This window comes from Sphaerodactylus townsendi, linkage group LG12, assembly GCF_021028975.2.
Source record: "Sphaerodactylus townsendi isolate TG3544 linkage group LG12, MPM_Stown_v2.3, whole genome shotgun sequence".
In the NCBI taxonomy this organism is placed as follows: domain Eukaryota; kingdom Metazoa; phylum Chordata; class Lepidosauria; order Squamata; family Sphaerodactylidae; genus Sphaerodactylus; species Sphaerodactylus townsendi.
The window spans coordinates 5,583,832-5,654,947 of NC_059436.1; the positions used below are offsets into that span (position 1 = coordinate 5,583,832).

Genomic DNA, 71,116 nt, shown 5'->3' on the forward strand with positions numbered 1-71,116 from the left:
GACCAACCTACTTCCACATTTTTGTGAGATGCCCAGCATGGATTTGCTGGTTCAAGCATCATGTGACAATATGGCTTAATAAAGCTTAGCACGGTGTGATTGTCCAAACACTCAATTATGTTGGATTTGAAGTTTGTTAACCACACATAATCTTACCTCCAGTTTTGTGTGGGTATCTGTCTTTTGCTGCAAAAAAAAGGCCAGATCGGCTAGCTCTCACATGTGAAGTTAGCATTTGTCGAGACAAAGCAGAATTTGAATGCTTCTACAGACTGAATCTCACTTTCATGAACTAACTATAGTTAATTTTAAAAAAACTATGTTGTTGGGGTTTTTTAAATATCTGAACTGAGACAATCTTAGCAGTATCTTCATTTTTAGTGCCTTAAGTTTTACAGCTCGGTAATAAGATGGTTAAGTTGGAAAAACATGAGGATAGCTTTTAAAATCATTAGTGTACTCTGCTTTAGGTATATGGCAGTAATAGATTAAGACACACTACAGATCCCTTTGGATGTTGATGGGTTTCTGAATAGCCCAGGGGTCTGCAACCTGCGGCTCTCCAGATGTTCATGGACTACAAATCCCATCAGCCCCTGCCAGCATGGCCAATTGGCCATGCTGGCAGGGGCTGATGGGAATTGTAGTCCATGAACATCTGGAGAGCCGCAGGTTGCAGACCTCTGGAATAGCCCAAGAGGAATTCATTTTAACTTGTTTCAAGCATGCTTTAAAAGCATGCACCTAACCACAAAATTATTCTGCCCTTAAGTGTAAGTAAATCAGTGTACCCTGTTCATATTGAAACTGGGCTGAGGGGGATCAGGTTGCCATGCTGGGTACACCACAAGCCCGGTTCTCTCTTCCAGCTGCTAGAACCTGTGATTCCAATTCATGATCTCTAAAAATAAAAGCTTGGGGTTTTGCTTTAAACCCGAGTTGGCCATTAGCCAGCCACACACATAACGACACAAATGCAAACTGTTTGGACTCTGTGCTTCCATGTTAGGCAGAGTCAGTTCTAAGTAGGCACTATGTAAGTAGTATTTATTTTCCCTTGTTTGCTTCTTTGGGTAAGGTGTTTATTTAATATTTATGGCAACTATGTGTGTGAGAAGCCGACATCTTTCTGTTTCTCTTCTGTACTTGATTAGCTTGACAAGGAAACAGATAATGCAATGTGAAGATTGCTCTACAAGGACATAGCACTCATTTCTAGCTGTGGGAAGGGGAAATCAAAGTTCTCTGTGATTTCATCAATCAAAAGCAACTTAATAGTAAGAGCTTGATGATCTCTTGCTCCCAGTTTAAGAAATGTAACTCAGCTGTCATCCTTGGTGAATCTATACTTTTGAAAATAAACATATGTGTGATTAAAAAGATTGCATGTGGCGCTCTTTTCAGTAACACCCAACTGAATACACTGCCATTTCCACTGTTGTAGCCTGCCTCTGATAATAAAATTTTGGCCTTGCCTTTTCTTCAAGTTCTAAGAAGCATACAACCCCCTTTACCTTCATAACAATCCCACACAACTTCTCACAGGTGGTGTCTTCCCCACCCCACCAAAGGTGAATCCTCCTTTCTGTCAGTTATACCTCACAACTAAAGTAACTATGATTAAATTTCTGCCAATTGTGATTAGCTCAGTTTTGATACACAAACCTGATCTTCTGGAGCCAGAGCTGGGTCAGAATGGAAAGAGGGAAAAGGGGACACATGAAGCTAGCTGCCTTATTGGGTTGTTGGTCCGTCAGTTAGTACTGTCCCCTCAGACTGGCAGCTTCTCTCCGGGGACTCAGGCAGAGAGAGGCCTTTCACATCACTGACTATCTGACTGTTAATGGGGATGTCACAGATTGAACAGGGGACCTTCTCCATCCCAAGCCGATGATCTACCACCTAGCCACACCTCCTCCTCCAAGTGATCCTTTCCTCTGTGCTGTGCTTCAGGTGACCACAAGATCACTGCTGAGATCTTGCAATTGCCTCTGTCAAGTTCTGGCTGAACGCCATTTTTTTCCAGTCAGGATGTTTTTCACCTCATCAGAAACAAGTTCTTTCATCTGCCTGATGGCTCTGAGGTAGCAGAAAAGAGCTAGATGTTCTTACGCTATCGCAGTTCGTGGGGAAACTGGATGTGCTTTGCCTTCCAGCTGTCCTTTCTATATTCCAGAATGACCTGCCCATACATGAGGGAAACTTGAAGTGAAGAAAGCAGAGATGTGTAAGCTGAAATTGCAGGACATGGTGCTCCTTTTCGGCTGTTTATTTGGGCGGGGGGAGGGGGAGAAAAGCAGACCAGTTAGCCCTCTGGCAAAAATGAAAATGCTCAGGCATACTAGAGAGCTACATTTTGACAGCACTGTGAAGAGGTAACTGTGGTTTTGACCAGAACAAAGATGATATGATAACTCTTACTAAGTCTCATTCTTTCAGAATGACACATTCATGTCACAGTAGTGCGACATCAGTGACTCCATTTCAAGGGAAGGACACAGTACTTTTAGGTTTTAATCTTTAAGCCCAAGACTGCAGGCATTCACTTCATTCATTTCTAAATTCACCAGTGTCATTTCTATCTCCGTTCAGGCACACACACAAAAATTTACCCTTTTCAAACACAAGAGATGTTTGCAATTTGTGGAACCTTCCAAAGCACCCAGCAAAAATGGGGAGATATTGCATTTGCCAATAATACATTTTCAAACAGGATGGTTCCCAAAACAGGTTTCCTATGCAAATACATTGATAAAAGGATCATACATACACATAGATCTGTTGTTTAGGATTTTGGGAATGCCACCTCTTGGAAACCAGCGTTCAGTCCTCGGCAAGGAAGCTCTTTTGTCCACATCTCCTCCATAACATCTTTGAGCCAAAGGGTAGGTAGGGGTGGATGTCCCCTACAATTGGATCACTCTCCTGCTAGAAGCTGAGCACTGATTTTAAGAGGGTTCTCCAGATGTCCCTAGTTACCCAGAACACCTCTCTCTCTGGCTACAGGAATCAAGAGGAGAGGCACCAAAACATACAGAGCAGGCAGGAAGGCAGGGTGAAGCCGTCTAACGAAGTCACCCTAGCTGCACAGCATTGACAGGTCCATTGAGCCATTAACTCTTCACTCTTTCGACACAGCATGTTTCTAACCCAAATCAACTATCCTGGTTGGAAGGACAGCCCCAAATTCCCTAAGTATGAGCAACAGACACTACCACTTCCACCTGCTTAATCATTTTTTAGGCGTGGTACTGGAAGAATTAAGAAAAGCAGTCTGCTCTTTCTTGTCTTTATATATAAAAAAGGAGATTTATTTCCTTTCCATTTTGTACCCAGAGAAGCTGGTTCAGTAAAAAAAAAAAAGGACTCAGAAACGCACACACATCTATATACAATGTCTCTCAAGGCTCCCACGGTGGGCTCCGCCGCCCGTCAACCTCTGTTTCCACGTGATAAAGGACATCTGCCAGAGTATGCTCTACCACGGCAACCCAGCCCATGTCGCTGATCTGTAAAGGGAAAGGAAAAGAAGAGGTTATCATGTGTCATCTTTTTGCAAAAGGTACTGAGATAATGAAGCTGAAAGGCCCTTTCCACACAGCAAATGTAAAGCAGGATGCAGGCGGGATAAATGAACCCATCATAGCCCTGGACCGTTCACATGGCTGGGTGTCCCATGGTCAGCTGGGCATCCCATTGTGCAGCTACGAAGCCTGGCAGGCATGAATCTCCACAGCCATGCTGCCGTCCCTGTGCCCCTCCGTAGCTAAGCAGCAGAGAGGCAGGGAATGAAAAAAAGGGAAATGCATGCAAGTAACATGCTTCCCAGGGCAGCCTTTCACTCGGCCATGGCTGCAATCCACGTTAATTGCAGATAGTGCAATTCTTGAAAAAACGGGGGAATGTGGAGCAGACTCGTGTTAGGAGCAGGATCTGTGCGAAGTTCCCCTCCCCTAACATGGGTTTTATGCCGTTGTTAGCCCACGTTTATTGGCCCGTGCAGAAGGAGCCAAAGTTGGGATCCCGAAGACCAGATCCACTAGTAGAGTAGCCTCCCACCAGAGGAAAGCATCTTCCCTAGGGGTACAGCTCTACAGGACTCCAAACTGCATTTTCTGAGTCCATGTTTGAGACCAGCAATTTTCTCTCTAGCGAAACCCCAAGGAAAGTCTAGAAACATATATATGTAAGTTTAGTCAAGAAGGGCAACCTGCAGAAGAATCTGAGCTTAACACGTTCTCTTGGGTGCACTGTTAAAATTGGTTTTGCACATTCAATGAAATCAAACCCTTAGCAAGATCTTGGGGATTCCATCATCAACTAGTTGGGGAGGAATTTTGGGACCATGGCTACAGGAAGGGACTGAACCAATACTAACTGACAGAAGTGAGCAACTAGGGGTGCACGATGGACAATATTGTTCAGGGCAGAGAATGAGGTTGAGAAAAAATGAACCAGCTGCATGTCCAATACTGCTTGCTTAGTCCAATGGCTGCATCTTCTCTAACTACACTTCCCCTTTAAGGCACTGATTAGTGTCAAAACACTGAGATGACAGGAGATCCATGACTGCATCTTTCCAATGAAAGTGAAGCTCCAAGCATACATGTCCCTGAGTCAAACTGAGGCCATTTAACCCTTCCAATCCCTACATTGTCTCACTTATGAAAACCATCTTTCTCTCTTTCTCCTGTGATCCTATTAGTCTTGGAGAGAAAAAGTTGGGCAGAAAGAAGGTTCCTCTTTTGTCCTTCCAAAGCAAGTAGGGAAGAAGAGAAGACCAGTCTGGAAAGATGAAACCATAAATGGGTAAAAGGACTGCATCTCACCACAGCCCTGAATGCCTGAAATTTGGTTTTTAAAGAAGCTAGGAGTTTCACAACATTCTTCTGGTCCACTTTAAGCATTGTTTCTGTCTGAATGGTTGGCTTAGACTGCAAGTATTTTAGGAATCCAAGGCTGGTATTAGACAGGGAAATAGTTTGGGTTTCCCTGAGATAACTAAATACGATATGGATAAAATGAATAAAATTAAGACCCTGCCCAGGTCAGCATGTCTGACATCCAAAGCTGTTCCCTTCCCTACTTGTCTATGCTGGTGAAAGGTACCACCAAATGAAGAAGGGGGAAGGAAACTGTTTTGAACTCAGAAAAAGTGGCTGGCAGCACCAGCTTGCCAGAGGGAGAGTGGGCAATGCCCAGCTAGCCGACCAATGACCCAACTTCACATATGGCAGCAGCATCTGGTTCTGTTCTTCAGATTCCTTTTTGCAGCTCTACATTCCAAGGACTGAACTTGCACTTTCTAGCCCTACTGCCAAGATGGAGTTTCTGATCAAAGGCGTTGGGATTGCCTTTGAGAGGCAGAATTCCATATTCTCAGCAATCAGAGACAGGCATGTTCATGGACAACCCATTCCAGGTCCACACTTACCGGACGATAAGTGATATCTCTTGGAGGGTATTTGAAGTAGGGCCCAAAATTTATAGACACCTACAAAAGGAGGAGGGGGAAAAAGTTTGTTTGTGATCATTTTAGTAAACAAGCACTTCACATACATTACTGCAATCCTCACAGCCCCACTGCAAGGTAGGTTAGCATTAATATCCTCATATTGCAGATGGGGGGGGGGGGGGGGGAAAGGAGAAATCAGAGACTGTGGCTTGCCCAAGGCCACCTGGTGAGTTTGTGACCAAGAAGAGGTTTCAACCGGTGACTTCTCTTAAAAGGGACAAGGATAATCCCAACCATTTAAACAAGTTGGTTGTGCTCACACAAGTAGCTAATAAAAGAACAATGACTTGCAGCAATTCTCCAGCGCCTTGAGCAGGGAAAAGGGCTATCCGAGAACCTTCATCTGGAGATGCTGGGAGTGGGGCAGGGAGTTGAACCCAGGGCCATCTGGATGTCAAGAGTACACTTTACCCCTGAGCCACAGCCCCTCCCAAGACAAACAGGAGCAGAACTCGCAGCCCTCGACAGCTTTCTCTTAACCTACCGTGCAGCCTTTGTACAAAGAGACAGCCGGGAAGTAAACGCCTTCAAAAATATCTTTGTATGCAACTCCTTGGCTGGCACCGTTTTTGTAGAAAATTATCTGAAAGAGATAGCAGGCAGTTACTGCAAAGAGCGACCTTTTACCCTGACATCCATGCTGTTCAGCTCCCTTCCTTCAAGCTTGTTACATCTTAGGGAGCGAGTGCAGCACACAGGTCTTCATGGCAGCTACCAAGTATCCTTTGCTTTGAATGAAGACTCACAAAGAATCAGTGTGGTGTAGTGCTTAAGAGCAGGTGGATTCTAATTTGGAGAACTGAGTTTGATTCCCCACTCCTCCACCTGAGTGGCGGAGGCTTATCTGGTGAACTAGATGTGTTTCCGCACTCCTACATTCCTGCTGGGTGACCCTGGACTTGTGGTTGCAGTACTCTTAGAACTCTCTCAGCCCCACCGACTTCACAAGGTGTCTGTTGTGGGGAGAGGAAGGGAAAGGAGCTTGAAAGCCACCTTGAGACTCTTTGAGTCTCCTTAGTGCAGGTGGACGCAACAGACTGGTTGTGCAAATCAGTGTTTTCTTTCTGAAGTCCAACTTACTTGGCTTCCTGAAGCTTGCTTTAGACTTTTCTCTGCTTTATCCACAAAGTCCTTCTCTTCAAAGTACAGGTAGCTTTTGAATTTGATCAGAGCCTGGAGAGGGAGAAAGTGGGGTATGACAGGTAGTCTCTCATGCAAACAAGGCAATGAAGCACGCAGCTTATCAAAGCCAGTTCTGGCGAACCTGGTTTTTGCTATCCCCCTTTATTCAGAAATAACCCCCCTCCTGTTTTCCCAAAGAATGTGAGAAAGCGTTACTCCGGAGCCGAAGTGCCCCAAGGTTGGCATCTGATAGAGATAAAGCCACCTGGTCTCCTGATCCCACAGAGCAATGGAAACATCCCGTTTCCCAAGGGAGTAAAAGTGTCAGGGGTGAGCCTAGTCATAAGAACATAAGAACATAAGAAAGAGCCTGCTGGATCAGACCAGAGTCCATCTAGTCCAGCACTCTGCTACTCGCAGTGGCCCACCAGGTGCCTTTGGGAGCTCACATGCAGGAGGTGAAAGCAATGGCCTTCTGCTGCTGCTGCTCCTGAGCACGTGGTCTGCTAAGGCATTTGCAATCTCAGATCAAGGAGGATCTTTGTAGAGTGTGAAGCCATAAAGAAGAGATCAAGGAAAGAATGTCCTATTACAGCAGCGGTAGCATATAGCAGCTGATTATATATATATCTTGCAGTGATTATATTGAGGTAGGAATGCATCTCAATCAACTAGATATAATCACTGGTAATATATATTTTTAACAGCTGCATTGAGGTAGGAACGCATCTTAACTAGGTGCAAACCCTGACACTTCCCTGCCCCTCCCCTCCAGGGTGCACCACAACCAGATGCCCCTTCCCTTCCCCTCAGGGTGGGTGGGCCACCACCAGATGACGGGCCCTCTCCCTCGTCCTTATGTGACATATTTGACAAAAGGTTGACAGTTGCCTATGGTGAACACACTGAATACAACTTGGTATATACCATTACCATATTTTTGCTAATATAAACACTGTATAGAATATTTGTTTTTTTATAAGCAACTGTGCTGATAAAAACATTTCGGGTCATGTGAAATACAGTACTTATGCAAGCATAAACATTTATGCATATTGAATTCTAATATATACTTAGTCTCAACACAGATCCCTGATTTGGATCTTAGGTAGTTTGCCAAGGCACAAAATGTTTCACCAGCACCGCCAGAAAAACAATGCTCCAGGCAAGCACAACGCCAGTGACAAAGACCCAACTTCACGGTGGACTCAGTCACTAATGCAATTCAGATCACTGATGCAGAAATAAAAGCTTTCAGTTTATGTCAAAAAACAAAGCCTGAGCTAATACCAGAACAGGACAGGAATGCATGGACCACGGGTAATGACAGCTAAACATAGACTCCATGTTCAAAGGCTGAATAACTCTGAATATCAACTGCTAGAGATTGTGTGTGTGTATGGATAAGGATGTGAGACAAGATGGGGACATCCAATACAACTGAGCAGGGTCTTCATGTTTTTAAAGGGATGCCAATGATCAGGGCAAGACAATGGAGCAAGAGCAGCCCTCAAAGTTAGCAGAATCACTGAAGCTGTTTGCACAAATGGGGCTGGGCAATTTCTCTGCAGTGCTATCTGCATCACAGAATACAAATCCTGCGGTGGATGCTGATTTCCTGAGAGTCGCAGTTTTCAAAACAAAACAGGGGTGCCTTAGCAAAACGGGTTTGTTCCATCCCCAAAATGAAACTTCTAAGTTGCGGGTGAACCACAGTTCAGAATACCCAACTGTGGGAAGGAAACCAACTCCAGTTTGCCCAGATACTGGCATTCAAGCATCGCAGCAAATTAAAATTTACTGAAGGATTCTGAAACAAGGAAGCTCTTAATCACGCTATTTTAATTAAGCAGAGAAAGGAGACCATAAAGAAATTGCCCGTACAACTGTCATTAGCAGAAGTCTGCAGTGATGTCTGAATGTGGGGGGTCTCACCTTACCTTATCTTTATAGGTGTCTGGCAGGGATTTGGCGGTTTCCGTCTCTTCGGGAAGGTTGATGTAAAAACCAAGTACATCGCCTTGGCCATAGCTGGATGAATAATGTTTGCCAATGGACTGGTGGAATTTGGTGCCTTTCTTACTCCGCCATGAATAGCTGAACTTGTCATACCCCAGAGGAGCCTGAAGATTTCCTGAAGAAAAACAGAAGTGACCTTATCCAACCTGTGATCACTGGGCTTTGAATAGACACCACCTCTTAGGAGCACCCAGAATGTTCCCAGAAGGGAGACCTGCTACCCTTTTAAGATTTCATCACTTACTGGCGAATACCTCCTGAACGCAGATATTTATTGTGTGTTTCATAGTATGGGCCATTTCGACTATATTGAAGACTATATTGAAGCTTCAGGCAAACAGTTCTACGTTACAAGTTTATGAATGGCAGGTAAGACATGGACTTCTCTACCTCTAGTACATTAAGACACAGGTTCATTTAAAATAAAAAAAACCCTCTATATCAGGGGTAGGGAACCTTTAACACTCAAAGAGCTATTTGGACCCGTTTTCCATGGGAAAAGAAAACACTTGGAGCCGCAAATAATTTTTGACATTTAAAATAAAGATAACACTGTATATATTGGGCTTTTTTACCTTTTACTCCGCTCATTCTGAGAAGCGCATGGATGCGTCCGCCCTGCTGCCTGCAGGGCAGGCAAGGATGGGGCCAGCGGCTCGGCCTCGCCAGCCAGGAAAGCGCCCGCCCCGCTCCAATGGGGCAGGTGAGAGGGGAAGCCTGCGGCGCGGCCCAGCCGGCTGCGGGAAGTTGGTGCGCCCGCCCTGCTGCCTGCAGGGCAGGCAAGGATGGGGCCAGCGGCTCGGCTCATGGAACCACAGTGCAAGGGCAGAAGAGCCGCATGCGGCTCTTGAGCCGCAGGTTCCCTACCCCTGCTCTATATAAACTGAAAAGAAGATGTTCCCTAGTAAAATAGTTTGTGTTTCAAGCTGGGACTTTCCATATGCATGGATCATTTTGGGTAGCGACAGCCTTCATTTCAGTCTGAATAATCTGAACTCTGCATCAGTTATCAAATACCCTTGATAACCCTTGGAGCACTCCTCTTAACTGGAATGGTTGCCCTCTTTCACCAAGCGCGCAGCTTCGGGAGGGCCGCCCATGGAGCAGTGAGGGAGGGAGGGAGGAGACACCCACATAACCAGCCAGCTCAAGAAAGCTAAAGCTGGTTCAGGAAAACCATGACCACAGATGAGACCAACGGCAAACGACTTACCAAGCGGCTGAGACCACCCAAGCCTGGCCGCCGTTTCCGCAGGCATCTCGTCCACAGAAATCTCAAAATACCAGGCTCCCTTCCGCACCCCGTGCGAGGCTCGAACCATGGAGTAGCCCTTCTCTCCGATGACGGTCAGCCTGTCGTCCGAAATCTTCAGCTGAGGAGCTGCATTTGCAGCAGGGGGAGAGGAAACAGATGCCAAGTCTTTCCCACGTTGACACCTTCAACCGTAAAACAGCTGAAGCAGCCAAGGGCCACAATGTTAATGTTCAGGCCTGTCCCCAGATTAATTAAACAAATCAGTAAACTGTATGAATTTGAGTCAAGTCGACCAAATCGGGGCAGGTTTGTAAACATACAAGACAATTATTTAGAAGGGGGGGAAAGCACTTAAACACACACACTAGATGTGTGCATTATAGAAGGCATCATCTTTGAAGCAGCTGTGTTTCTGCCTCTTTCTTGTTTGCAGGTGTAAAGCCTAGCTGTGGCCAAAGGTACAAGTCCTTTGGAAAGAGACAGGGTTCTTGGCTCACAGCCTGAAGCCACTGAGTAAGCTGGACAATGGATTCAGAACCGGCCCAAAATGTGGGGGTGGGGGGTGGAGGAGTTGTGGTTCATTGTATTTTGCTTGTTTAATTTATTATTTCAAATTAGACACTTTTGTGAGCTGCTCTGGACTTCCGCCATAGAGAAAAGCGGGGCAGTTACCTAAACCTAGTTTTGCAAGAAATCACCATTTCTCATAAAGCCCATGGCTGCCAATGTGGAAGAAACCCTTCAGAAGCGCCATACCTCGGTCATGCAGAGCTAGGAGCACTCGTTCATACAGGCAAGCTCGGTAGAGGTCTCCAGGAATTGGCTTGCCTGCCCAGCAGTCTAATTCCAGCTTCTCTGGGTCAGGTGCATGGGGGTCAGGCTCAGCCAAAATGTAACGATATCCATCTTTGTTGAAGGGATGCTCCAGTGGGTAGCCATGAGGTGGGAGACGCTGAGCGGAGAACAAGGGGTCGCTGGATGACAGAGGAAGGAATGTTACTTGAGATACAAACCTCTAAGGTAAGAAAGGGTTTTGCTCAGGCAATGTCATGATGGCTGGTTCTTCTTTCATGGAGACATTTACAAAGCAGGGAGAGAAATCTTTAAAACTTGCCTGACTCAATGAACTAATTTGCAGGTTACTCCAGCCCCTGGCAGAATGGTCATAAAGTACCAGCCAGCCGGCACAGACAAAGGTCTGAACGCAGGACATGAAAAGTCCCTCACAGGGACAAACATCTGAGAAAAACAGCTTACAATGGCTGCAATTGCCCCTCTCTCTCAAAGTTATGCAGTACTTTAATTCAAACTAGGCCTCGCTGTAATGCCCTGACCTAGATGGCTGGGGCTAGTTTGATCGCATCAGATCTTAAAAGCTAAGCATAGCTGGTCCTGGTTAGCATTTGGATGGGAGACCACTAAGGAAGTCCAGCAACACTGCGGACAATGGCAAACCACCCCTGAAGGCCTCTTGCTTTGAAAATCCTGGGGGGCTTCCATAAACGGACTATGACTTGATGGCCCTTTCCAATACCACAGATCAATATCCCATACTGGCTTCAGATTTCAAGTGGTTTTTAAAATGTAACATCAAGTCGTCTATGTGCAGTTTGTCACTGTTACAGCAATCAGTCGCTTGCTTTTGCTCTGTTGCATTTACCTCCTGGTTTTCTTGGCTGTTCCTGTGGTTCCTCCATCCTGCTGTTTGCGTTTTGCTCCTCTTCCTTTCCCGCTACTTCCGGCAACAATGCCCCCTTGAGAAGGAAAGCAACCACAGATCACTTGGCGTCACAGAAGGGCAAAAGGAATCTGTTCAGAATTTCCCAGATGCATTTGAATCTCAACAAAACCAAATTATCTCTCAGGGGGAAGGCAGAACTGTTACCAAACTGTTTACGTTCAGCTCCTTTCTGGGACTGTATGACCATCCTGTACCGGGTTTCGTACTGAAATGGTACTTGGATTGAAAGATGGTATTAATAATAATACTAATACAGGCCCATACCACAACCCAGCAAGCACAAGCAGAAATATCTTGCTAGCATTCACTAATTGGAAGGGGATTCCATGTCATCTCTTTGATGGAGATTCAAAACACATGAACATAAGATAGGAGCCAATTGGACAGGGGAGCAGGGAGGAATCAAGAGGGTTCAAACAAACACTTGCTCATCTTAACACCAGGCAAAAGGCTTTAAAAACACATTGGACACACAAGTTCTGCATCAGCTATAAGCACCCAAAGACAACAAAGACAGGGAGGAAAAACCAGAAGCATAAGATGTTTCTCTGCAGTGCCAGCAAATTGCTCTTTTTTGGTGGTACCAAGACCTTCGTGGTTTGTGCCCATATAATGATTTTGTCTCCTTCCTCTGCAGGTTTGTTGATTTAGAAGCCTTGCAAATATATGAGCAGACGTGGAAAAACCCCCCCACTTTTTGCCACAGGGTGGTGCAGGTGAATCTGGGGGAAAAATAAAGGGGAGGAATCTCTAAATGATGACGGAAGAAAAAGGTGCATTGCCCCAGAGGTTGCAAGGCATTTATATAATAAATTATCACTAATTCAAAAACATCCAATATTAGTTATTGCAAAGGTTCAAAGTTAAACAGTGTGTAGCAGGCTTCTCTCTGAGATACACCTCTGAAGATGCCAGCCACAGATGCAGGTGAAACATTAGGAACAAGATCTACCAGACCACGGCCACACAGCCTGGAAAGTCCACCACAACCAGTTGAATCCAGCTGCGAAAGCCTTTGACAATATTAAACAGATAATGTTAATATTAAAATTTCCAAATGACTAGATGCCTTTTGCCATGGGGTGGAACAAGAGAATTTGGAGGCCTCTCTGGGAAGAGAGAAAAAGGCTCAGGCTACCAAGACCAGAGAAGTTAAAAAAGTTGTGTGTGTACGCATTTGTATTTAAGTATGGAAAATTTCAGCCTTTAAACCACCCCTGAACATTTTACCTAAGGAAGCATCCTCAAAATGTTGAGACCCTGTCCAAAAATACTTTGGGCCAGAGGCTACTTCTTCTACAGGTTGCTATCAACCCTGCGAGTGCCCACACTGAGTGCGAGACATACACACACTGAAGAATGTTGTGAGCTGCCCAAAAAGTCACCATTTTACCAGAACTATAGTACGATGGGAAGGAAATGCACCTGGTGGGGTGAACCTGACCCCTGAAATACTAGAACCTTGCTCAGAGTTGCTAAGAAGTCAAAGAAGCATTGAACGGTATGATTTGGTGCAGAAGAGGATTCCAATGCACTTTAGGTGACCAACTACTGACCTAGGACAGACTTACTGTGGACTGACTTATTCAGATTTAAGAGCATGCTGCTACATGGGTGATGGTTCCTTGCTGTAAGCAATACAGAGCAGAGAGCATGACTGGGCTGCAGACAAACACCTTTAGCAGCAACCTGCAGAGCATAACTACGAGTGTAGCAAGCTTGGACATTATTAACAATTCAGAATGAGGCTTTTGATGTTAACTTTATATTCTGCACAACCATGACTGGTACTTACTCAGAATCAGATTTTTAAAAAGGAGACTTCTCATTCACAACTTTAGAATGTCATCTCAATGTGAATCTAAGCAACCAGTTTTGACCCAAACTACAGGTGGGACGCAGATGGATCCGACAATCCCTTCCCCTGTCTTACTTGAGAATGCATTCAGATTTCTTTGTGATTTTTGATCACTATAGCTCAGTGGACGGGAGCAGCATTTTCTTACCCCTCCTCAATCTTGCGAGGAAGGTTGCAAGTCCATTTTACAGATGAGGAATTGATGCTGATGAACCACAGATCTGCCCCAACAGAAGTCAGGGGAATGAATTAAGCGGCAGAAAGGATTTTAGAAACCCATGAAAGGCAGAATATGATGGTTCTGAAAACTTGTCAAAACTTCACATCAAAGTGGAATTAATATTTGTTAAAAGTGTTACTCCCATGGTTTTCAGCAGAGGTGTTTTAGATTAATTACCTTGAGCTTCTAAGACAATAGGTTGTATCCTACCAGCTTTTCTAATGGAGAAACAGGGGCTCAGTTACCCCTGAAATGGCTGTGCCAGGGATTGTGAAGCCCAGATGGAAAATAGTCCCACTGAATGGATTCTTCAGTGGAGGGAAGGGTCAGGTGGGACAGCATACAAGCTGAGCTGTTAGGATACAATGCAACTTTGCAAAATAAAAACAAAGCTTTTCAAACCACAATAGGTAAAACTTAAGAATCTGAAAAGTAGAATATTCACCTCCGAAAGAGGCTCCACCTGTAAGAATAGAAGTTACACCATGTAGCTGTTATGTTTTAAATGAGAAACACAAAGAGACACTACCAGCTACAAATGAAGATAAAATGACTAGCCACAAGGAAGAGGACTATCTAGATCAGGGGTAGGGAACCTGCGGCTCTCCAGATGTTCAGGAACTACAATTCCCATCAGCCCCTACCAGCATGGCCAATTGGCCATGCTGACAGAGGCTGATGGGAATTGTAGTTCCTGAACATCTGGAGAGCCGCAGGTTCCCTATCCCTGATCTAGATCAATAGACTTCAACAGTTCCAAACCTTGGATTAACTGGACAAGGTGACCCAGCAACCTGCAGAGATGTGACAGGAAGTTACATGCTATTACAGTCACATGACAGGAAAGGCTGGGCGGGGGGGGGGGGGCAGAATTATAAACTCACTGGTGTCAAGGCAATGAGTTGAGGACCGGCAACTGTAGCCAAGTACTGGAATATGTACCATAGTGAGAAAAAAACCCAGGTGTCAAAGCTGTAGAGGAATCTTCTGCAAAAGATGAGTGATCTCATCTCAACAGGCTTCTGTCAGGGAGTGTGCAAACAGACAGGAGGCCTGCCCTTCTTGCTTTGAATACACACTTTTTAGCTGCAGGTTGATCCGAAAGGCAGCTAAATAAATTGAGGCTTGTGACTTAGCAGGTGGGCCTGTGAAATGCACAAACTGAAGACCAACTGGATCTACACAGAAGCATCCCACCCAGATCTGCGCTTATTTTAGGTTGAATTTACATGAAATGCCATTCTTTGGGAAGTTCTTTCCTTTCCTGGAATCAAGGGGAAGTGAGCCAGAGCACTGCCTTGCTCTCTTTTCCCTCACAAATGACACAGGAAACAAGAAGCCTCTTCCCGTATCAGTGCTGTTAGAAACATCTCCACATGGCACTGCAGAGATTTATTTGGGGGCCAACAAAGATTCCTTTCCCTGTTAACAGTTCTGAAGTGGGCTCAAAGCCCTGTGCACCACAGCAGGTGGAACTTTCCTCTTGCGCAAGGAGACTTCCACTAGCGGAAAGTGCCTCTTGTGCTGCGGCAAGGATTCTTGCACCAAAGGCTCTGCAGTTAGCAGAGCGGGACCTTTGATCCAACCCTTTGTGGTACACAAATATTCTGCCAGCTAGATTTATTAATTTGAGAAACATCAGGCAAAGGAAACTCCCCAACCTCTCTCCCAGCCCAAAATAAAGCTTTGCCAACGAGTAATTTCCATCAGTAGCAGGATGCATTCGAAAGACATACATCTACTTGCTATTACTGGATTCCTACGAAGCTGATGATTCCCAGAGGCCCATCTGCTCGCATAAACATTTTTCCTGTGAGCGGAAAGGCCCCTCGGCATCCAATTTCACAGTTTAAATCCAATGCTTTTTAAAGAAGCAAAAGCAAATTAACATGGAGAACAAATTTATGTCCTGTGCTTTTTCAGGGCATCCCAAGACTAAATGAAAAATGAAATGAATTCCTTGAGCTATTGGGGGGGGGGGGGGGGGAAATAGGCGTGTCTGGCACTTTGAGAAAAACTCTCAAACTCTCATAAGATGTCCTTGTTTAGAAAGAAAGAGCAAAACAACAAACTTGCCATTTAAGTTCCCACTTGTTGACACTGTGCTGCTTTGTTTCTGGTTGTCGTACGCAGGGCCAATATTAGCAAGGTCCTAAAAGAGAAGCAAACGCGTATTCAATAAAGCATTAAGTTTGATTCTTTAAAAGAGCTGCAAGTGAGACTGGGGGCATCTGGGAATGTCAAATGTTTGAATGAGAAATTAAGTCCCATCAGTACCAATGGGATAGAGAGTCTGCTAAGAATGCTTACAATTGCAGCCTTAGCTCAATTTTCAAGGCCTTTCAAGGCTTTTATCAATCAACACACACTGTCAAGGTCTGGCTGCTGGCTGAGCAGGAGAGACCCCTGTGTGAGTCAGGCACAGTCCAGAGTTCAAGCAAGTACAGTCCCAAAATGGAAGGCAGGAGCGACAGTCCCAGCAGACAGTCCCAGTACAGCAAAGTCCAGAAGAGGAGTCCAGGGCTGGGCTGGAATCAAACAGCCAAAAAGACAAGCAGAGTGATGGGGGTGCAAGAGCAGGAAGCAGGTCCAGGACAGAGCAGCAGCACGACGAGGTGACACGCTGCCTTCTGCACAGAGGCAGCCATTTGCAGCCTCTCATTTATTGGCCAGGGGGAGTAGATGGCGTCATCTTGCCTTGTTCTTCGGAACCAATTCTGTGAGTCACTTACAACCAATGGGCTGCTCATCTAGTCACCCTTCAGTGCTCGGCCAGATTGATGGGGAGCCACCGCCGCTGATGTTCCAATGTTGATGGTGAGTTGGAGGGGGGCTTGCTTTGGGTGCTGCCGGAATGCTCTGAGAGGGCAGGATTTCTGGGGAGCCAGTAAAATGATCCTGGCTGGGAGCTATCATTGCCAGGTGATGCTTTCTGGTTGAGTTGGTGCGCTTGTGCAGCCAGCTGGTCTCCTATTAGGGGATCTAAATGGCCTGACGTTTCTCTACTAACAGTTGCCGGCTCTTCTTCATCCAGGCTGCTGCTGCTATTATCTGGCTCCATCTCACTTTCAGATCCAACGAATGTCTCCCTGCTGTCAGTGGAGAAGTCGAGTGCAGGGTGCAGGAGGTGGGAATCGCTTTCAAAGCCACAAAAAGTGTGTCTCTGCTGTCTGACAAGTGTCAAGGGCAGAACGTGAGAGGCTGGCCTTGCTGTGAAAGCCATGGAATGTCCCCTCACGGTCAGATGAGGCATTGAAAAAAGGGCACAGGGGGCTGGCCACCACACCACGCATGCATATATCTATATCTACCTGCACACACAAAAGCTTTCGTTGTGCTGTCTTCCGTCTTTAACTGGCAAAGGTTCTACTCAGCCCACCACCAAAACTGACCTTCATTTAAAGCATCATGACAGTAACCAACTTGAAAAAAGATTGCAAACAATAATTCTATTATGAAATTATCTGCATTAGTCAGTAATTTTATTCCATGTACTGTCCTATGAGGGGCATGCTAAGTTGGCCTACCTGGTCTAGGAGTCCAAATTTCGGGTAATCCTCTTCCGGATCTTTGCTCCCTGGATCCGGATGTTCCTTCACCAAAAATACGTCCCTTTCTTTACACTAGAATAGAACATTTAAACAATATCAGAAGCCTATGGCACATTCGGAAATACTGGCAAGGTGAATGGTAATTTAAAAGGAGTCATGGATCAGCAGCACAGTGTTAAGTTTTGCATGAAAAAAGTCCTAGGTGTGATCGCTGGCAGTGCCAAGATCAGCTAGTGGCTGATGTGAAAGATCTCTGCTTGAGATCTTGGACAGCAGCTGCCAACCTGAGTAGAAAACACTGATCCCGTTGGACCAAAAAGATCTGATTCAGTATAAAGCAGCTTCATGTATTTAAGGGCCAGATTCAGCCCCAACATCTCTGATTTTAAGGATCAGCAGCCCTGGAGAGGCCCTGTCAATCAAAACTAACATCTTGATGGATCTGTGCTATAACCTGATGCAAGGCAGGGTGGCTGCATGTTTAGATGTAACTGGGACTTTTTTTAACACCCCAAAGGTTTGTCTTCTTCCGTTTCAATTTGCTGATAGCAAAACATAGCAGTTATTTTGTTCTTTTACCATTTCTAGCACTTACCATTGTTTTCACAATGTTATTTGGCCATGTCATTTTTCCAGGTCTCTGCCTCGTGGTCATGCACTCCCAATACTTATCAATAAATGGTATAATATCCTGTTTGAAACCAAAGGGAAATAATGACAAGTTTTACAAATACTTTCACTAAGCTTCATAATCCTCACTGTGCAAATTGTAGTGCTAACATTTTACATTAGAAGCAAGATGTTACACAAATGTTGCTTAAATGCAGGAGTCCAGGGCTGGGCCAGAGTCAATCAGCCAGACAATCACAATCAACAGTGATTAACAAACTGCAATTTGAAACAAATCCCAGTTAGTTGTAATGTCCAGCTGCAGACTGTCTAAAACTAGGGCTTGTTTTGTGCCATAGTAAAACACCAAAGCAGGGTCTAAAGCAGTGATGGCGAACCTTTTCAAGACCGAGTGCCCAAATTGCAACCCAAACCCCACTGATTTATCGCAAAGTGCCAACACAGCAATTTAACCTGAATACTGAGGTTTTAGTTTCGAAAAAATGGTTGGCTCCGAGGCATGCGTTACTCAGGAGTAAGCTTGGTGGTAGTCGTTGGCTTTGCTTTGAAGCAACCATGCAACTCTTTGAATGGGTGAATCACAACCCTATGAATGTTTACTCAGAATCAAGCCCCATGGCCGGCAACTGAGCTTACTCCCAGGTAAAGGATCACGCTTTAGTTTTTTGCATGAAAATCAGTGGGGTTTAACAGCGCTTAACAGTGTTACCTACACTGCTTCCCCAAAACTAGGTCTTAGGTTTAATGCTAATAATCGAGCCCAGCGGCCCAGGTCAGCCTTGATAGGGGGGTGATCCCCCCCCCCCCCAACGAACTCTGCGCGTGCCCACAGAGAAGGCTCTGAGTACCACCTCTGGCACCCGTGCCATAGGTTCGCCACCACTGGTCTAAAGCCAGTTTGCTAACCACAGTTTGTTAACCACAGTTTGCTAACCACCCAGAAAACATCGTATCAGTCAATACCAAGCATTTCATACGTTTCGAGATGGGAGAAGAGACAGAGTGGATCCTGTACCTTATCTTTGGAGAACATCGTCTTTGGGTGTTCATCTTGGGTCCTTGACTGCCAAGTTAAGTTGGCCAGGGCACTAAGACACATTTCCTTTAGATCTTTAAAAAACAACAACAACACAGAGTTAACACAGCTTTAGGGCTTAACTACTATGACCACTCTTAAGCTAAACAGTTCCACTTTCTAAAAGTTAACAAACGGTGAGATAGAGCGCTAGACAAGGGTAAGGAGATGTTAGGTTTAAAACCTTGAAGCAATAAACGGATGCTGTATTGTTGATCAGCAGAGTTTATTGACAGGCATTGAAGCACCCAGTTTGACAAAGTCAGTTCTGGCGAACCTGGCTTTTGCTACCCCCTTTATTCCAATGTTAACCCCCCCTCCCATTTTCCCAAGAAATGTGAGAAAGAGCTACTTTGGAGATAAGGCACCCCAAGATCGGCGATAGATACAGAACCACCTGGCATCCTGCCCCCACAGGACAATGGAAACAATCCCGGTTCCCATGAGACCAAAGCGTCAGGGGAAAACCTAGTTATCTACTCAGTGTGTGAAGCCATAAAGCACAGATCAAGGAAAGAATGTCCCATGACAGCAGTGGTATCATATATCAGATTGGTTACATATATCTTGTAGCAATTACAATGAGTTAGGAATGCATCTCAATCACCTAGATACAATCTCCCTGACTGGAGACATGAATTCAAATTCTTACCGTCATTAAGTTTTCTGGGTGACCTTATGCTGGTCACTCTCCCACAACCTAGCCAACATCCAAGGGATGTTTTGAGGACAAAAAATGGAGGAGGGGAGAACCAGCTATGCTGTTCCAAGCCCCTTGGAGGCACAGTAAGGTAACATGTGATGAAAAACCCTCCACTCTCCCAATCTTCCTTTACTTTCCCAATTTCTTCCTTCACTTACTTGCTTGTTTTCTCAAGAAATACGTATTTCCACTGTGATGGCAAATGTTGCAGTGAAAACTGTAGTTGGTCATAAAAGGCAGACAGGATCTGGAGAAGAACAATTTCTTTGATTATTTCACAATATGTAGTATAAATTTTCTTGGGAGGGAACAAAAAGGCAAGCGAGTATTTTCCTGTCACTGCATCCTCCCATCAACTTTTTAACAACTTTAACTTAACAACCAACACTAAAGATTGAGATGCAGTTCTAAAAAAAAAAGCAACAGAAACCCATCCTCCACCCCCAGCAATTTGTAATGCCCCTGGGACCCTGTGAGACTGCAGTCAGCTACGTTTAGAGTCATTTGCAACTTTCCTTTGCCCACAAACCTTACCTACGTCCCAATCTGATCCAGTTATTGTTGGCTAGAATGCACCATGCTTCAGATCTAACCAACCTTGGGATTCAACAAGGAACACTCCTCTAATTCAGTGCAAAGATTCTGGGGATTTCTGGTCTTGCCCTGAAGCTTGGCTCACTTGCTACTGCCATTCTGAAGAAACTTCTTGCTTAAAACCTTTAACTTTACATCTGTTTCTGACAGAGGTCAGGACTGAACAGGCTGCCTACGAGGCCCTGCCTCAAAACACAAGGCTGGACTAGACAGCTTCTCAGTCCCTCCCTCTTTTTCCTTGGAGGTCAACTGGTTTCCAGGTCAGTTGCTTAAAAAACACACACTCGCTCACTTCCAAAACCTTTTTCATTGGTGGGGGTGAGCAAGCACTGCTGTCACTTTGCTTTCCAAGTGCCCTGGGTGCAGTTCTTTTCACTACACTGCACTCCTTTCAGGTTGGATGAATGCTGCAACATGGGCTCATGCAAAAGCAATTCTGGCCCACTTGCCTGCCTATGCTTGATCAGGTGAAACCCCGAGCTGAGGTGAGCTTCAGAGGCCATCTGGTGAGTAAACAAAAGCCCAGGCATGGTGAGCACAGGAAGATCGTGTCTGAAGCGAGGCGAAGGACTGCTGGCTAAACAACATATTTGGGATGGATCTTGCCCTTGGAGTGGGGCAGTTGGCTCGGCTGAAATGAGCACCGGCTGCCATTTCTATACGCACTGGGTTGATCTCCGGGGCATAAGCTTTCGAGTGTCCCAAAGACAGCTCCGAGTCTTCAAAACTGATACCCTGGAAATCTTGTTGGACTTTATGGTGCTACAACGAATTGAATCTTACACTTCTCCTGCAGACCAACACAGCTCCCCACCTGAAACTATCTTTGAAGGTCTGCTTTCTCTTGCATGTTCTTACCTGGTATGCACGCTTCCCCCACCCTCAGAGGTCCAGAGGGTGACACGGGGGTCTTTTCAATGGCTGAATTAAGGAATATTTTCCCCTCTCCAGACAGATTTATGCACTGTGCTATAAATGGGGGGGGGGGGGAATCTTTACCTGTTTCAACATTCTCACAGGCAGAATGATGGAAGTCTAAATATGTGGACTTTTTTTAAAAAAATGCCACAAAATATTGCCTGCAAAACTCAACGGAAGCAGCATTAAGGATTCTAACTGGCTATTTTTGTTACTGTTCTACAACTTTGGTCAGTCAAGAGCAGTACAAAAGGCAAACACGGGGAAAACGAGGAAGAGAAAGTGAAGCCCACCAAGCAGGCTGATTCCAGGCAAACAGAACCAAACTGTGAGCTCACACTGCCCTCTTCTGGCAGCATACATGCACATGTATGGAGACAAAGGGTCAAATCAGATAGATGCTGAAACAGCCACAATGGGATTTCTGAAGCATTGTTTTTATTGGCAAAGTGCAAATGCCCAACCCTTTAGTATGAATTAGGACCACAGCTTGAGATAGTCATGGCAGCTAAAACTTCCCTCCTGTGCTGCTTGCCCAGCCTCAAAAGGTCTACTGTACTTACCATCTCCTTGCTGGGGGAGGTGGGGGGAGACACACTGTCCATCCATACGTCTCCTGTACATTTCCCACCCTCAGGGGGCAAACAGTAGGTTGTGATCAGGAACACTTAGCAGATGGGAAGGGCCAAATCCTTCACTCCTACTCTGTGCCACAGCCAAGATCGAAAATTGGGAAGTAGGGGGTTGCAGTCACTATTTATCAACAGACATGCTCAGGACATGCTCCTGCATTGAGCAGGGGGTTAGACTAGATGGCCTGTATGGGCCCTTCAGACTCTACGACTCTATGACATTTATTCAAGTGTTTCTAGTGTCTCGTGCATTCTTCAGCTAAGGGCTCTTCTTCCACTTAAGTATCTCTTCCCTTGGAGAAAGGCTCCAAGCCTGGCTAGTGGGGAAGGATGCATACAATTATCAGAAACTTCTTTTGAATGCTACTCTCAAAATATCTTTTCTGGAAGCAAAGAAGATGACAAGGGAGAAAAGCATGCAGTCACTACGTACGTCGTATCAATGCCAAATGTTTCTGCAGTGAACCACTTGGTACAAATCCCACACTGTAGCTCAATCTCTCCCAGCTGCCGTCCATTGTCCTCATCGACTGAGCCGGTCTGAGTATCCAAAACTTCAGAGTTGTCCCCAACGCCTTCCTGCAATGACATCAGCACAGGTGCACAACAAGAAAGACCAAGAACCACGTTAGCCACAAGGCACAAAATGCAACACCACATCAGGAGAGCTTGTTGGGTGTATTGATTATAGGCTAAACCCGGACTGACTCAGCTATGAAGCAGACTGGACACGCTAAACGATGCTGTATCCATTTGATTGTTCTTTGTAGGTGTGTTCAGTAACTATCACAATACATTCAATACAGCTTCAGCTGGACAAGTGACTGAAACTTACATTTCACCAGGTATTAGTTCCTGGTTTCATCATGTGAATGCATGTTGGCTATTTGTTGCAAACTGCTGTACACACATACAGGAAGGATGTAAGTGTGTTCACTGTAACATATGAATAGGACTGCTATCTCTCAACCTCTTTACTTCACCGGAGTCATGAAAAGGACCTAGCATGCCACAATCATAATAAAGAAAAGGTATGATAAATGAATGCGGAGCACAAGCAACTGTAATATGAGAAATAACGTAGCACTGATTTTGTGGAAACAAATGCAAGAAAACCCTAATAAAGCTTCACCCAGAGAGCCTTGATTACACCGTCAACAGCAAAAGGACTTCTCCAACCAACCCAGAAACAAAACTTGGTATTATATCACAGAACAGATAAGGGCAACTCTAAGAATTAACCATGGAGTTTTCCATTCTTCCTCCCAGTCTCCTCATTAATAGAGCATAAAAACAAAGCAACTGCAGCATCCCAGGAGAGCATCACTGATCCACCTACCAATGCGTCCTTCCCACTGGAAGATTCAGTCTCCATGGCAGCACTGGCATCTGCCAGGGACACATCCCCTCTGAAAGGCACAAAAAACCATAATCAGAAGCAACCACTCCATGCTCATAGCGTTATTACACACAGTTAAGTGGGAGGGGGACACAGCTCCATCCTTCAACCCAAAGCCACACAGGGACTGGGCAAACTCAAGGTCACTTTAGCATAAATATTGGGTAGGAATTAGCAAAAGAAGGCTGTACTGGGTGTAAGGGGGAAAGTAACTGTGTAAAAGGGAAACAGAAAGGAATCCAGTGGCATCTTAAAGACCAAAAGAATTATTGCAGTAGAAGTTTATGCTGGCAAAAGCCAGCATGGTATAGCGGTTACGAGAGGCAGATTCTAATCTTGAGAACTGGGTTTGATTCTCCACTCCTTCAAATGAGTGGTGGAGTCTAATCTGGAGAACCAGGTTTGATTCCCCACCCCATCACATGAGCAGTGGACTCTAATCTGTTTTTCCACTCCTACACATGAAGCCTCCTGGGTGATCTTGGGCTAGTCTTCCAACTAGTTTTCTTCCAACTCTCAGGAAGGGGGGGAGTCATTGTAAGGTGCCTTGAATCTCCTTAAAGATAGAGAAAAGAGGGTATAAAAACTCTTCTTCATTATATATTCCAGGATGATATATATTTTCCCTTCACAGTGGGCGAGAGGGGGCTTGAGAGATTTCTGTTGAAAGCACTGCAAAGAGTAGGGCTTCAAAATGCACGACGTTCAGTAGATCTGCAATCACTTATGTGCAAAGGTTGGTTATATTCAAGACCTTAAGCATCAGACAAAGGGAAAAAGAGGGCAAAAGGCATCTTAACAAATAACTGATTTGTGGTGACAGGACACTTAATGCATGACCCTGCAGAGACGAAACAGCCCCCAACCAGGACAGGAGCAACAACTAGAAATCCGGCTTGTGACTTTTCAATGCAAAGGCTGGGAAGAGAAAGCGCTACTGAATGACTGAAACTGGGGCGGGGAGAGAACGTCAGATCCAATTGGCCAACAGGTCTGCGCTGAAGCCACTAAGATTCGGGTTTGAGAATTCTGACCAATGAACCATGGATTTGAGCGTTCTGACCAATGGGGGAGGTACTGCGCCTGGCCAATGGCAGCGAAGATGCCTTTTTCCGCTCTCGTTCCTATGCCCAACCTTACCCGGCTTCCGAGTCTCCGGTTCCTTGCTCCGCAGATCCTGAAGTTTCCGCGGCCGTTGCATCTGGAGCCGCCGGTGGAGTAGTCTCCCCATCCCCCCCTTCTTCAGTTGCAGGAGTGGTACCTCCCGCCGCCGCCATCTTCCGCCCAAACACGGTTCTCGCGAGAGTCCCTTAGCGAGAGGCTCTGACTTTTCCATCCTAACCCCGCCCCTTCCATTCTTAAAGGGGCAACGTCTATTATTCAACGGAGTACAATGAAGTGGTGGGGTTAGCGAGAGGCGGCGTAAGAACTTCACCTGTAGAATATCGGCCTGAACTCAGGTCTGGTTTTCACTCAGACGAGAACGTGGTGTCTGTTGTTGCTAAAAGTATTTGCACTTGGGAAGCATCTTAGTCTCTGTTTATCCAGGTCTTTGACAAAATGAATATAATCGAGACCTTTCTTTTAAAAGAGGAAAATGTCACATTGTGCTTTACTGAACTTTGGATTTCAGATATGTGGATGTAAAACGTGCACACTTTATGGCACATCAATAAGAAAATATGTATTTAAAATTAATTTTAAAATATATAAAGATATATTTTAAAATAAGTATTTCAAAGGGGGATTTTTCTTAGACTTTGTGAAAGTGATTCGTTTGTTTTTTCTGCTCATTAGATTGCCGGGAATATTTCAGTCACTAATAAGTGGTATCTATTTTCCGTGGTAAAAAAAAAAGTGTAATATCTAAAAACACAGGGCTGTAGCTTCCACAATAGCTTCTCTGGAATTCTCTAATCTTAGATCATAGATTAAAAAATACAGTTTGAGGAATAAAACAATAGAGAGCATCAGTCCCCATAAAGCAATCATACAGCATCAGAACTGTTATATCTCCCTTACGTTGTGTGGCTTTCATCTTCAAAGAACTGTATCTTTATCAAATCACTCACCCATTAAGAGTCCTTTTGAAGTTACCCATAACATGGGTGACTTCATTATATCGGTGGTTCCTAAACTTTGATCATCACAGGAATCTTTTGAAGTACCAACCCATTTTACAGAATGATAAGTCAAAATGCAATGGACTAATTCCAGTATGGCAGAATCAAATTTTCCTCCCACACAAAAAGTTGGCTTTCAGGAGACCCAGAAAGATAATGATGGCTGTTCCCTAACAAAAGATCAAAGGCACTGATAATCCAATGAGCTGAAAATACAGGGCTCAGCATATTTTATCCACTCTCCTGGGATTTTGAAAGCATAGTACGCTTTGTATTGGTTTGACCTGGAAAACATCAAAGGAAGGCCCAGTGATATTGATCATGTGATTAATTGGTCAACAAATTCACTTTTTCTTTCAATCAAATACCACCAATTCCAGTTCCTGAGATTTCAGAGATAGTGCAAGCCATAGTTAAAAATTGTAACTATAGTAACGTAGAAATTCATCTTAAACTCTATTCATTGATTTTATATTTGGTTTTATATTAAACCTGTAGCCATGGTGTCACATAAACTTAATTTATTCCACTATTATTTATTTCAGTCTCATGTACTCCAGAATTTTTATAGGTGATTAATTGTTCAAGATTCCTCTTTATGTCCAGAGAGTTACAAAGGGCATTTTCGCACATGAACAATGCACCTGGCAGCTGGATTTTACTGTGCGAAATAGCAAAATCCACTTGCAAACAATTGTGAAAGTGCAGTATTCTGCATGTGGAAAAGTGATTTTACGTAGTGCAGTCTGGTAGGCTAGCAGAATGCATTCATGTGCAGACATGTATTTGGCTGAATTTTGACCAGGACACAATGGTCCGGGCAATTTGGCTCACTTATTTGCTGGGCAGCAGCTGCTGTCCATCACCTGGGGTGCTGAAAATGGTTTTTCATTATATACAGTACTATTGGTCTGATTCTTCCCCCTTTCTAGACCTTCTCATTCCACATAGGCTAGTTTCTTGGCTGAATGATTTACCCATGAACGTGCCAAGCAAGTCCAGCTTGAACTGGGGGCATGGCTTATCTGATATAATACTAGGATGATACAACTGGTAAAAGTGCTAGATATTACTCTAAGGCAGCAATGTCTTTAAATCCTTAAAGCATTTGAAAAATCCTCTGGCCAGAAGTGGATTTCTGTGACTGCCTAGTGAAGAACTATTGATTACAGCTGAACACACAGGTTCTAGTCAACCAAAGTTTATGCTGCAATAAAATTGTATTCAACTTTAAAGAAAAGATTTTGCCATTATGGTACATGCCCTAGTAACATCTATATTGGATTACAGCAGGTCACTCTTCATTGGGCTGCTCTTGAAGACTACCCAGAGCTACAAATTGTACAAAATGTTGGACTAGAATGTTGACTGGTGTCGATCTTGTTCCACCTATGCTGGCTTTTAATTTGTGTGTGTGATTGTATGTAAGAGCAAAATGTACATAATATTGTAAAGAATCTGAAAATCTCAGTTAACATTAAAAGAATTTGAGTTTTTCGAAATATTAAGGCTTATCCATTTCCCATTTATAACAAACCGTTTATTAAGGAATGCCACTGTCTGTATCTACTTAGTTATTATGGCATTTTCCACCATAATCATTTGTAGAAACTGCTGTGGTTTTTGATCATGTGACAAAACATCCCAGACCAAAAATGTAGAGCCCTCAGGATCAGGACTGAAATATCCTGGATATGTATCAACTACTCTCAAAACACCTGTCTTTCTTCTACCTGGATGGCATCAGATTGCTCCTTCAAGGCATGTATGAGACCCATGAAGATGTCTTTGTGAGGAAGAGAAAGGTCTGAAGCCACTTGGTGGCAGTAAAAGTTAATTCCATCAAAAAACTGGAAAGCAGGTTTTTTTTAAAGTATCTCAAGAGAAAATTTCCCAGTTTTTCTTCCCTCTAGAAATAATAACTTAATTTCTGCTTTGGATACAGAATTGCTTAAAGCAGCCAATCTCACCCAGTAGGTGGGTAGAACTCCAATCATGCAGCAACACAGGAAGGGATATTTATAGAACAGAACAGCATACTGAGGTTATGATTTCAGCTCTCATCTGAATCCACTTTTTAAGGGGTTTGTATGCAGAGTCCAGGTTTTTTTATGCAGAAAGTCCCAAGCTCAGTCCCTGGCATTGCCATTTGAAAGATCTCAGGTATGAGAAATATCTTTTCCCTGGAAAGCTATTGCCAATTAAAGCAAATGATACTAAGCCAGTGTAAGGAAGTGATTAGAATGTCAGATTGGGATCTGGAAGTCCCAGGTATGAATCCCTGCTCTGCCATGGAACCTTGTCTGGTGATCTTGGGCCAGTCTGATACTTTCTGCCTAAACAATTTCACAGGGTTCTAGCGAGGGTAAAACAGAGGAGAGAAGATTGAAGCAAGACGCTTTGGGATCCCACTGGGGAGAAAAGAGGGTTAGGAATTAAGTAACAAAATAAATAAATAAATAAATTGGATAGACCAAAGGTGTATTGCACCTCAAAAAGTCAGGTTGTACCTCTTATTAAATCAACAGCTCTTGCATACAAAGGTGCAAACATTTCAGTCTCCTGCCTCTCTTCTGCAAACAGTTTTGGAAGCTGGTGTTCTTCCTGAGATTAGAAACAAAAACAAGTTGCTAGGTTTCATCAGTGCTGGGAAAAGATTCTTCTGCTTGAATCCCTGTTTGATTGCCACTTACATGCAACTGGTGGAAATACTTTTTAGTGAGCACTTGATGTTGATCTGCATTGTATTGTAAGTGCTGCACATGGGGGTAATTGCTTGCCTTTCCTTCAGATGTTCCTGTCTGCACTCCTCCTCTGCCAACCCATCAGGCAGAAAAAAGAATTAATTTACCAGAGATGTGCCTTCCTTGATTTGAAAGGGTGTTGGTGGGTGTAAGAAGAAACTGCACGGCTAGACTCTTTAATATACTAGCTTTTCCCATTCTGCCTTCCACATGTGCTGCACATTCTCACACAGTTATCCGGCTATCTCCGTGGTGGCGAACCTATGACACACATGCCAGAGGTGGCACTCAGAGCCCTCTTTGTGGGCATGCATGCTGTTGCCCCACTTGGCAGTGGCATAGTGCCAAGGGGGTGAGGGGTGCACGATGGGGGCATGGCAAGGGCATTCCGAGGGCATGGTGGCAGTGTTTCAGGGTGTTCTGGGGGCATTCCAGGGCAGGATGGGGCAGACAGGGGCATGGCAGGGGCTCAGGGCATACCCATGCCCCGGGTGCAGTTTCCCCTTGCTCCGCCCCTGGCACTCGGTCTCTAAAAGGTTCGCCATCACTGGGCTATCTGAAGTCTGATGTGGTGAGTTGTGTTCATGTATCAAGATGATAAATATCCTGGAGTGGTGCACAGTGTCAACTTCACAGTGACATAAACGTAGAAGCAGGAAACAAGCCTTGAATATAGTTGGTTTTACGTTATCCATGACTTGTCTGCAATGGTGTTTGGAATTTGAGCAATCCCTTAAATCACAAGCATGTACTAACAAAGGCTGATCTGCCAGCTGCCATGCTAAATGGTGCTGACCTCTTAAAATACTGCTTATTTTGAGCAGAGAGCCATTGTAAAACTGCGATTGATTTGGCATGTGTATTGTAAAACCAAAGGCACAGAAAGACAGAGAAAGCATCCCTAACACCCCTCGCCGCCACCACCCAGCGTAAACTCAGAGGGACTGCCTGCCTCTCAAATGAAAAATAAGCAAGGTATGATGCGGATCATAGAACTCCCTTTGAAAGTGAGGTTACAGCTGTACAAAGGCCCAGTTCAGATTGGAGGTGCATGGGGATAGAAGAGGATGATTAACCCTCTGATTCACTAATTGAATAGATACTCCTCTGCTACCTCAAGTACACAAAACCTAAGTTTTTTTTAAAAAAAAACAACAACAATATATCAATGCAGAAAACTGTACAATATACAAAAGACATTCCAGAGTGATAGCACAGTTAGAATGCCAGATTAGAACATAGGAATCATAGAATTGGAAGAGACCACAAGGGCCATCAAATCTAACCCCCTGCCATGCAGAAACACACAATCAAAGCACTCCTGACATATGTTCATCCAGCCTCTGTTTAAAAACCTCCAAAGGAGACTCCACCACTCTCCAAAGGAGTGAATTCCATGGTCAAACAGCTCTGAGAGTCAGAAATGTCTTCCTAATGTTTAGGTGGAATCTCTTTTCCAGCACCTTGAATCCATTACTCCGTGTCCTAGTCTCTGAGGCAGCAGAAAACAAGCTTGCTCCCTCTTCAACATGGAAGTCCAGTTTCCATTTCTTCCTCTGCCATGGAAACTTACTGGGTGACTTTGGGCCAGTCACCCACTCTTGGCCTCACTGACCTCATAGGGTTGTTGTTGTGAGGGTAAACTGAAGGACAAGAGAATGTGGTTAGATGCTTTGGTTTCCACTGGGGGCAAAGGGGAGTAGGATATACATTTATTTGTTTGGTAAATTTCTATGCTCTCTGTCTAGGCAACCTGTGCAAAATGGCTTACAAAATAAAACTTCATAAAAGTTATAAAACTCACAATGCAAAACACACCAGAGCATAAAACAACATAAAGCATGAAACACCTTAAAATGGGTTGTAAACAATATAAACATAAGTACAATCCTAATAAAAAGTATATATAAAGCCAAATGAAAATAAAGAAGAGGGAGTAGTTATCCAAAAATATTCAAAAGGCTATTTTTTTTCTCTCCCAAAAGATTGCATTTGTTCTAGATAAGGGAAAACATGATGAACATGTCTAAGAAGAGATATCCAAAACCCCGGAATATAATCCACACATTACCGTGTATTAGTCAAATGACACATAATTGTCATAACAAAGGTGTTAAATCTTCTGGATTGGTCGCTGCTTTGGCAAGTCTTGAGTTAACTCTCTGCTAAGGCAAACTCCTGCAATTTTGTGTACTGCAAAGAGCAAGCTCTGTATAGTTAAAATACCAGACCAGAAACTGGGAGATCCCAGTTTGAATCTACACTTGGCCAGGAAAACTCAAGTTAAGCAAGCCTTTATTGGCATAGACAGCAGTACAACAATAATAAAAACAGATTAAAAAGCATATACAATACAGGATATACATGTTAGGACAAAGGAAATCTACTGGCATTTAGTAATTTCCAGAAGAAAGTCTGCCACTATCATACAGAGAGAAGGATCAGGGTTGTCCAACAAGTAGTGTAATCTAATTAAATCGGGGAGATCGGGTAAATGTAAAGGAGTGAGATTCACAAACTTGGATCTGATTTCCTTGAATCTGAGACAGTGAAGTAATTGGTGGGCCAGAGATTCAACTGAGCCATCGTTACATGGGCACAATCTTTTAGCCTTTTCTTGCTTATTAAATCTGCCATGTAACAAGGCAGAAGGCGCCAGGAAAACTCACTGGGTGATCTTGGGTCAATTGCAACACCTACCTCACAGGGTTGGTGTAAGAACAAACTGGAAGAGGAGAGAACAGGGTTATAAACTACCTTGGGTCCCTATTAGGAAGAAAGTGGAGTATAAATCTATAAATAAATACATGCGGATATCGCAAGGATACCCGTATTTCTAAAACTGAGCAATTCCTTGCCCTACTGCTACTAGGAAGAGGATTTTAAATGGTAAACGGTATGATCTGAAGTTGCTGTTGTGAGCCACCCTCAGCCTGACTTGATCACGAAAGGGTGTGTTAGAAGTCGAAAGTGTAAATAAAGAAATAGATAGATTATCTGTGGTATGTTTAACAATCCCTAGTACAGGTAGATCAGGGGCAGCAGCGATATCTTGCTACATGATTTGGCCAGACATGGACTTTCCTCCCATCTGGGCATAGGCAACATAAAAGGCAAAAATATCCCTACAGCATGGTTTTAGGGGAGTAAAAAAAAGGTGTATTGAGTTAAAGTTTAATTCTGTCATAAATGTCTAAGGCAGAAGAATTCCAAGTCAATTGCCAGGAACCTTCATTAATTTCCATTCTTACAGCGTTTTCTCATACTATTTCATCTGTTTTGATTCTCAAGTGGATTGATGATTTGTAGATTTGAGGAATGGAAGATTAAGAAAACATAATACAGAAAAGAGCAAAGCTTATTAATAATAAAAAAATAACGAATGAAGGCAACAATGATAGATAGAAGGTGGGCAGGTTATAGTCAAAATGACCATCCAAATAGTCCCAGGTACTTGCAAACTATAACAGACTTATCAGTCATAAGCAAGAATACATTGTGCAGAAATAAAACTGATAATGTATTGTACAATGAACCAATGAATGTCCACAGCCTGTTCCGCCTGCAGAATCCTCCTTCCCACAGATGCACACAAATCAGTGCTCCGGTTTAAAAAGGGGACTGCCAACCCTCTGACCTCCTGTGCCCCCCCCCCCAATCTGGATCTCCTCCCCATCGTCTCAACAATGAATCAAGGAGGGGAAATCAGGGTGCCAAGAGGGAGGGAAGGAAAGGAAAGGAAAGGAGGGGGGCGGGAGTCCTGATCTGGTCATTCTCAGGCTGCTGGGAAACCGTCCCTCTGCTCCCTTTCCTTTCACTTGGCGGCTGGTGTCTAATGGGAGGAGGGCAGCCCGGAGCCTGTTGGTGGGCTGGGCTGGAGCCGGGAGAATTGCTGCCTGAGCAGAGGGTCGGGGCGATCAGCAAGTTTTGACAAGTCCGGCCTGGGGACGAAGCAAGCGTGGAGGGCAGTCAAGGCCGGCCGGCTCTGGCAGCGCCAGGTCTCAAGCGCCGCTCGACGGGACGGGGAAGGAGCGAACGCGCACCCTGCAGAGATGGTCCCCAACAGGTCGCCCTCCGCCCCGGAGCTGCTCTGCTGGTCTCTGGCCCTGCTGGAGCTGGCCAGCCCGGAGCCCGCGAGGCTCCTCCGCGAGGACCCCTTCCCCCCGTCCGGACCCGCGGTCCCGACCCGCCTCGGCCCGCCTCGGTACCCGGGCTACATGATGCACCTCTACCGCTCCCTCCTGGCCGGGAAGCGCCTGGGCCGGCCCCCCTTGGATGCGCGGGCGCTGCAGGAGTCCGACTCGGTCCTCAGCTTGGAGGCGAAAAGTAAGTGTTGACACCCCCCCCCCCCTTCCATCCTTCTCGGGACTGAGCAGCCCCGGCTGGGTCGGGGTCTGGAGGGATGGCATTGACAGATGAGGCTTCTCCGTCGCGTCTCCCCCCATCCCGGTCCCCTGCTTTCAAGGAACCCCCCCCCTTCTCTGGTTTGTGGATTGTGGCCTCAGACGTCTGCGAAGGACGAGGACCCCCCCCCCCAATCCACATCGCCCCGCTTGGGAGACCTGGCAGAAAGGGGGGCGGGGGGGGAGGCAGTTGCTCTCTGGTGCTGGTGAAGGGCGAGGGAGAAGGAGCAGAAAGGGAGAGTGCCCTACACCAGAGGGATGCAGGAGCTAGTGGGTTGGCCTGGGATGCTCCCCCGCCCCAGAGATTAAAACCGCCCCCAAACTTTCACTGGCATTTCCTTGGGAGAAAGGGAAAACCGAGGGGACGGGCTGCTGGGAAAGACGGGGAAAGCCTTCAGGAATAAGCGCCAGGTGGCCAGAACCCATCAGACTTTGATCCCACTTTGCCCCAAGGAATGCAGGGCAGCCTCCTGTGGGAAACTGCTGAGTGACCCACACAAGTTCAACAGAGAAGTTCCTGGGAGGTGGGTGAATTTGAACCTGGGTCCTGCTTGTCAATGGCTCTTATTTAGAGTGAACGGCTTAACTTCTATTTACTTTGGATTTATTTATTTAGGATTTATATCCCGCCCCATCCACAAAGGGCTCTGGGCTGTCAAACCCTATTGATTTCAGGGGGACTGTTAACTTCCTCTGACCCAAAGCGTCTTTCTAAAAAACAAACAAACCAATCAGATCTTGGAAGGAAAATATTCCTTTTACTATTCCCTCCCTTTTGTAAATTGTCCCCTCATGGTTGCAACCACCAAGAAAATCACATCAGTAGATATGACCTAGACCACTCTGCCTTCATTTACAAGATAACGATAAAATTAGCCATAATTACTCACTGAAAGGATGAAAGAATGTGAGGAGAAGGAGATATGATGGTAGAAGCAAGACACAACAATACCACAACTGTCACAAAAGGCTGCCAGCTCTGGCAATAGGTGTGGGTTTCAAAACGGTCAAAACGATATTTATATGTCCACCGTTTGGATTATAGGTTCTCCCAGCCAAGGTAGGGAATATATCATGTATACATGTGAATGTGAAATGTGGATTTGTCTCCTTGTGCTGTCTTTCTCACTGGTGCTGAAACTAATTGTACATGGACAATAGCAGCACTTTCCCCTCAGTATTCAGTCAGCACATGAAAAGCTAATTTTCTTTTTTAAAAACCCCCTCACTATCTAGGTCTTAATGGGTGTGAACTGTTTTCCAAGTGTTCTACAAAGGCCTTTATATCAAAGGACCTGGCTGGTGTTAGTCAACCAAAGAACAATGAAATGTAATGAAATCCCAATTCCGCTGGTCTTTCGTCATCCATGATTTAATTAACTTATGGGATGTGTTAATAATTATCTGGAAGGGCTGAAGCTTTATTTTTCTCCTTTGACTCATCGCCTTAGCTCCTCCGCTGAAATTAAGTCAAAGTACATGAAGCCGAAACAAAGGCAATCTATTCTCCTGTTTATTCTGCCTCTTTCGCTTCCTTCCTTTCTTGTATCTCCGGTGTCATATTTGAACCTTCTTTAAGGAAAAAGATATTTATTCTTTTAACAGTACAGTAGTGTGGTTTAGAGCTTAAAATATCAGATCAGAACCTTGGAAATTCATGTTCAAATCCCATTCACTGAGTGACCTTGGACCAGCCACACACCCTCAGCCTAATGTAACTTACAGGGTGTTGTGAAGATAAAATGGAGAGGAAAATCATATAAGCCATTTTGCACCTCTACTGGGGAGAAACTGTGGTGAAAATGAAATAATTCATCTGTAGATATGAATGGTTTCTAAGCTACTATAAGCAGGGACCTCTCTGGTAGTAATGGTTAAGAGCAGTGGACTCTACTCTGGAGAACTGGATGTGATTCCCCACTCCACCACATGAGCTATGGATTCTAATTTGGTGTATTGTGGTTGTTTTAACTTTGTATGTAAGCTGTCCTGAGCCCAGCTCTGGCCAAAAATGGGTGGGGTATAAATATAATAAGAAAGAAAGAAACTGTTTGCCACTGGAAACTGTTTGTTAAAATGTTTAAAATATTTGCATAGCACTTAAATTTAAATGCAAAAGAAATAAGATTATTATAATGACAAATAATAACAACAGGCTACCATTATTCCCATTAGTAAACCAGTTTGTATTCTGCTACAGTAGACATGTTTGTTTATGATCAATTAAATCAGGGCTAATTTTGAGTGGGTAGGGGCATGCCCTTTGAAATATCCTTACAGTCCTTCCCATCAAATCCCCAGGATTCAATGCAAATTACAACATATTAAGTTTAACCCTTTTCTTAGGAAGTACATTAAGCTGAGAGATTGTGACATACCCAAGACTGGGCATCATGTTTTTTCACTGGTCAGGAACCTGGCAACAACTCTCCCAAATTCAAATCCAAGTGTGAATACAGTGGTTTTTTTTCAAGCTGAAAACTGCTTTGGAGTTGGAGAGATGTTTGTGAACTCCCAAGCACTGGCCAGTCTGTCCTAAGCATGGGGTAAACAAGCAGGCAGAACCTTCTATAGTTTCAACAGAAAGGAGGCCATATGAACTAAATGTGGCAAGTGCATGGTGGTCCACTGTTCAGAATGTGAGTGAGCATGTACTTATGCCCAACAGGTCCACAGCATACATCTGCCTTTAAAGGTTCTTACTTTGTTATCTCTCCACCTAACTTCTCAGCAAGACTGCTTGGTGTCCATAGACTGATAAGCATATTCAAAATATTAAACCACTCAAGCTCTTTTCACAATGTCATTTTTCTGCCTTCCAGGTTTGTTCCAGTTTGCCAACCAGTGGGGCTTCTTTTTTGACATGACCTCCATTTCCACCAACCACGAGGTGAAATTGGCAGAGCTCCGGGTTCATCTGCTGCATTTCCCTCAGGCCAGAAACATCACTGTGAACATCTACCATAGCCATGAGTACAAATGTCATGAGAATCAGACCTGCACAGAGAAACTCTTCCTGGGCTCCTTCATCAGTTCCTCCTCCTTCACCCGCTCTCCCTGGAAGGTGTTTAACATCACAAGCATGCTCCGCTTCTGGCTCCACCAAGTTGTGAATTCTGGGGATGAAAAGGACATTCCAGATATTCAGGACTGGGAGGAAGAGGACTCCACTGAGAATGGTGTAGGAGACGCCAGTTTGTTCCAATTTGGGCATAACATCTCCAGCCAGGCAGAACGTGTTTTGATGACCCATAGTATGGCCGATAGGGTCTTACTCATTATCTTCTCCAAAGATAAGTTCTCAGCAACTTCCCCTGGCCCAAGTCTCATCAGGACCGTGGAGATGTCAAAGTACATAATGGCAGACAATAACACTTCCAAGGAAATCAGGGGCCGTCGGCACCGGCGGAACAAAAAGCAAAAGCAAAGGATTAAAGTGACTGACCTATCTGCCACCAACTATGGAGAGGAAAGTCGATCTCTGTGCAAGAGAGTAGACATGATGGTGGACTTTGAACAGACTGGCTGGGGAAGCTGGATTGTGTACCCCAAGAAGTTCAATGCATACCGCTGTGAGGGGGACTGCCCGTCACCTGTCGATGAGACCTTCAAGCCAACCAATCATGCATATATTCAGGTAGGAGGCAACTACTCTTCAAGGGTATTTTTTGCAGTCCTTGAGATCTGGAAAATGGGTCTGTAAAATCACAGGGAAGGAAAAAAAATACATTTTTAGATGGTTGAGAGTACAAACCAGACAAGACACTGGAAGATCCATATCTAGATCTTCCTGATATTTTGAAAAGGGTAATAGCAGCTGTGTAGGACTTGAGTTTGGCTCAAGGCCATGATGCTGGGAAGGAGTTTCACTTTGATCAAAAACAGTTTTGCCTGATAAAGCTGACCATTCAGCCCAAAAGTCTCTTTGCCTGAGTCCCCCCCTCCTCCTTTCACATCACTTCCTATATAATTATTTTAATTGGAGAGGCAGGCATTGAAGCTGGGACCTTATGCACACAAAACAAATGTGCTACTTCTGAGCCAAGATCCCACCTCCATTTGAATGTGGGTCTGTCATTTTGTAGCCTCTTGACATTTACACTGTTTCTTACAGCCAATGCATTGTTTTCCCTTCCTTTGTTCCTTGCAGAGTTTGCTGAAGTTATACCAGCCCAATCGAGTGCCCTGTCCAGCATGTGCCCCTGTCAAACTGAGTCCACTGTCCATGTTGTACTATGAGAAAGGGGAGGTGACGCTACGTCATCATGAGGACATGATCATAGAGGAATGTGGCTGCAACTGATGTCTAGAGGACTTCCTTGGCTATCAGATCTATGGATCTTCTGGAAAACAGCTCTTGCTACAGAGCTGAGGGCAGGACAGATATCAGTCCAGAGCATCATAGCCACCACAAAGGGAACTCCTCACGGAATGAGCTCAAGCTGTTTCTCTAGGCCACCTAGGATTTTATCTGGAGACTCCGTATCAGAGAAGATAGAAGGGCACAGTTGTGGTAGGGGCACATCTTTCACAGAGAGTCTGCCCTTAGGTGAATCCTTCCTGAAATGTAGTCCCACTGGCCAACTACCATTAAGAATAAAATGTCCTTGTTTCTGTGCTCGGAGCTTTTTGGAATGTAAGTTGACAGAGTTGTATTTTGTACGTAGCACATAGGCTAACAGTTCATTCTGTGATCACTATAAGGGTGGCAGGTACACGCATAACCTCCAGTATAGAGGAAACAAACTGGAGTCTGTTTCCTCCACAAAGAGATTGGCATCAATCAACTACTACAGCGATTTCAAGGAGACAGTGAAATAGTGCCTGACGTGATCAAAGATACTCAAGATATGGAAGGTTCTTGTGAGTCCCAGAATGGGCTGAGGTTTGTGGCTTTGCAGGACAGTGAGGGAGAGCCCATTGGCCTCCTGGTGATGTGTAAGAAGCAGCAGCAGCAGCTGTGTTGTTAAGGTGGCTATTTGAGTTGTCACAGTTAGGGTCTGTAGGCCCAAGATGTATAAGATGTAAATAAAGCTGTTGAGTACCTTCCGAAGTAGATGCGATCAGTCCTCTGGGGGCACCAGGAAGAATTTTCTAAGTTCCCATTAAAACAGGGATCACTGACTCTTCAGAAGAACCTCCTGGCTTCTCAAACCCAACTTCCAGCTAGTAGCAGAAACACTCTGGAAAGTATCTTAAGTGGATCTATGCATCTCCAAAAATGGAGCTGGATGTTAGAAATGGTCACAAAATATAATTTCTCACCACAAACAGATCCAGAAAAATTGTTGTTGAATATGCTCTTAAAGACTTTTGGTGATGAACACCACAACTCCAGAAAAACTGTTTTGGTGATAACAGCAGAAATTTGTCTGAAACCATCATAAAGGAAAGCTCTCCAGCCAGCTACCAGTTATATAGTTAGAAACATCCATGAGAGATTATCTTCTCCATGCATGGAGCCCAGTCTATTTCTTTGGTGGTAAAGATACTACCACAAATAGTCACCTTATTCTTGAACAAATATTTACCTGTGCATTTCCAATGGCCACTGGTGACCTAGGCAAGTCTTGAATTGGATAGAGTGTAACACACTTGGACTGCATTCAAACATCACTTCTGTTTGCTTATGATGGGAAGCCCATCTTGTCATGGGAAGCCCACCTAACTACTGTTAGGTGGGGAGGGGGGGAGAGGAATCTGCATTCAGATGTCAGGGCTAGTTGGTGTTTGTTTCTAGACTTGTATATGTGACCTCTTCACTGAATCCAGGCCATTGAATCTAAGGCCCCTTCCGCACATGCAGAATAATGCACTTTCAATCCACTTTCAATGCACTTTGCAGCTGGATTTTACTGTGCGGAATAGCAAAATCCACTTGTAAACAATTGTGAAAGTAGATTGAAAGTGCATTATTCTGATTGTGTAGAGAAATCAAAGTTAAGAAGGAGATCAGGAGGAGGGTGGAATCCCCCCTCCAGAGTTTGTGAAAAGGGCATGAATATCAAAAAGTAGCCACAAGGCACAGAGTATACCATATTGCTGAGATCTATCTCCTTTGGACTTTTTTTAAAAAATAAAGTACAAACTAATTCTTTGATTCTTTTATGTGTGGTTATTAAGAATTCTGCCAAGTTGAGGCCTGGATGAGAATAAAAGCAATTTACTAAAGACGTGTGCTGTGCTATTTATTCACATTTAAAAAAACTCAAAACTTTGGTAAGCGATTTTCTGAACAGTATATGGGACTTGGGTGTTCATGTTCAGCTGAAACGAATGCAGCCAATGACTGGGATCCCAATGTGAGAAATAAAGATTAAAAATAGAAGAAAGACCCTTCAGTTACCATTGTATTGATTCCACAGTGCTGAGCTTCCCTTTTCAGAAGGTTTGGCAGCAGATCTAGAACCCAGTTAGTCAAATCTGGTCACCTAATCTTGTAGCTGGAAGTCAGTCCCACTGGGACTTATTGTCAAGTAAGCATGCAGAAATCTGCAACCTTGCTCAATAGACCTGCATAACCTGGCATATGAATCAAAATATATTTCTAGTGAGAATACTTTCTTTGGCTCCTTCCGCACATGCAGAATAATGCACTTTCAAACTGCTTTCAGTGCTCTTTGAAGCTGTGCGGAATGGCAAAATCCACTTGCAAACAGTTGTGAAATTATTTTGCGCGTGCAGAAGGGGCCTTTGTATTGTTGAGGGTTTTCACAGCCAGAATCAACTGACTGCTGAGGGTTTTCTGGCCTGTGTGGCTGTAGTGTGGTAGTTTTTGCTCCTAATGTTTCATCTGCATCTGTGGCTGGCATCTTCAGAGACCTGTCTGGGTAAGATGTGTTTCTCTGTGCCATGGAGAGAAATGCATCTTACTGTGAAATGCCTCTGAATATGTCAGCCATAGATGTGGGTGAAATGTCAGGAGCAAACAATACCAGAGCACGGTTACACTGTCTTGAAAACCCACACAGCCAAAATTTTCTTTGTTTTTAAGTGATGTCTATATGTCCAGCAGAGGCCATCTTAAAAGATGCATTCTTCACAGATTCCATTCTTCATTTCCTGGCCTTTTAAACCCCTAACATTGCCCCTCCCCTATCTGTTATGTCCCTTCTGCAGGCTGACAATTTATTTTACATATCAGATGATGTGAGTTCTAGCTCACTGACACTTATGCCACAATATATCTGGCAGCCTTTAAGGTACCACAAGATGCCTAACTTTTTCCTGCAACAGATTTAAGATGGCTATTCCTCTACCCCATCCCTTCCCTTCAATAATCCTATATCCCACCCAGATTTCAAATGCCTGATAGCGTCTTAAATCATGCTCTTAATCTGGGATTTTTGTGCGTGTACTGTCACTGAGAAGAAACCCTCACCTCCTTGGGTGGCTGGATATCATCTGAAGTGGAAATTCAGACACCTGTCTGTGGCTCAGCTGTGGATTTGGGGGGCGGGGAGTATCACACCAGATCATTCACGGGAGATCGTTTACGGTCATAAACAGCTCCTTTAAGGTTCTTCCAATGAGAAGTTAAAGAGTTGAGTTAAGGGTCACTTCACAGGACAGGCTGCTACAGGAAGACCCCCTGTAAATGACCCAAGTCCCTAATCACTAGGGAGAGGGCATATTTTGTAAATAAAACAGGAGTCTAGTGGCACCTTAGAAACCAGGACAATTTATTCCTGGTTAAAGCTTTAGTAAATCAGAGCTCACATCTACATCAAGTGCATGATGTTACTCTACACTGAAGCATTTATACTCATGGCATATTTTCTGTTACCAGCATCTAGTAGACCAGCCTAGAGAGTCTGTTAGAAATATATATAAAGTCAATAAATAAATTAATAGTAAACCAATCACTGTTTTGATCCTATTTTTTTTTCTTTTGGAGGGATTGTAGGGATATCCTGTACAACTTCTAATTTTTTTTAAAAAACCTGCTATGATTTTTTAAAAAAACCCTACTAATACCCCTGTGTCAGAAGCTGTTCCAGGATAGGCTGTTGCACAATAAGTGAATAAAACATCTGAACCCCAAACAGAAACAGCCCGCTCAGCCCTTACTTCTACAGAATATGTATCAGCATGCCATGAAGTTGTGTGTCATCCACATCCTCTCCAACATCTTGACTCTTCCTACACAAGGATTATTTATTTCTTTATTTCATTTATGCCCCACCTTTCTCCCCAATGGGAGCCCGAAGTGGCCCGGATCCTCCTCCTCTCCTGCGTTGCATCCTCACAACACCTCAGTGAGGTTGATTAGGTGGAAAGGGTATGACTAGCCCAGGGTCTCCCAGTGAACTTCCAAGGGAGAGGGGCCATACTGCACTGATTGTGCCATACTGCGCTGTAAAGAAGGAATACAATGAAGCAATTTGCTGAACTGTCATGAATCAGCTGGCGAACAGCCTGTCAAAATATGGTCTCTCTGTCTGCTGTAGATGAAGCGGACTGATTTATTATTATTATTGTAGATTTCACAGCTGCCAGATCATCATCATCATCATCATCATCATCATCATCATCATCATCATCATCATCATCATCATCATCATCATCATCATCATCATCATCATCATCTTATTATTATTATTATTATTATTATTATTATTATTAGTAGTAGTAGTAGTAGTAGTAGTAGTAGTAGTAGTAGTAGTAGTAGTGGTATTATATTATTACTATTTAAATTTAATAGACCGCCCTATTATTTGCTATAAAATGGAAATAAGGGATCCTCAGTCAAGTAGATTGAAGACGAGTTGGTTTTCGTTTATTGAATATTGGAATGTTAAAGTTCTCAACCCCATACAATCATATCCAATATTCTCTTCGATAGGAAAAAATAAAAAAGAGAGAACAAACGGGGATGAAGGGATGATGTCTCTATGGCAGAGCAGTAGTCTCTCTCTCTCTTTGTGGAAGGAAAAAATAACTTTATTATATACAGTAGTTACAATATGCGTAATTCAATGAAAATTAAAATACATGTGAAACACATGTGTAAGTCATTACACAAAGAAACAAGAGAGAAGAAAGAAAAACCAATGGAGAAAAGAAAAAAGAAAAGAAATACAAAAGTCAGCAATTGTAGTCATTGACTTCCATCTATTTCCCCCCAAGAATGTATCTTCTTCTGTGAGATAAAGTATCCACAATATCATAATAAAATACTTCCAAAGTTTCTAACAGTTGACTATATATTACCAATACACATAATACTGTTTAAAGATAGTGTCTTAGGCAGTCTTGACGCTGCCTAAGAGGATGCTCTGGCAGGCTGCTCTGTAGAACGGGACATGCTGTTACATCAAGACAATCCCTCACACCCCCCAGTTCCAATCCACATCTGGGGCTGCAGATAAACAAAGCATGTCTGCTTCTCGCCCCTGAGGCATGCCTCTGAGCAAGAGCCTATTCAGCCCACATTTCACACTGTGAACCATTCAACAATTAAAGAGCGACTAGAAGCTCATTTGTGTATGCGTGGGGGGGCAGCTGTTACCTAAAAGGACTTCCCAGAAATAGTATCCCTTTTGCCCCAAGCAGCAACCCACAGGGCAAAAGAGCTTAAGAAGATGGAAAGTTGTGTTCCATCACACCCCAAACATCCTAGGAAAAGTAATGACCCATCTGTTCCCCCTTTATCTGCATGGTTGAGGTGTCACTTGACAAACAGATCCTTCACAGAGACCGGCCTATGCCCTCTGTATGGGATACAAAAGTTTCTTGGTCTCCACAACAGGGGCAGTTTTCTAGTCCCTCGTTCTGTTAGATCCTTCCATTTTTCCTTGTTAGGATGCTTTGTTACCTGTTTTAGACATGTGACACTGGGGATCCTTTCTAGGAATTTTAAAAATTTATGATCCTTTGCCTTTTTCTCTCAAGGGTGACCCAAAACTGCCTATTATCTCCTCCCCTCCATTTTATCCTCAAAAACACCCTGTGAGGTACACGTAGCTCAGCAAACTTCCATGGCAGAGCAGGGTTTTGAAGTTGGGTCTTTTACAACGTAGTCTTTCAACACTCTAACCACCAGACAACGCTGATTCAGTCTAAATCACACATTGAAATAATGACCTTTCCTCTCCCCAACTGTTCCTGATCCATTAACAATGTTATTGTTTGCCCTGCCAACCAGATCCACTTTTCTGTTGTTCTGAAATATCCAGCCGTCTCTCTCTTTCTCCCGTTGGGGAAAATTCTGGTTGATGCTCAGGTTACCTTCCACTTTGCCTATTGCAGTGTGCTTTTCTCCAGTTTCTTTCTTTTATTCCTCTATGCCAGTGATGGTGAACCTTTTCGAGGCTGAGTGCCCAACTGCAACCCAAAACCCACTTATTTGTTGCAAAGTGCCATATACGGCAATTTAAACTGAATACTGAGGTTTTAGTTTAGAAAAACGGTTGGCTCCGAGGTGCGCGTTACTCAGGAGTAAGCTTGGTGGTAGTCGGTGGCTTTGCTTTGAAGCAACCATGCAATTCTTCCAATGGGTGAATCACGACCCTAGGAGGGTTTACTCAGAAGCAAGCCCCATTGCGAGCAACCGAGCTTTCTCCCAGGTAAAGGATCGCGCTTAGTTCTTCGCATGAAAATCAGTGGGGTTTACCAGTGCTTAACAGGGTTACCTACACGGCTTCCCGAAAACTAGGTCTTAGGTTTAATGCTAATAATCGAGCCCAGCAGCCCAGGCGAGCCTAGATTTGTGGGGGGGGGGGGCACTCTGTTTGCGTGTGCCCACAGAGAGGGCTCTGAGTGCCACCTCTGGCACTCGTGCCATAAGTTCGCCACCACTGCTCTATGCAAAACTCTGGCCTGACTTCTATCCTGCAGTCTGAACCCCTCAGAGTCTTTCACTGGCTTCCTATCCTTATGCACGTCCAGCGCAGACTCTGTGCCCTTCACCTTTGCATTCAGGTCTTATTTCTGTGCCCTCGAGTTCCGCTCCTCCAATAAGATCTGGGCTCGTGCCCTCTGCCATAACTCCACCCATTCTCATTGGAGCTGAACCCCTTCCTTGGACAGGTGTTGGGTGCCACCTGACTCTCTTTCTCCATCAAATTTCACTTCAATTCCGTCTTCTCCGCAGGGCCTTAGGACTTATTGTTCATTTTTATTCACAGCTGTCAACTTTGAAGTATGTAAAACTGCATTTTCCCACATGCCTCCCTTAAACTCTCCTCTCCTTTCCGTGTTCTTTTCCCCATTGTTACTTTAGGGTCAAACTGATGAGCTGCACCTCCGCTGCATTTTTTTGTTAAATGCCTTCCAATGTAGATCTGTGAAAATAAAGAAAACTTGTACCCAACAGGCTACAACGACTTCAAAAATTAGTTCTCCCACTGGAGTAGCAATTTACTTATAAGTAACCAAAATAATTCTATAGTTTTACAAACAGTAACAAAATGTTTTGGAAAAATTGTTTTCATTCTCCCATTGGAGTAATATATATATATACACAAGTTAGAACGGCACGGCAATATAATCTAAATACAATGATAACAGCTAGCCAGAATCCAGATAATTAACTGGCCTCGTTAAACTTCACGGCTGTTCTGAAAAGAAACAAAATAAAGACTTGTTACAAAGAATTACAATTTACATGTGAAATTGATTTCCAAAACATGAAAATACTTACAAGGCAGGTCAGGGTTTTTCAATGTACAATTTACAATGTATTTTCAATGTATAATTCCAATGTAGATCTGGCGCATGGTACAGGTGAATCATAGAATCCCAGAGTTGGAAGAGACCCCAAGGGCCATCAAGTCCAACCCCCTGCAATGCAGGTGGTGGTAATTCCCTCTGGATCCCACTCCCCGTTTCCCATGCACTTCTCTTTTTACCTTCAACAGGCTGAATTTACCCTGTTGGAGGAAACAGCCTGCCTGTATTTTCTCTGCAGTGGAAGCAAATAACAACTCTGCAAGGCCATGTGAGGTCCAGAAAATGGTGCAAGTAGAAAAATTGCCTTCAGTGCCTCAGTCCTGATGGTGCCATGGCTCAGTGGCCCCATCCGCACATGCAGAATAATCCACTTTCAATCCACTTTTAATGCACTTTGAAGCTGGATTTTACTGTGTGGAATAGCAAAATCCACTTTTTCACAGACATAAGCATGTAAATGTGGGACATGCGTACATTCACTGAACCTGTTCACACTACTTTTAACACATGCACAACCTGCATGTACGTGTGTGCACACTTATTTGTTAGAAAGGGCCAGTGAGTGTTCACCTTTCAAATGAAACTGGGGACCAGTGCCTGGAAAAATGTGAGGTTGATATAACATGCATTCAATGTAACTTGAGGATGTAGGCATTAAGAGCAATCAAGTGTACACTTGGACTCTGTACATGCATTCACTGTAGCTAGGGAACAGGCAACTTCATGTGATAAGAATCAGGGAGCCCTGTGGCTGCAATTTATCGAAGGACATTGCACAGATGATCCAGTCGTGGATCTTTCCATCTGATCTGGCCTTTTGAATGTAACCAGGATTAGGAAGGCAACGACTGTGCAAACAGTGATGCAAATACTTTCCAAGCTGCACAAGGTGTGTTTGAAAGGCTGATACTCTGCTCAAGAGAGTTTTGCATCTAAATGCATCATCACTTTCACTCTCAGGAGGATGTGCAAAGCTCGGCATTAGTTATAAAGCCACCTCCTTCCAGGTCCATGTTATGGGATCTCGGCCCCTTGGCAGAAATTAGTGTCTGAAGAACTGGATCCACTCTCCCATCGCTTGGCTTCTTTTCTCCCTTGAGAGTGTTTTAGCTGGGTGATTCCTTTCCACCTTGCAAGCTTGCCCTTTCTGAATTACATAAGGAAATGTGAAAATTCGGAAAATCAAAATGCTGGCATAAACAGAAGAGCTTGGGGAGTGACACAGTTCACCCCACTACCAGAGAGTTCAGAGCAACAGGTATGGCTCTCCTTACCTGTTCTAGCCACACAACACTCTTCTGAGGTAAATTATTAGGTCAAAGGGAAGTGACTGGCTCATGGTCACCCAGTGAACATCTCAGCAGGGGGATGATTGGAATTAGGGCTACAAACCTAATAACATTTTCCTGGGAGTTGGGCCTATCAAACGGAATGGGGTTTATCTCTCAGTAGACCAGCTTAGAATGGATCCCTGGGTCTGTGGGTCCAACACTGTAACTACTAGATCACACTGTCAATTGTTTAAAATTATTCTAGAGGTTATTGCTGTTCGTTACAGATTATATACTACCCTAGAGTTGCGCTGCTGATCGACTGCTACAGCAAAACACCAGAAATGGGTTTAGAGATGCACGCAACAAAATGGGCTCCAGGGCATGAAAGCTTTCGCCTCTACAAATCCGCTTGTCTTCAAAGTGTCACAAGATTCTGTTCTTTGTTCAGTTGTTTTTGTAGCATGTTTCAACTATTTGCACAATGCTCCCCCTGCCACTTAACTACAGCCTCATTCACAGCACAATCAGCTCAAAGTATTTGGCTTTAAATTGGTCTAAACCCTGTCCAATCCCAGTAATTCAGCTTACTTAACTTTGTGGATTGGGTTGTTAGTACAGCCCCTGTTTATTGACTCATCCAAACATAAGTACCGGAGACATGAATGGAAATAGCACACCAGCTGTTCTTTGATGGGGGAAAATGTCCCCAAGGGACACAGGAATTCCCATTCGAACTGCTTTGCATATCATTGAGTCCAATTATTCTTTGAACACCTCTTTTCTAGCCTGCCTTCCCCATCAGAGGAAGACTGAGAGGCAGGAACATTTCATGGGACTGGACAGCAGTATATAATGTATTTTCTCAGCGGGCAGGGGTGAGGAATCTGTTCAGAAAGTGATAGGCTCCAGTTACTGCACGAAAGCACGTGGCATTTCATTGCAGCTCAGGGAAAAAAAGGGAACTAAAGGTGGGAGGATACACAACACAAGGTGTGAAAGGCGAGTACGCCCCCTCCCCCCATACTAAAACTCAGGGAAGCACACAACAGCTTGGATTCATCAGCAATTTCCACCAATGAAAAGAATTTCTGCTTTTGGAGTAAGCCTCCCTGTTTTCCTCTTCTGTTGTTACCCCCCAAATCCCCCACACTTCCTAGGGGAAAGGGAATCTCCTGGAACAGTTGGGGGGGGGGGGAAGAGAACTGCAGCAGGAAGGAGATATCAGCAAGAAAGCCCTCCTTTTCCTCTTCACTGAATCCAGGCCATTGAAGCTAATGCCCCTTCCGCACCTGCAGAGTAATGCACTTTCAATCCCTTTTCAATGCACTTTGCAGCTGGATTTTACTGTGCGGAATAGCAAAATCCACTTTCAAACAATTGTGAAAGTGGATTGAAAGTGTATTATTCTGCATTTGCAGAAGGGGCCTAAGAGGAAATGGATTCAAGCTGGATCAAAGATTTCCTCTAGGTTGTCCTCAACACCAAATGGATGTGGTGCGAGCCACCTCCCTTTAGATGTCTTGAGAAGATGAATGAATGCTAGCCATCCATCTGCAAATAGAAGGCTACTCAGCTGACTTCTGAGATATTCACACGGAAAGCTGCCTGGACTGCAAGCTACAAGCATTTTAAAAGGGAAAAGCAATTCACTTGGGAGTTTTGTTTGTTTTGTAGCATTGGAACTGTAAGGCAGTTTTTGAACCACACAGGGAAGGTTGGGTGTCATTTTAATAAAGAAATAAACCTCTGCTGTTGCATTTTATTTGCTTAAAACCAGAAGCCCTTGCACATTAGCACTTATCACCCAGTATTTATCACCTATATCGGTATTTATCATGAAAGAGAGAAAGAAAAGCTGTTGATGGGCAATTGGAGGTGGAACAGGCTGCTAAATCCTCAACTGTTTGTCAACTGCTCTCCTTGCCCTCTGTCTGACAGACACTTACGTGTTAAAACGCTTGAAATTGTCACTTGAACCTTCAAGCAACTAACTTGTTTGCCAAAGAATACACAAAGCAAGGAAGGATATCGTTTCATATTTGCAAAGATAGCCCTTCAGGTGTTCTTTATGCCAATTACCAACTGGTAGAGGAGGGAAAACACGTGAAAAGGGGCTGGTTTGTTGAAAGGCTGCGTAGCATTTGTGAAAGATTTAGGCCGTTTCCGCACGGGCATTTAATGGCAGCCTGGGGACGGCAAAAACGCCGTCCCCAGGCCGCCATTCGCACAGGGGGCGCAGCTGCTTCGCAGCCGCGCCGCCCTCGCGCCGCCGTTGTTAGAGTGCGCTTCCCAGCGCACTTTTCTAACAATGCCGGCTGGAAGCCGCTGCTGTGCGAACGGCAGCGGCTTCCTGGCGCTTCCCCCCCACTCCCTTGCTTCCCTTACCTGCTCTCCGGCCCTCCGGCATGTCGCTGGGGCCTGGGGACACGCCTCCCCTGCTCTGCGACACAAAGCAGGCGCGCAGGGCAGGGGAGGCGTGTCTAGGAATTCGGCGCGACGCAGCTGAAGAACGGTGAACTGAAGTAAACGACTCCAGCGACGGAGCCCAGTGGTGCCGTCTCCCCGGTTATTTGGCTGGAAGGACCGTCCGATGCCGGACGGATCACAGCTTTATCGTCGAGTGGTATGAAATGCGCCCGACCAGCCGCTTGTACTCGCCTCAATGCGGAGGCGACGCAGCAAATTCTGAGCTATTAGCCTTTGAGAAACCCTTTAAATGACTGAATTATAGATCTTAGCTGGCTTAATTACTTTTAACTTGGTTTCCTGCAGTCTAGCAGTCTGGTAATTCCCCACTCATAGGCCGCTTCTGCACACGCAAAATAATGCGTTTCCAAACCACTTTCACAACTGTTTGCAAGTGGATTTTGCTATTCCACACAGCTTTCAAGAGCCCTGAAAGCAGTTTGAAAGTGCATTATTCTGCATGTGCGAAATGAGCCATATCATGGAAGCTCACTGCGTGACCTTGAGCCACTCCATATTCTCAGCTTAACCTACCACACAAGGTTGTTGTAAGGATAAAATGGAGGAGAACCATGTAAACTGCTTTGTATCCCCACTGGGGGGAAAGGTGGAGTATAAATGAAATAAATAGTTTGGCAAGCAGGAAAAAACCCGGTGTTTTGTTTCAGCAAGGTAACTAGTCTGAAAGACAGATTCAGATGTCTGTCTTTTATTTATTTTAAGATTTCTATCCCACCCATCCCCGAAGAGCTCAGGGCAGCAACCAGATGAAACCAATAAAATAAAATAAATATTTAAAATATAACTATATAACAGATCAACATTTTGATGGCGACTTAATCCCCACTATCCCATGGGAGGCCAGTAATAGTAAATCTCAGCCCAGGTAGCCCCTAAGGAACACCTGGTGGAAGTGCTCCATCTCGCAGGTCCTGCTTAAAGAACTCGAATCTCGCAGGGCCCTGATCTCACTCGGGAGCCCATTCCATCAGGTGGGGGCCAGGATCGAAAAGGCCCTGGCCTTTGTCGAGGCCAGGGATTATTACCAGAAGGTTCTCCTCCGAGGAGGGGAGGGACCTGATTGGGCAATATGGGGAAATCTCTATATGATCATTACAACGATCCCTTCAATTTCCAAATATTTTGCTTGATGTACAATGACTTCTTGTCGCCAGGTGCTGTGGATTTCACTAAAGAAAGATGTTTATTAAATATGAACAGTTCTGTAGGCAGGAAGCACAGCTTTAAGGACAGTCACAGGTTAAGTACTCTCAAATGATTCATTGGTATTTTGGTTTGATATGCCAGAAAAATTAGGGAAGGGGTCCAAAATGTGAATTTACTTGCCAGGCATATTGTTATTTTACTACTCTTAATTGCTAGCTCAAGGGTGGAGTGCCCATCAGCTGGACAGCAAAACACACACAAGGTTTATGCACTGTGGGAAAGGGGTGTGGGCTCCCCAGGCATGCAAACTGTGTAAATCATCTGAAAGAAATAAAATCTTCCTAAACACAGCCTGATGGAATGCTGATAATCAGTGAAAGGACAACCAAACCAAAAGGAAATGGAAAATAAATTCAGGAGGGGAAGACTAGAGTCTCTGGGTAAGGGAAAATATCTGAACTTTTTATCCCTCCCATTTTTATGCTCCTCAGTTTGAGTTTTTTAACAAGGTTCATAGACGAATGCCTGAAACAAAGCAAAAGGGGCCCATTTGCAGACAAAACCAGTGTTTTAAATGCTTACGGAATTCCCTAGGCATACAGAAAATATGAATATCTAAAGTGCTCCTCCACCCACCACATCTAATGAAGGTTGAGCATGTACATTGCCCTTGGGAGGCTGAAAAGAAAAGGAAAATAGGGTGGGAAATCAGCTTGCTTATGCCCCCAAACAGTTTTCGGATCATGTAAGGAAAACATCTTAATAATTCAACCTTCCACCCTACAAATCTGTGTGGGATCCTAGTTTATTTTCATTTATTTTAAATGTTTGTATTGCCCTTTCTCATAATTTGTGTCCAAGGCTGCTTGCTAAAAGGTAGAAATAGCAATTGAACCCAGAAAATGTATTGTTGAATGTTTTCATGGCCAGAATCAACTGGCTGTTGTGGGTTTTCCAGGCCATGTGGTCATGGCCTGGTAGTTTTTGTTCCTAACGTTTCACCCACATCTATGGCTGGCATCTTCAGAGGCATGTCATGGCTTGATGTGTTTCTCTCTGTGGCCCAGAAAACACCCTTAGCCAAAAATAAAAATCAGGTGGTAGAATACAAAAGGTCTATGAAAACATGGCTATCACTGTGCCTGAACACAATGACAAACAAAATGGTGGGTGAGCAAACTGTTGAAGCTTCTACGGAGTTTCCCTTTTGAGCACTTAAAGTTGTCATTTTCAGTGAGGCATTTCTACATTCACTTTTACAAGGCAAGTAACAGTTGGGTCTAGGTCTAGAGAGCCGGTGTGGTATAGTGGTTAAGAGCAGGTGGATTCTGATCTGGAGAACCAGGTTTGATTCCCCACTCCTCCATCTGAATGCAGAGGCTTATCTGGTGAACCAGATGTGTTTCTACACTCCTACATTCCTCCTGGGTGACCTTGGGCTAGTCACAGTTCTTTGGAGCTCTCTCAGCCCCACCTACCTCACAGGGTGTTTGTTGTGAAGGGGGGGGGGGAGAGGGAAAGGAGTCTGTAAGCCCCTTTGAGTCTCCTTACAGGAGAGAAAGGGGAAATATAAATCCAACTCTTCTTCATATTCAAAACTGAAATTGACCAGAATGTCTAATACGATATGCTCAGCCCCCAACAGTCCATTGATTTGTGCTACAGAAAGGAAAATAGAATATAAAACTATAGAAAGAAAGCTGGAGAAAAGTTTTTTCCACTCTCAACCATGATCCTTCTCAGTAGCTATATTATACATTTGTCAAAGCTATTGATGTTGGACTGGCCCTAACATCAAAGAAATGTATATTGGTTTACAGTCTTAGTCAGGACTCAGCCCCCCTTCTCCATCTCTTGTGAGGGTTGAGATAAAAACTGCACAATGTTTTGCACATGAAGCCTGTGAACAAGAAGAGACCCACAATTTTAAAGAATCATCCATATCCATCATGATTTTATTTATCTCCTTACATCCAGTTCCTTGCCTTCAAAGCAATGGATACTGACGAACGAATAAAAGGCACAAGGATTCAAGACACAGAAGTTAAAGCATTCCACTCTCTTATGCTGATGCTGGCAGCACCGCCATCCTATACAGAGAAATCGGTCACCGTTTTCACTCCTTACGCAACAGGAAATCGTCTTCCCTTCTTCCGCGTTAAAAAATAAAAGTGAGTGGACCTTCCAGGTCGGAAAGCTTTGCGAAGCGTGGACTATTCTACAAGTCTCACTTGTTTTGGAAGCACTGCTGATTCTGTGTCTCCACTGGAGAGGGGAAAAAACACCCTCGAATTCTCAGAAACAGAAGCTTTAGATATCCATGTCAAACTGGGCTTCCTCACCTGTAGGAGAAGACAATGAGTATTGATCAGGTACTTCACATGTATTCAACTGATGTTGATCTTGCCGACATTATAATTGCCCAAGTCTTTGAAAGTAAACATGGACTTGTTATTGAGCTTGCCTGTTAAAAAGGTTTCTCTCTGAAGTCAAATATACTGGCAGCCTACAGTGCAGTCAGGCTATGAGCAAAGAGGGAACAGAGCAGCTTTGGACAGTGCTGATTAAGGAGATGAATGAGCCTGCATTCTCAAGCTGGTCCCAGCCACATGGCACGAGGACCCTTCCAATGCTTGCAAACTGGATTTAGCTATTCAGCTAAGGCCCGTCACCAGCAGTCCCAAGGTCTCCAGATTTATCAGTCAAAAGCCATCAGGCTACAGTGGGCAGCTCTGTTTGAACCGCACAATGAAGTCCCTTTTATGGCATGACCCATAGGTAACCACTCACCTATGCCTGGTTTCTCCTCCTCATTGTGGGCATGACTGGTCACAGATCCAAGTTCCTTTCCACTAGGACTTGTAACGCCTGGAATGTCGGGAAGATGACATGGTGGTGTTTTGGCAACTGGAGAATTGCGACACTCCATTAAAAAATTACGGTCATAAATGATTCTGGTACCTGGAAGGGAAAACACATCACAAAATCATTGCACCAAATGGCAAGGAATTACCGTTTATAGTCATGAGTACAGGTCTCCAGTTTTATTATTTATTATTATTTATTACATTTATGATGGACAGCAGCCAACACAATGCATACGTGCTGATTCTCAAACAGTTGCTGTGCATGTATGCACTCTCACAGGCAGGTCATGTGATCTGATGAAATTTCTCCCTTCATCAAGGAAAAAAAGAATGAAGGTGAAACCTCCGGTCTTTCTCTCTAGGACACAGACCTAGTATGTAAACCAAGGAATCATGCCCTTGCCTTGCCTCACTTCTCCTCCCTGTTGTCAGTAACAGATTTCTTCTAGAGCTGCAAAAGCACTCCAGTTAAGAAAATGCTGATCCAGTGACCAGCAGCAAGATTGCCAATTGGGCACTTCTGAGACCCAGATGAAGAACGCCGGACTCGATTTCCTGCTAAAAGAAGCATTGCAGCACTGAAAACACACGTGAATCTGCTTTACACTGAATCAGGTCCCTGGTCCCTCACAGGCTCATTCCGCACATGCAGAATAATGCACTTTCAAACTGCTTTCAGTGCTCTTTGAAGCTGTGCGGAATGGCAAAATCCACTTGCAAACAGTTGTGAAAGTGGTTTGAAAACGCATTATTTTGCGTGTGCGGAAGGGGCCACAGTCAGTTCTGTCTACTCCGTTAGAGGTCTTTGGCATCATCTACTGCCCGGTCCTCCTCCACTGAAGATGCCATAGATTGAACCTGGGACCTTCTTGCATGCTGAGTAGATGTTCTACCACTGAGCCACAGCCTCTCCCCACAGTAGCTGATTTATTGCAGCATCAGCTTTTGTGGGCCGGAGCCTGAAATGAAACTTCCATCAGCTGAATATAGACACAAAAGAAGGAAAGAGGGGTGGAAGAAGCAATGAAGAGCGGGTTATGACATTTCTAAGCAAACCTTGAGTACAGTATTTGCTTAAAAGGAAATCTTGCCCATCCATTCCCAGGCATGCCTTCAAAAGAAACAGGGAATTAGTCTTACTTTCAAATACAAGGTACAAGAATGGATAGCAATTTAAAAAAACACCTTTTGTATATAACTTTTTAAGGGGATCATCTTACATTCAAAGTACTCTTCCTTTCAGATAAATATGGTAAAGATGAGCACTGCTAGGTTCAAATCCAGCTGCACCTGGGGGAAAGCCGACAGGAGCTGAGGTGACTTCGGTTCGGAATACAGAGTCCATGGGGATGCAGACACAGAGAGAGGTTTTTCTAAATCAACCACATACAAGCGAGGAGCATAGCAATGAGATAAGTGATAGTGTCTACAAAAGGCTAGAGGGCAAAACACATAAATCCCAGGTTAAGGACAGAGACAGAGTATACAAGTGTCTCTATGCTAATAGTAGAAGCATTCGACCTAAAATGGGGGAGCTGGAGTACAGAGTTTTGAAGGAGGACATTGATATAGTGGGCATCACAGAGACATGGTGGAATGAGGAGAACCAGTGGGATGCTGTTATCCCAGGTTACAGGCTCTACAGGAAGGATAGGACAGAGGCGTATTGGGGGTGGATTGGAATTTGGCCCTCTTCACATCAAAGAGAGCATAGTGTCACATAAAGATAGACAATGCAGGGGGGGAGCTGAGTTCCACTCTACAGAAGCACTGTGGATATCAATACCAGGGGGTGAAGCAAAGAGTTTAACATTAGGAATATATTATCGTCCCCCTGACCAAAGTGCACAGAGAGGATTCTGAGGATGGAAAAGAAATTAGAGAGGCCAACAAAAGCAGCAAAATATGCCAGTGGTAATAGAAATGCGTTTTTAACTATCCCCACATAAACTGGAAAATGCATGTTCAAGGTCATAGTAAGGTCATAGTAAGGAGAGAACATTCCTGGATATGCTTCAAATGACTGTAAGCTTAGAGAGCAGGAATGGTTATGGAGCCAGCCAGGGGAGATGTTCAGATGCCTAGAATCTAAATTCTATGTGGGACCCAGGACCTGGTGCGGGAAGTCAGTGTTGTTGAGCGATAGGGAACAGCGACCACAATGCTGTCAGATTCAGTATCTCTGCATGCGAACAGAGTGACAACTTGCACTAATGTAGTTACATTTGCCTTCAAGAAAGGGAAATTTCTCAAAGAGATGAGGGGGATAGTGCGCAGGAAGCTGAAAGGGAAAATCAAAAGAGAGTCAAAAAAAATGTCCAAGGTGCTTGGAGGGTTATTTAAAACACAGTCTTAAAAGCTCAGCTGGAATGTGTTCCACTTGGAGTTAGAGAATGGCAGCGCCCAGTCCAAAAGAAAGCCACCGCATGGTTAACAAAGGGGAGGTTAGAGGTAATTTATTAGGAAAAAAAAGATGTCTTTTAGAAAATGGAAGTCCAACTTAACTGATGAAAGGAATACCAGAGAGAACACAAATGGTGGCAAAGAGAAGCAAGAGTTAGCTGTAAGGGGAGGCAAAAAAAAGGATTATGAGGAGCAGCGTGGTAACTGCGAACATCAAGACTAGCAACAAACAGTTCTTCAAGTACATCAAAAGCAGGGAAGCCAGCTAGGGAAGCGGTAGGAATACGTTAAGGCGATGAAGGAGCAAAAGGTGTGCTAAAAGGTGACAGGGTGATTGCAGAGAAGCTGAATGAATTGCTTTGCATCTGTCTTCACCCAAGAGGAGGTGAGGAAAAATTCCTGCACACTGAAGCAAGCTTCTTAGGAGGTGAATCCGAGGAACTAGCGAAGTTAGTGGTAGACAAGGAAGAAGTTCTGGCAGCCATTGATAAACTAAATGCTACCAAATCCCCTGGCCCAGATTGCATTCATCCAAGAAGTTCTTAAAAGAGCTTCAAGCATTGAAATTGCTGATGTTCTTCACATTAATATGCAACTTATCCCTGAAATCAGGCTCCATCCCTGAAGACTGGAAGATGGCCAATGTACACCAATGCTTTAAGAAAGGGCTCTAGGGGGGACACGGGGAAATTACAGGCCAGTCAGGTTTGACATCTGTTCCTGGTAAATTAGTAGAATCTATCATTAAAGATAAAAAAAAAAAAATTATTAAACATGTAGAAAAGCAAGACCTGCTGAGGAAGAGTCCAGCATGTGGCTTTTTTTGTAGAGGCAAGTCCTGTCTTACAAACTTACTAGAGTCTCTTTGAGGGTGTAAAAAAAACAGACATGTGGATAAGGGGGGGAACCAGTGGACTGACATTGTCTCACTTGGCAGGTTTCCAAAAGGCTTTTGACAAAGTTCCTCACCAGAGACTGTTGAAAAAGGAAAACTCAGCAATGAAGGAATAAGAGGGGAAGTCCTCCTATGGATTAAAAACTGGTTGAGGAACAGGAAACAAAGGTGGAGTATAAATGGGAAGTTCTCCACAATGGAGAGATGTAGGGAGTGGGTGTCCCCCAAGCGATCCGTTTTGGGACCAGTGCTCTTTAACTTATTCATAAAATGACCTGGAAGTAGGGTGGGTGAAGTGTGGTGGCCAAGTTTGCGAGATGATACCAAAATTATGTAGGGGTGGTAAGAACCACAAAAGGATTGCGAAGAGCTCCAGAAAGCGGATTCCTTGATAAATTAGGTGAAGTGGGCTAAGAAATGGCAAATGCAGTTCAATGTAGCGAAAATGTAAAGTGATGCAGAAGTAGGGGCAAAAGAAAATCCAAACTTCACATTAACATCGCTACAGGGGTCAGTGCTATCAGTCACAGACCAGGAAAGGGATTTAAAGGCCGTCTTAGTTGGTGATAGTTCCATGGGAATGTCAACTCAATGCATGGCAAGCGGTGAAAAAAGGCAAGCTCTATGCTGGGGATAATTAGGAAAGGAATTGGAGAATAAAACTGGCAAAGATTGTCATGCCCACTTATATAAAGCACGTGAATGCGACGCGCATCTGGAGTACTTGTGTTCAGTTCTGGTAAAGCCACATCTCCAAAAAAGGATATTGAGGAGATAGAAAAAAAAGTGCGCAGAGAAGGGCAACGAGGATGATTGAAGGATTGGAGCACCTTCCTTATGAGGAGAGGCTGCAGCGCTTTGGGACTCTCTTTAGTTTGGAGAGGAGACGTCTGAGGGGGGATATGATTGGAAGTCTATACCATTATGCATGGGGTAGAAAATGTTGACAGAGAGAAATTTTTCTCTCTTTCTCACAATACCCTAGGAACCAGGGGGCATTCATTATGAAAATGCTGGGGGAAGAATTAGGACTAATAAAGGGAAACACTTCTTCAATGCCAACGTGTGATTGGTGTTTGGAATATGCTGCCACAGGAGGTGGTGATGGCCACTAACCTGGATAGCTTTAAAAAGGGCTTGGACAGATTTATGGAGGAGAAGTCAATCTATGGCTACCAATCTTGATCCTCCTTGATCTCAGATTGCTAATGCCTTAGCAGACCAGGTGCTCAGGAGCAGCAGCAGCAGAAGGCCATTGCTTTCACATCCTGCATGTGAGCTCCCAAAGGCACCTGGTGGGCCACTGCGAGTAGCAGAATGCTGGACTAGATGGACTCTGGTCTGATCCAGCAGGCTAGTTCTTATGTTCTTATGTTCTTATGTTCAACAAGATTTGGGGGATATAATGTTTCGAGAATCAATGCTCTCTTTGCCAGTTATCAAATCTTGCTGCTCTCTAAGGAGCCACTGGCCCCAAATATGACTCTTTTGTTGCATACCAACTCTTTTGTTGCATACCAACATCCTCTGAAATGGTCTTCATGGTGGACTGTCCCACCAACAGCAGAGGCAAAGCCCTCTCCATCCAAGTTGCCTTGATCCAATGAAAGAAACACGCTCCACTAGAGAGTCTTCTCACTAGATTCCTTTGCTGAAGCTGCAGTTTTCATTCCTTCTGTGGTGTGTGTGGACCTGCTGAGTTTCATTTCATGCATGTGATGTAGTGGGCCGTAGTTCAAGAACGCTTAATTTTTCAGTAAATCTGTCTACAACCACATCCTTTTTAGTTTCGCGGTGACGTGCACAGACCACACTACTACACATACTTAACTGAGAGCAAGCTGCATCGTATACAGTAGACTCGGTTCAAAGCAGGCATGTTGAGGATTGCGCAAGCAACAACCACCCCACTTGAATTGCAAACATTATCCCAGAAATCCTATCAACTAAAGTTTCCCGTGCCTCTCTCACTGCCATGATCTTTGGTGTCCTCCTAGCTTTGTGATCTGAATGACAGACCAACATACCAGCAAATCAAAGGCTGGGGCAGCTGCAAATCTTGCCCTTGTTATGCATGAGGCAAGCTACCCACTTTGTCTTTCGGATGCTCGGCATGTATATTTATACTTTCAATCCTGCCTCATAAATAAGACTGGGAACAATGCAAAATGGCCTAGAGACTTGGGAGGGAGTGAGAAGAAGGTTGCTTCAGACGAAGCAGCTAGTCAACACCACACACGGCCAGATTCTTTCAAATGACCCTACAGGGAAAACAAAATGCATGTTTGGACTGAACACTTATCAGCGCGTTTCCAAATCGCCCCAATCCTCTAAAAACATCAGATATGTCTACACCTTTTGACGCATTCGTGGCATCTAACCGAGCTGCAACACGTTAGGTGTAATTAAACAGCCACAAGTATTCAGGAATCTTTCTACTTTGCCTTCCTTATAGGAACAAACTGTTGTCCTCTGCAGAGTTGAAATCGGAGAGAATGACAGAGCTGAAGGCTCCCTGAAGAAGGAATTACGAGGAAAGCTATGGCCGAAACCACATACAAGCAACAAAATGTAGCGAGGCCGAAATGCGTCTGTAAATCAAGCCACAGATGAGCCAGAAATCTGCTCAAGGAACTCTGTTTGTTTTTCACCCAGAGCAGGAGAAGAACGGAAAAAGCCCTTTACATGGTACAAATGAATTCCACCTAGACTCAGCAATTGTTTCCAAGAGTGTCTGAAACTAGACCGGAGAAAAGTCCCTGCTCCTGAAGTTTGCAAATGTACACAACCTGCCACTAGAGGTCTCATTTCACAGCTGAAATGTTAACATCTGCTACTAAACAGGGCAATTGACCATGGGGCTCATATCCGACTCAGTTGGTCCCAGGTACGCAGCTGCTGATGCTGCAGTGGCTAGAAGCATCAGAACCCTGGGTTCAAACCCTGACTCATGGCCCAACCACACTCCAATAGATAGCAGTAAGGGTAAACAAGCATTTTGTTCCCCAAAGGAGCAGAGAAGTTACAGATGGAAGAAAAGGACCTTTGAGCCTGCTGATCTGCCGTATTAACATTATATTACATGCATTTTATTGAAATAAGTGAGGAATTATTTTACTCATTCAACAGTCTTTGCAAACAAGACAAGGGAAGCTACCATGGAGATGCTTGCTTGCATGCAGAAGACTTGGGCGGGGGGGGGGGGGGGGGGAAATACCACTTACTCCAGAGTATTTGCTGTGTCTCACTACATATTCCTACCACCAGACACCTTGTTTTGAAGACTTCCTCTTCTGAACTAGTTTGCAACACACACAAAGTCTTTCAAAACTGGCTAATCTCAAATCGGGGTGGGGTGGGGGAACAGCCAGAGTTTAAACTGGCAGAGGCACCCATTCAAACCTACGCCCAAAGTGCGTTGGAGACAACATGCCTTGTCAGTGGTTACAGAGGCCAACCGTCAGAATGTTTGCAAAACAAGGCCGGCTCGAAGTGTTGTCAGCATTTACAAGGGCATTTCATCACAGGGTCAATAGAGGACTGCTTTCTCAGCTTTACATCCAGGCGTCCACAGCTGCATGTCCAGAGATCCAAATGACTTCGCCAAACACTTAACACCAAGGTGAAGCTGGGTAGGTTAACAATTAAAACATTCCTGAAAACACTTCCATGTTTCTATCTCTTCAACAGAAAATGCAGTAAATTGTTGCTTTCAAAAGGGAATGTAAGAAAGCTGAGTGCTTTATGTTTAACTTGCTCAGCACACAGGTGAGCTGCAAGGATATTTCATTCAGGGTACCATTCCGAAAAACAGTATATGATGGAGCACACTTACAAACAGTGTAGTGTCTGGACCAGAGAAACTTCACTTCAAAACTCAAACACTGTCTCTCAACTTAACCTACCCCACTAAGCTGTTGTAATGATAAAAGGGAGGAAGAAGCATGTATCAAGTTCAATAGAGAAAATGTGGGATTAAAAGGGAGTCAGTAGAGAGAAATGAGGTTGGGAAGAAACTCCAAAGGTTGTGCTATAACAACGGCATTTATCTGATAAAAGATGGGCGGTTATTTTCAGTAAATAGTTGCCCCAAAGTGGTTAATTCCCAGAAAAACAACAAAGCTACTTATGCAAAACAACAGGGATGGGCACACTCCAGACTTTTTTTTAAAAAAAAAAAATTCTATACCCAGCCTACACAAACAAATCATAATGTTTGCTTTTGATAACTGCCCTGAGTTTCAAAAGCAAGTTGCCACACCGCATCAGGTGCTTGGGCATGGGAAAAAATAATTTGCCTTTCTTTGATTCCTAGCTTGACTTTTCACATCACATCATTGGCAAGAATTTATTCCAAAGAGGTATATTGGAGAGTTACATTTGCAAAAGCAGACAGTTCCCAGTCTACTAGGAGGATACAGATTCCGCAGGGCATGCAAAACACGAATGTTCCACCAGGCCTTTCCATGAAGCCAGCTGGATTGAGGTTTATAGATCATTTCTTTCAGCCATCGGGGGTGGGGAGTGGGGGGGGGGGAGGGAAGTAGTAGTAGTGGTAGGAGTTTTGGATTTATATCCCCCCTTTCTCTCCTGCAGGAGACTCAAAGGGGCTGACAATCTCCTTGCCCTTCCCCCCTCACAACAAACACCCTGTGAGGTAGGTGGGACTGAGAGAGCTCCGAGAAGCTGTGACTAGCCCAAGGTCACCCAGCTGGCGTGTGTGGGAGTGCATAGGCTAATCTGAATTCCCCAGATAAGCCTCCACAGCTCAGGTGGCAGAGCTGGGAATCAAACCCGGTTCCTCCAGATTAGATGCACGAGCTCTTAACCTCCTACGCCACTGCTGCTCCCATGCCCAAGTAGATGGAAAGCTGTATGTATTTATTGCCATCTGTTTAACTTATCTGTTAGGGTGTTTATATTATATTGTATTTATCTGTTTTAGTTGGTTTTACAGTGAGATTGTACTTTAAATTTGTTGATGATCAAATTTTATGTTGTGACCTGCCCTGACGGGAAAGGGCAGGATACAAATCTCATAAAATTAAATAAATAAGTAAACAAACAATAGGAAAACAGGAAAAGTGGGAAAAACATAACAATAATTCAATCCGAACTCAGCCTCACATGGAAGTATCAGAAAAGTTCATATTCTGACCATGCTTATAGGGACTAGATTATGATGGGTCCCTGTGTTTGTCTGAAGAAGTAGAAAAGAGCAAGAATCCGGTAACACCTTAAAGATTAACAATTTCTGGCAGAAATTTTGTTAAGTCTATAAGGTGCTACTGGACTCTCAGACTTGTAAGAGAAGAAGGCCTGTGGGGTCCGAAAGAGCACTCCTTGCATGATGTAAGTTCAGTCCCCGGCATCTCCAGTAAAAGATGGTGGGGGAAACATTTTCTTCTCAAAATCTTCAGAGTCCCGACGGGCCAAAGTTGACAGTACAGATGAGCCAGTGGTCTGACTCTGCATAAGGGAGTTTTATATGTTTGATAATTCCACCAAGACTGAAACAACGAGTGGGCCACTGCTGATCATGTAGGTGGATCCAGACAACAATCACTACGCCATGTCCCTTGAGGAAAGGAGAATTGGAAGGACTTGCCTTAGCTTTCCAGGAAGCCATTTAGCAATTAACCGGATAACATTAGTTCTGTGCAGACATTCTGATGAGGGCCTTTCTAAAAGGCTGCCTTGCTTAAAAGCTAAAATACCTACGCAGACCAACAGTTCTGCAAGGTATGTCCTTGCAGACTCACAATATTAGTCTCAATTATAGCAGAAAGAAGGGTCTACCCAAGAGATGCCAGGGGTGCGACCTAGGCATCTGCTCACCCGCTGAGCCACAGCTTAGATATTCAGTGGGACTGAAAGTGCATTTCATTAACTTCTAAAGCAGTTTTGTTTGCTGTATGTGACTGCAACAGGGAATGAATATCTAAATGGTCTTTCATTCTAAGAGCAAACGGTAACTTCAGTTTGAAGATCTCACACCTCAGCAGTGTCTTATGGTCATTATTGTGCTGGACTAAGACCACTAGAACCCAGGGTACAATACTCATGTGGAAATTATGGACTGCAATGCAATAGCATGCAATCAATTGATATTAGTTCATCAGTCAGTGGGATGGAAAAGCAAACTCAAAAGGTTTCCTTGACGATGGATATTCTTGCATGGCCTTATTTGAAGACAGCTGCATGTAACATCCATTGAAATTATTCACAAGAGATTCACTTAACCTGAGTGCAGGAGGATACTTAGCACTTTAAACCCATTCCCATGATCAGTGGGTAAATGGTACAATGGAGAGAAGCCACGCATGCGTTGCCTCATCTCCTAGATCCTTCAGCCCAAAACAGTTATTTATGGCCCTCTACCATCACACACAGGAAGTGGCTTTTTGGGGTGCATCCCAGAATTCCGCTTTCTAAGCATCTGTAATGGCTTAGCCAGAACCAAATAATCCGTAGCATGAGCAATCCTGGTTAGTAGTTAACAGCAGGTGGATTTTAATCTGGTGAACCAGGGTTTGTTTCCTCACACCTCCACATGAAGCCTGCTGGGTGACCTTGCACAGTGCTCTTAGAACTCTCTTAGTCCCACATATCACATCAAGTGTTGTTGTGAGGGAAGGAGTTTGTAATCTGCTTTGCAACTCATTCCGGGTGAGAAAAGTGTGGTATAAATCCAAACTCCTCCTCTTCTTCTGCATCTTCCTCAGAATGTGCCATGCACTGAAGTATTTGTTCTCAGAGCAATCGGTGTTTGCGCAAGACTACGGATCACACTGGCAAATTTCCTAACGGCAACCTGAGACCGCTGAAAACAAACCACAAATAGGACTGGTGACCAACTGCCCAACTCCGCCACTCAATCTTAGGTGTTGTCAGTAAGATTATTTTCTCCCTCTGGTGGACTGACGCCTGTTTACCCCAATGCCTCCTGCAGAAGTGTCGCAAGTGAAGCCTGTGAATCCCTGTTGGCAGGGCTCGGCCACAAAGCTTACACAATCACTGCTTATAGAGCTAAACAACTGTGTGTTTTTTAATCGGGCAAAAATCAAGGAAGCCACTTCTGACCTGCGGTTCGCTCTCACTTCCCCTTGCGACTGCCACCAGGGAACAGTGTAGATATAGCTCATCCCAAACTCTAAAAGCCTCCACGAGAAAGCCAATAAGCTGGAGCGGCTGACCCTACTACTGTGAAGGGAATGTGGAAAAAACCATTGGGTCTCCCATATAGGATAGAGCAGCTCTCCAGATGTTCATGGATTGTAATTCCCATGTTCATGGACTACTATTGGCCATGCTGGCAGGGACTGATGGGATCTGTAGTCCATGAACACCTGGGGAGCCGCAGGTTGCAGACCTCTGGGATAGGGGAAGAATATGGGTCAGTGTCACACCTCTTTGTTGGGCTGTGAACAAAATTTCCATTGTGGGATTTATAGAGAATCAGGCCACCAAAGAGTTACTCACCCCAAGAATTACGGACCATCTCAATCCCTTCTCGCTCAATGATGGTGCTTTCACCTAGAACAGGATTTTCATGCATACCTTATGTCAAATCAGAGGAAGCTGGTCCATCTACACTGAGTGAGGCTCTGCAGAGCTGCTCAGATAGAGAAACAACTTTCTTCCACATCTGCAAACTTTGAGGTGAAGGAACTTCCACCGATTTTTAGCAAAGACTTCTTGGGACCTGCACTTGCTTTTTAATATAATTCATTTACATCCTGCCTTTCAACCCCAATGGGGACCCAAAGAGGCTCATATTGTTTTCTTCTCCTCCATTTTGTCCTCACAATCCTGTGGAGAAAGTTAGATGGAGCGAGTATGATTGGCCCAGGGTCACCCAGTGACCTTCCTTCCTTGGCACGAGTGAGGATTCAAATCTGGGTCCTCAAGATACTAAGAGACACTCTGAACTGCTACATCACACTGGAAGTCTAACTTTGTAATGTTATTGCTAATGGAGTCAAGGTGTGGCTTTACTGACCTTGGTTATGAATTCCCCCAAACCTGTCTTGTATTAAATAAGAAGGTCTTTGGCTGTATCGTAGCAAGACTTAAAACCTGAACTGGAGGATCCCATCAATTCTTTTTAGCTTGTCAATTCAGACTGGGTCCCATGATGGCTTACGCAATCAGGAAATATGCTTGAGCCCAATGTAACAACCTTCATGAACCTTCATGTCTACTGCTTGCTGACGCAAAGAACAAAAAATAACACCCAGGACTGCATAGTGGTTAGAGCGCCAGACAGGGGTCTGGGAGATGTAGATTCAAATCCCTACTCTGCCATGGCAGCTTGCTGGGGTGACTTTGGGCCAGTGACAGATTCTCGACCTAACCTATCTCACAGGGTTGCTGTGAGGACAAAATAGAGTAGAGTGATAAAGGCCGCTTTGGTTCCCATTTCGGAGAAAGGGAGCATATAAATGAAGTAAATGAACAAACCGTTCCAGTTTTCCCCTCCCAGAACATGTTCTTACTAGCGGTGGTTGTGGCCTGTCAGACACAGTTCACTCACTGAAAGGGGACACCCAATAGCCGTTGGCATCCTCCGAGGGAAGATTCCATTCACAACATTACCCAACTATCCAGTTTAAGCTTTCACCAACTTTTACCTAGACCATCCCCTTAAATTTATCTGCAAAATTAGTAATACTGAGATGACCAAGTTATTTCCTTTGCTCCTACCCTGTAAGGGATCTTGGAATCTCACTTGGCGTCAGGGAGGCACAAGGAAAGTTTGGGATTTCAATGGAGACATCCCATTTGTTTCCTTTTCCTCACAGAAACTAGGGCGCAACCTGGCCTGCTACATAAAGGTAAAGTTTCCCCTTCAGTCGTGTTCGACCCTGGGGTACCACTGCGAGAAGTGATTTTATAGGCAAGCCTCTTTGTGGGGTAGTTTGCCACTGCTTTCCCCGGCTATTCTTTACCCCCTAGCTATGAGCGAGGTACTCATTTACTGACCAAGAAATGGATGGATGGCTGAGTTGACCATGAGCCAGCTGCCAGGATATCTGACCCACAGGGGGCTCGAACTCCTGACTGTGTGACTGGGAGTGCAAGCACTTAACCACTACGCCACACAGTTCCTGATCACATGCTCCACTGCAAAGCTCGGCAGACTGTGCTGTTGCTAGTCCTCGCTACTGCAAATTACTGCGCTTATCCTTGACATATATTGAAGATAAGTTTAACAGAGTTACAGGAAGTACTGTTTGTAGTTCACGGCCTTCAGCCCCACCATTTACCATTTTTTCTCTCTTTTGTGTGCATGAAGGTAACATTCATCCTGCACAGAAGAGTGCCTGAATATATGAACCTGCCACCTACTGAGTCAGGCTACTGTTTTAGCAACACCAGCACTGTCTATTGTGACTGGCCGTGGACCACTGAAGTCTGAGACAAGAGGTCTTTTGCATAACATGCTACCAGATCCTATAACCAAAAGCATCAAGGATTTGCATTTGGGATCCTCTCCATGCACAGCCTGTGCTCTGGCACTGGGCCATGCACCCTCCCATGGTTCTAAGCCATAAGCGTTCATGCCACATTAAATCAGTAACTCTTTAAAGTACCACACGGCTCTTGCTTTTGCCGCAACAAGATAGCAATCCTTCTGAAATTCATCTATCCGACAAAGATAATTGTTCATATGCAGCTGGCTGCAAGCCAGCCTCTCAAGTACAGCTGCAAGCAACGGACTGGTGGGATAGACTCCAATCCTCTTCTTTCAAAGTAGAGTTGGGGAGGAGGCGAGGGGAAGAAAAGCTAATCTTCATCGCAGCAAATACCACAATGAGCTAAAGCATGTACAAACCCCATACTTCTCAGATCAGAAGATCACCAGCTGGAGCACAGAGTACGCAAGAAAGCAGAACACACTTCTGTACGCAAGACAGCAGAACATACTTTCCAGGCACACAGAGAAATAGCTAAGCACACTGCCTTGGATCAACCCCTGGCTTTACAATGCAATCCTAGGCAAAGCCCCCCCCCCCCCCCCCCCACACACAGTACAATCCTACGCAGAGTTACTCCAGCCTAAACCAAATTAAATGAACAGCCCTAGCCTGGAGTAGCTCTTCCTAATTCTACTCTAATTCTACTGATGTCCTTAGAACGGTGCAACTCTCTTTAGGATTGCACTGTCAATATTTGCCAGGCTCGGGCGCCATCTCCTCAAGTGAGATGAGAATCACTTTGAGGAAATCTGAAAAGAACTAGAAACTTTCTTTCCCCTTCCAGGGAGTTTTTGTTTCTGCAGTCCTGTGGCTATAGCGCTATTATTTTTAGCAACTGTGGTTTGCCAAACTGTGTGCTGGTGCAGCCCTTCTGTTATTGCTTCAGCAACCACAAACAGCACTAAATGCAGGATTTGACTCCAGGCTAGCCAACATTTTTCCCCCCGGCAGGCCTTCAACAACTCGCCAATCAGCAGAGATTCTGCAGAGGGGTATTTTGCCGGCCATGGAGGATGCAGCAATTAAAAAATACTGAATTACTGCTGCTCATGAATGTCTTAACAGCACACAGATTCAGAATAGAAGGCCACCTACCCCACCCTAGCGAAATGTTACATGGCTCATTGCACATATCTGACTTTATTACCAATAATCCTAAAATAGAAACTACATCTTTCCTTCTCCCTTGGCATTCAAAGAGCAATCCTAAACAGAATTACAGTGTACTATACTAGCTAGTTTCAAAGGAATTGGGTCGATTAACTCTGCAAAGGATGGCACTGTTGGGTTCTCCAAGGATACGTGGCTTGTATGCTACTTACGAATCTTCTGAACACCATTCCCCAATGTGGCACCTGCTCTTTCTTTCAGGTAAATGGGCAGTGCCCTTGCCTTGGTGGGGTTTGCAGTTGCCAGTTGGTTCCCAGCTTAAAACTGCTACTGCTAGAGGAACATGTAAGAGCTCCCCTAAAGTGAAGACCTCATGCTGAGCAAGGATTAAAGTAAATATGACTCTTTTGATTTATGATAATTGCAGACGTGGCTCTCTGCAAGCCACAGACTGGATACCATTGGTATAGCACACACACCACTTTACATAACTACTATCCCACACCTACTAAAGGATTATCGTCTGGGGCAAACCAGTAGGGAGCTAACACTCTGAGAGAGGGGAAGAGTTAATGTATGCTGTAAGCCACTTCGAAGGTCTCATAGAAAAACCCCCAAGATATAACTTGAAAAAAATAATACTAGACACTATGCCTGTCGGACTGCCCCCCTTCCAAAAATCAGCCAAGCTATTTCTCAGTTAAATAAACTCCAGGAAATATTTACCTAATTAATGTTTGCCTTTGGCTTTCTTGCGCAAGAAATCATACACAAAAGGTGGTCACAAGATCCACTGGGAATACTTTGTTTTGGCAAAGGTTCCTCTTGCCTTTCTTGAATCCTATTAAGTTGCTTAGAAGATTAAGGCCCTACAGTTCAAGTCTTATGAATTGCTTCGTGACAATTGTCCTATCCTTTAGTCAGGACTATTTAATCTGTCCTTCTGTGATGTACAGGATTTAAATGCATCCAACCTCTGCTTCTGGAACCATGCCAGCATTCCAGGAAACGCCTGGACATGCCACTAAAGGCCTTTACAAGTTAGTTTTGTCTACAAAGTTTATCACTGCACAGACAGAAAACCTGCGCATGATACCAGAACAATGAAAAATCCTATTTTGGACTTCTCAGAGGACCTATAACTATGCTACCTTAACAGATGTATCTTAATTTTTGCCATCTGTCCTGCAAGAAACAATAAAAGTTGAAAGGAGAAACAAATTTTGCAGTGAAGAACAGAAAAAGTGAACAGCTCTCTCAGGCCCGGACATGCAGAATAATGCTCTTTCAATCCAGTTTCAATGCACTTTGCAGCTGGATTTTACTGTGCGGATTAGCAAAATCCACTCGCAAACATTGTGAGACTGCATTGAAAGTGCATTATTCTGCATGTGCGGAAGGAGACTCAGAGTCATAACATGACTAGCAGCACATTGGGATGCTGGGCTAAATTTTATACCACCTTTATATCATTGACAAGGTTCACTCTTTCATAATGTCAAACACATAACAGAATCCGAACTGTTGCCAAAACTATTCCCGCTTATAAACAACAGTAAACATATTCAACACTTAAATATATAGTAAACAAATTCAACACTTCAACCACTAGACCGGCTTCCTCATGTTTTTATCTAGCTTGCGCTTCAAAAAAGGAACCGTTTCCAAGATCACTCACTGTAAAGACTATTGTGGCTTTCTGGCTGCCTTGTCCAATCAGCCTCTACAGTTCATGAGGGAGGGAGAAAAATCACACCACCAGGCTTATTGTGCACAGTCTGCCGTTTCAGCTATTGTGTGTGTTCTTCTGCCTGCGGCCGGGGATAGGAAGCTTTCAACCATACGCAACTCATTTTACAAACAACTTTCAAGCAAGCAGGTGCTTGACAGAGTTTGCTGGAGAAATTCTCTGGAAGCGTCAAGGAACTGATGTTTTACTGTTCTACTACAAGCTTGAAGTGTACAAACCTAGGAGTTAAATCATACATAGTGAAGTCCACTGTGATCCAAACAAGAAACAGCTCGTCAACAGAGTCATCCCGCTGCAGCGACAGCGTCCACAAAACAGGATTTTCCACCTTCCCAGTGAGATGTTTTATGCAAGTTTCTCAGATGTTCACTGTTCGTGTGAGAAATTGCATCTGTTGTTTATGCATCTCAAAATCTATTTGTTAACTTATCGATTGGCTCACAAGACGCCTGCCATTTCCTTCATTTGTCACCACACAGCATAAAACACTCTATTGTGGAAGCTCTCTGGGAGAGTTGCCAGTGAATCATACTTGACTCAAAACAAACAGAGCCAGGCGTACCTCCCCTAGTCACGTGCAACAAGACTTGAGCAGAGTGTTGTGATCCTGCAAGCCACACAGACCTCTCAGCTTTTACTGAGTACTGGGTAGTGTGCACAGCAGTGCAGGTAAAAAGGAAACAGGCAAGTTAAATCTGCAGCTACACTGGACCCTTAGTTTGCAGGCCGTTTCTCTGCTTTTCCAGAGTTTGCTTCATAGAACAAAGTCTGCAGAAAGCACCCCTGTGAAGCTATGATAACCTGGCTAACAGTCCCATTTGTGGGGAGGAGTGAATCCACCTGTTGGAAGTGGTGCGCAGCCGCTCCAGCGGATTTGCCCTCCCTGGGACACTTATCCTGGAAGATGGGTGACTCCTCTATTGTCCTCCCTGGTGCTGAAACATGGCACCAGATGCCACTCATGCGGAGGAATGGGTAATCAAACCCGGTTCTCCAGATTAGAGTCCACTGTTCTCAGCAAGGTTCCACAGCACCCTCAGGACTACCACACATGTTCCTGGGCTTGAGCCAATGACATCAAATGCAGCAAAGTATGCATCATTTTCTCCATTTCCCCTACAAGCAATCACCTTGCCACATTTGCAACCATCAAATATCCCAAAATTGGCATTCATGTTCCAATCCCATATACTACCCCCTGCCCCTGGGGCCCAAAGCCTTCTACACATACCCCCCAAACTCTGGCACCTTTCTGTCAACTCCACTGTATCTATCCTAACTGAAGATCCCTTTGGGGAATTCCCCAAGTGGAATTTACCCCGTCTATTTTTTACGTTCTTTCTTTTTTTAGTACTTTCTTTCTTTCTGTTTATTTATTTATTTATTTCCCGAAGGCACAAACAGGGAGCTTTCAAGCCATTACCGATCGGTTTTTTTTTAAAGCAGAAGATTTTCGGGAAGGAGTTCTCTACACACACCATGCAGTTATTGTTTCACATGTTTCTCCTTGATCCCTGGTGTCCAGAAACTGGTGCTCTGGCTGAGCTCGGCTTCGAAGTGCTCTTATCCCTTCCATTAAACCAGGAATGTTCTCCTTGCTTTATAAACTCAGAAGCACTCAAGTGTTTTTAAATATATATTAATAAGAGGCACTGGGCTTATGTCTGTCTGCAGCACAACTCCCTTTCCCATAAACATGTTTGGAGCTCAATTGCCCTGAAGCATGTGTGGCACGTTAGGGTGTACTTCGCAGCAAGGAAAAAGAATACCAGGATTGAGTTCAACAGCGCCCAAGTATTACTCAAATAAACACAAACTTCTGCACTTAGCCCTGCCTCAAATGAACCCCAATACCTGCCCGCTTGAACAATGGGTCACCTGCTGTTAAAAAGTGCAACACATCGAGTATTTTAACAGCTGAAATGAGAAATGCAAGGGAAAAACTCTCCCCTTTAATTTTACAGCTCAGATCGCAGGTTCAGTCAAGGCAGCACGATGGACATGCTGAAAAGCATGCCTGACCAAGGCCACTGGAGGGGAAAAAATATAAAATTAAAGTTGCTGACACAAATTAACCTCAATATTTGCCACCCCTCACTTGCAAGGTCTGGACTCTCATTGAACTTTCCTAAGCGGCGGAGGGGTCTGTGTTCCAGCTGGGAAAACCCCTGTACATGCAAGGGCAAAAGGAACTTTGCATATGCCCCAAGTACACGAAGTGGAAGTGGTGGTGGAGGTTTACTCGGCAACATTTGCACGTGCCCAATGGCTGCCACCGTGCACGTGCTCAGCGTTCCGGGGCGGGGGGGATATTTCTCAGCAGCACTCTGTACACGCTCAGAGGCTCAAGGCCTCCTACTCTTGCACTGCCAGAAGCCTCCCACCGCGCTGCCTCGCTGGCTCACCCCCCGGCGTAGTTCCGAAGAGCGTCCCGCCCGGCGTGGTGCTGTAGTCTCCGGGGAGGAGTGGGACCCCATCGGGGAGACTCAGCCGCGTGGCGGGGATGTCCCTGCCCAGCGTCTGCCCCTGCGGCGGGGGTGGTCGCCAACAGCTGGCGGTGGACATGGAGGCTGCTCGGCTGCTCGGAAACTCCGCTGGCCACCGACCGCCGCCTCCTGTAGCCTCCCGAAGTCACCCGGCACGCCCCTGCCCCGCAAAGCACGGTGGGAAATGTAGTCCTCAGAGGGAGGCCGAGCAGCTCCTGTCTGGCCACGCCCACGCCGCTTCCTGCGCTCCCATTGGCGCAGAGCGCTGGTGGGGACAGTGCTATTGTTGTCAGTGTTAGAGAAGCGGTTGCATTCATCTCTCACACAAACACGCGCTTATTGTTATCAGTGTTAAAGAGGTGGTTGCATTCATCTCTCTCACACAGTCACACAAACACTTATTGTTGTTAGTGGTAAAGAGGTGGTTGCACTCATCTCTCTCAAACACAAACTGCTGTTCATTAATTGGGACTTTTCTGTAAGTCGACCAAAAGAGTTGAAACCAACGGATCTAATCGATTAGCTTTGCAGACCTGATGAAATGGGGTTGAAGAAGTCAAATTAAAATATGCCAAAATGATTAGCATAGGTGGATAATAGATGGATTTGCTGTTTTCTGTTTAAGGTAACCTCCACTCTCGACTAACTGTCAGCATTCCTGTGACCCTGTAAGATGTTGACATTGTTTCTGGGAATATTGCCTTAGAAGACCAGCCATTATCTTCTGCTTTGTTTTACTTTATTTCCCTTGTTGTGGTTACCGTGGGTTAGCTGACTTCTGTGTTAAAGGTTGTTTACTTTCCAGTAGGCTGAGCTATTGCAGTGGATGCTGCATCTGGGCTGGCGAAGACACAGGCCTTAGCAAACTTCTTTTTAATTGGTTCTGCTTATCTTGCTTAATAGACTTTGCTCATACGCAAATAGGCTGGTCTGAACTGTGAAACCAGACTTTCCATAATTGCCTAACCTATATTTTTTATTCTTAGGACACCTTGAGAGCATGTGCTCTGGTCCCTGCTGGATTCTTCTCTGTACAGACAA

The 71,116-nt window shown here is 44.5% G+C and overlaps 3 protein-coding genes across 4 annotated transcripts; 1 reads left to right on the plus strand and 2 right to left on the minus strand.

Annotated features, from left to right (window-relative positions):
* Positions 1–3,284: 3,284 nt before the first annotated feature.
* Positions 3,285–24,520, minus strand: ASH2L (ASH2 like, histone lysine methyltransferase complex subunit). 2 transcript variants are annotated; one of them, XM_048513104.1, is made up of 17 exons: positions 24,373–24,520; positions 23,173–23,242; positions 22,267–22,412; positions 19,848–19,936; positions 18,927–19,021; positions 17,877–17,972; positions 17,258–17,353; positions 15,807–15,882; positions 14,176–14,193; positions 11,572–11,665; positions 10,668–10,885; positions 9,870–10,037; positions 8,578–8,771; positions 6,596–6,688; positions 6,000–6,098; positions 5,435–5,494; positions 3,285–3,509 (listed from the first exon to the last, which is right to left on the minus strand). In XM_048513104.1, the coding sequence occupies exons 1-17, from the start codon at positions 24,507–24,509 to the stop codon at positions 3,402–3,404; spliced, it is 1,857 nt and encodes a 618-aa protein (XP_048369061.1). In that variant the 5' UTR covers positions 24,510–24,520; the 3' UTR covers positions 3,285–3,401. The 2 variants fall into 2 exon arrangements, with proteins under 2 accessions (XP_048369061.1, XP_048369062.1); XM_048513105.1 differs by lacking the exon at positions 14,176–14,193.
* Positions 24,521–32,319: 7,799 nt separating this feature from the next.
* On the plus strand, positions 32,320–36,805 carry NODAL (nodal growth differentiation factor). Its single transcript, XM_048513205.1, has 3 exons — positions 32,320–32,425; positions 35,325–36,139; positions 36,653–36,805. Exons 1-3 carry the CDS (start codon positions 32,320–32,322, stop codon positions 36,803–36,805), a joined length of 1,074 nt encoding a protein of 357 aa, XP_048369162.1.
* Positions 36,806–51,019: 14,214 nt separating this feature from the next.
* EIF4EBP1 (eukaryotic translation initiation factor 4E binding protein 1) lies at positions 51,020–70,243 on the minus strand. The gene is made up of 3 exons (XM_048513238.1): positions 69,995–70,243; positions 51,873–52,043; positions 51,020–51,424 (listed from the first exon to the last, which is right to left on the minus strand). The coding sequence occupies exons 1-3, from the start codon at positions 70,152–70,154 to the stop codon at positions 51,393–51,395; spliced, it is 363 nt and encodes a 120-aa protein (XP_048369195.1). The 5' UTR covers positions 70,155–70,243; the 3' UTR covers positions 51,020–51,392.
* Between the last annotated feature and the right edge of the window lie 873 nt (positions 70,244–71,116).

Excerpts from the sequence above, each read along its gene's own strand:
- ASH2L (XM_048513104.1), bottom strand. The coding sequence starts at position 24,509 with ATGGCGGCGGCGGGAGGTACCACTCCTGCAACTGAAGAAGGGGGGGAT. Across the intron at positions 23,243-24,372 it reads ACCGGAGACTCGGAAGCCGG|AGGGGATGTGTCCCTGGCAG; the intron begins GTAAGGTTGGGC and ends TGTGCCTTTCAG. Across the intron at positions 6,689-8,577 it reads CAGACACCTATAAAGATAAG|GCTCTGATCAAATTCAAAAG; the intron begins GTAAGGTGAGAC and ends CTCCCTCTCCAG.
- EIF4EBP1 (XM_048513238.1), bottom strand. The coding sequence starts at position 70,154 with ATGTCCACCGCCAGCTGTTGGCGACCACCCCCGCCGCAGGGGCAGACG. Across the intron at positions 52,044-69,994 it reads CTTCGGAACTACGCCGGGGG|GTACCAGAATCATTTATGAC; the intron begins GTGAGCCAGCGA and ends TTTCCCTTCCAG. Across the intron at positions 51,425-51,872 it reads GGAGGAGAAACCAGGCATAG|GTGAGGAAGCCCAGTTTGAC; the intron begins GTGAGTGGTTAC and ends CTTCTCCTACAG.
- NODAL (XM_048513205.1), top strand. The coding sequence starts at position 32,320 with ATGCACCTCTACCGCTCCCTCCTGGCCGGGAAGCGCCTGGGCCGGCCC. Across the intron at positions 32,426-35,324 it reads CCTCAGCTTGGAGGCGAAAA|GTTTGTTCCAGTTTGCCAAC; the intron begins GTAAGTGTTGAC and ends TCTGCCTTCCAG. Across the intron at positions 36,140-36,652 it reads CCAATCATGCATATATTCAG|AGTTTGCTGAAGTTATACCA; the intron begins GTAGGAGGCAAC and ends TGTTCCTTGCAG.